The following is a 72089-nucleotide window of genomic DNA, read 5'->3' as shown; positions in this document are numbered from 1 at the left end:
GCTGTCGAAAGAGTTTACTGTTTGTTCCAGGCAACACTTGAAAATAACACCCCTGTCTCCTAGTGTTTGTGGAAGGGTAGGTGCCTGACTTCCATAAACATCAGCAAACCCAGACAGGTTTCACACGGACCTACCTTCTCTTCCCACATTTACGATGTTTCCATTTTCTGCCTCAACAGACCTTCCACTCACTCCCCTCCCTACTCCTTTATTCTTAGGAAAAAACACCCAGTCACTGTATAAATTGAAGTTGAGGTCAGTTTGTGTTGGACTATTGTTTCTATTGCAATAGTTATTACTGATTAAAATGTGTCCTTAACATTTTAACTAGTGTCCAGTTTTGTTTATTTTTGGCACCGTTTGTGCTTCCTCCATGGTTGGCTCTTACCTGGCAAATATAACCAGAGAGTCTCAAAAGTATCCCAGCCTTAGATATAGACTTAGATACACAAGTAAGCGCCCCTCCTGCTGCCTCAGCTCAGAGTAGCACCCTCTGGTCCCCTGACCCCAGAATCCTTTAGTGTTGTTGAGATCTTTGCTCACCAAAAGACATCAGACGATGGCACCATTTCTCCATGCCAAATGTTTATCTTACAGTGCAGCAATTCAAGACAAGCATTCTTGTTTTTCAAAGCCCAGATTTCCATATACAATATATCCAATATCTTTACAAAGCTGAGCACACCAGAATACATAATGTTTACTATTCTATACAATTTTTTAAGATTACTTTCAGCAGGCTGCCTTTTGCCAGCTAGTAGCATTGCTGATTTTTTAAAAAGTATTAATAGTGATCTTGTTCTGTAATGAAACAGATGATTAGAGTACAAAGTGGTATGCTGTGATTGAAGTAGGTATGGAGCGTTATGGGAGCACGGAAAAGGTTAACGCATTTGAATTACTATAGTAAGCTCTAGACAAGAAAAAGCAAGAAAAAGAATAAAAGAGATAAAAGTTCTCTTCTAAAGTGAGGTCGAGGGAATAACCTTGGAATAACTGTGATTGGCAGGATGACAGTTTTGAAACCTGAGAATTCGATAATCATTCGTCTTGGCAAGGGAAAAGGCCTTAATTTTAGAGCTGGGTTCAAATTTTGTCTTTATTATTTACTATATATAAAATTGAGGATATTTCTTCTCTGCTCTAAACTTCTGTTTATTTACCTAAAATATTGGAATAATCCTATGCAATATATTACAATGATTCAATTCATCTTTCCAAAAAAAAAAAAAGAAGTGGACATCATGACACAAGCTTCCCTCTGTGTTCGCTGAAATAAACCAGAAAAGGCCACATATTATACAGGGTAGTGGCTAACCACCTTGACCCTGGAGTCAAGTTTTCTAGGTTTCATTGCTGGCTCTACAAGGCACAAAATTAGCCTTGAGCAATTTACTTAATCTCTCATCTATAAAATGAAGATATTAGTAGTTTCTACCTCAGATGGCTGGGAATTAAATGTGTTAATGTGTGTGAACATTTAGAAGAGCCTGTGGTGTCCTAAACATTCATTTTCACGATATGCACCTGCCTCTATTTTTCCTCTTCAAGAGCTCGGAGGCTGTGCATCACAGCTACTCCTGCCTCTACTGGGTTTGATTAATTACACAATTAAATCAAATCCCATTTTGTGTATATTGCATTTCACCTATTTACTTTATCTTTTCCTTTGTCATTTAAACGTGCTTGAATCTCTCTAACCTAAATGATATTGAAAAAATTAAATCCTCCTTTAAAGCCAATTTCCTACCCAGCTGCCACTCTGCATTATTGTCTTCACAGTTGAATTTCTGTAAGGATTTTCCTCGCTGTTCTATCATTCTTCACCTCATTCCAACCTGTCTGCTGACCCTTCTACTTGGGGAGCTTTTGCTTATACATCTTATATGTCCAGGAGATTTTTTCCAATATTCACCTTGCCTAATATTTCAGAAGCATTGCATATTAATAATAACTATAACATCTAAATAAAATAATAATAATAATGGTAATAAAATTAAAAGCACATCTCTTTATGGGATATCACACTCCCCTGGCATTATTCTTATCCCTCTAACTCTTTCTTCTCAGTCAAATGGATAATCTATATTCTTTTATCCAGTCTTAAGTTTTAAAAATTTCTCTGTTTTGTCCCTTCTCACTGGAATGTCTTAAGTTTAGTGTTCACACCACACTCAAGGCCTCAGTTATAAGGTATATACCATGACACTAAATATGTAAATATGATTCTAAATCTCAAATGTCGCTTTTGAATGCTAGCCACATATATCCAACTGCCTAGTTGTATGGTGCCATGTCTGAAAGTGAACTTATAGTTTCTTCCTCTCCTGGCTTCCGTCGGATTGAACCATGACAATATCTTTACAATTGTTCAAGGTGAAAAGCTAAGAATCTTTCAAGATATCCACCTCTCTCCTCCTCAATATCATGAATTCTGATGCTCTATCAATTTTGCCTCCTAAATAACTCTCAAACTTTCTCTTAGCTCCTTCTTTGCCAGTATCCTAATCAAAGCTATCATCATCTACTCCTTGAATTAATGCAACAAGCTTGTGGTTTTACTATTATTGTGCTTTTCAAATCCTTTCCCCTCAGAAGAGGAAAATCTATTCTTTAATAATACAAATCTGAATGTGTCTTTCTAGCTTCTAATATTTCAATGGTTTCCTACTTTTAATTCATACAACGAGGTTCACCATTAGCTGATTTTGACTTCTCTCCAACTTTACCTTATAATATGCTGTCATTATTTCTTTCCATACTGACCTCCCGTTATTTTCTCAAATGACCAATACTGCTTTTTGTCTTAGGCCATCACACTCTGTGTTCTCTTTGCCTGAAACATTTTGTCTTATTTTTCTCTTTTTTAAAAATTTTTTTGTAGCTAATCACTTCTCTTTTAGATCTCAATGAAAACATCAAAAACAATTATTTTCAGAGAAATACTGAAGACATTTATCTAGACTAAATTAGATCTTGCACTTCTCATAGCACACTGCATTTGTCCTTCATAATGATTAACGATGATCATATATATACATATTTATTATATATTTTTTGAGATGGAGTCTCACTGTGTTGCCCAGGCTAGAGTGCAGTGGCACAGTCTTGGCTCGCTGCAAACTCCGCCTCCAGGGTTCAAGTGATTCTCCTGCCTCAGCCTCCCAAGTAGCTGGGATACAGGTGCCCGCCACCATGCTTGGCTATTTTTTTTTTTTTTTTTTTTTTTTTTTGTATTTTTAGTAGAGACGGGTTTTCACCATGTTGGCCAGGCTGTTCTGGAACTCCTAACCTCAGGTGATCCACCCACCTCGGCCTCCCAAAGTGCTGGGATTACAGGCATGAGCCACTGGATTATCGTATTTTTAATAACCAGTTTTCCCACCAGACTGTAGATTTTGATGACAGCAGAATTGTGTCTGTTTTGCTCACCATTAATTTCCGTAATTTGTATAGGCCCATAAATCCTAAATTGTAGCAAAATTTATTAACGTAATTTTTTTCTTCTAGTTTCAGAAAGTACCACTCTGGACTAAGCAAAATCTCATACTTTTAAAAAACTATAAAACTTAAAACACAACAGACAAAAACCAATTAAACACTTCACTTTTAATTGTTACTAAAGGCAATGCCTAAAACATTTTTATAAATTAGAATTGCTCTCATTGATTTAATCATTTTCCTGAATTCCTCAAAGTTCAATTGATTGATTATTAAGGCATGGAGCTTGCATTAATCTATCACATTGATGTCATTCAATGGAAGAGGTACCTACAGCTAACAGCAGAATAGTATTATCAAGATATTTCTAGGATAATAGATTACATATGAAAGAAAAGATCTGACTCTTTTTATATTTTAATAAACTTTCCTAGTGTCACAGTGAAAACTCCTCAATGACTATTCCCCTCAAGCTCTCTCACAGTGAAATCCCATTAGACTTTAGTTTGCTTTATTTGCAAAACAATGGTACAAATCTGTCCTTAAATAGGTTAGAGACACATACACATCAAAAGACCAAGTGCAATCCCATCAGGTCTCAGAACCTAGAGGTTCAGTTTCAGGTCACTAGCACCATTGTCTATCAGGGCAGGCAGATTGATTCAACGTAGAAATTGTCTTTGCCATCTAGATTTTGGATAAATATGTAAAATTTCCAAAATTTATATTCTAATGTATCTTTTTCTCGGATTACTTTTCACATAATGGCATCCATGCTCTTATGTATGATCCATATTCTCAAGTGAAATAAAAATTGACTAACTATGGGACACATTCTTCCATATGATGCTCTGTGATTTGTGTACTTATAAAGGGCGAGCAAGGGATAGTGAGCAGGGGATGATGAATTTCCAAACAATAAAATAAAATCTAGTTCTTCCTCTAGAATTTTTCTAGTTCTCACACTGGCATAAAAATAGAAAGAAGATAAGGACATAACTAAATAAATGTTTCTCCCCTGTAAGATGATTTTATTTTCTAATTTCCCAATTGCTTTCAAGTTACTGCAATTTATGAAGAATATATGTACATCATATGTAATATTTTATATTATATATAATTAGCTTATGTTAGGTTGGTGCAAAAGTAATTGCAGTTTTTGTGATTACTTTTAATGGCAAAACCCACAATTACTTGTGCACCAACCTAATACATAATTTATTAAGAATTTATACATATGTGTGTCTATATTACATATATATGAATACATAATATGTGTGTATATGTATATTATATAACCAATTAAATATTTCATTTTTAATTGTGATTAAAGGCAATGCCTAAAACATTTTCATAAATTAGAATTACCTTCATTGATTTTAGTCATTTTCCTGAATTTCAGAAAGTTCAGTTGACAGTATTATTAGGATATGGAGCTTGCATTAAACTATCACATTAGAGGGCATTCAGTGGAAGAGGCCCCTAAACATATTTTTTTCCTAATTATATATTATCTTATATATAAAATATATGAAAGGTTATATAATATATTGCATTATACATAATTTTTATATGTTATATATACACTCATAATATATAGTATTATAGCTATATTATATAGGTATACCTATAGGTATAGGTATATTCATAATATATTGTGTTATAGGTATTATAAATATACATTTGTATATCTGTGTATATAACATATATTATGAATACATATATATGTGTATATAACACATAATATATTATATACTTTATTACTATATATAATATATGTATATATACACATCTGTACACACACATATACACACATATATTTTTTATATATATATATTTATAATCTATTACAATTTCCACTCTCAAAGTGAGCCCATTGTTTAAGTCAGTAATATTGGAGAAAAATCTTTTATAGGAAAATCTTTTATAAACTAGGATCTCTTTGACGACCTTAATGGATTGATAATTGGTGAGAAAAGCCTATATTCATTTTTGAGAAACTACAGCTATTATTGCAATAATATGTTTGTTTCAGTGTATTAGTAGAAAGATAGTAGACATGTTTCCAAAGTCCTGAAATCCTTGCTTCAGCTCTTCTTATTTTTGCTGAAAATCAATAAATTGTGTAGGGTAGATGGTGTCCCCATTTAAATTGTTTGCTCCCGTCATCCTACCCTGACCCTATCTTGAATGCTATCAGTACAATATTCAAAGGCCAGTTGTCTATATTCATCCCTTAATATGAAACTCTTTTGGATTCAAAATTACATCCTTAGACCACAAGACTTTCCACTTGCAAGTAACTGGAGAGTAAATTCTTCAGGGCCCAGACAAAGGCAAATTGTGGATTCTGTTTTTTGTTTTTTGAAGGAAGGCCAGAGTTAATTTCCATTAGTGAGTGAGAATTGTCCTTTGTCCTCAGGAACCTTGGAATATTGTATCTCTTTCTAATGAAATTGAAAAGCTGCTCTGTAAATGTCCCCTTGACCACACACATGTCTTAGCATGACCCATATCTTTTGCACATGATATTGTATTATAAATTGGAAGTTATATCCTGTATCTACACTCCCTTTGCTTATCCCCTCTGGGGCTAGAAACTGATTATCACTTCACCAAATAAGAAGCACATTTTGACCTTAGAGTCATAGAATCTTTTACAATCATCAGGGGACAATTTTCCTTTATTACCAAAGTATTACAGCACAGCTACCCAGCCTCCTGACATAATTTCCAAGGCTTACTGAATTTCAGGGATCCATTATTTTCTCCCTGGGAATTGTAATGACACTAACTCCTGAAATCTTTGCATTCTCATTGCATTTTGAATTCCCATCAGCATACAGTCAGGCACTACATAACGATGTTTCAGTCAACTAAGGATCACGTATACAATGGTGGTTCCATAGATTATAATACTGTATTTTTACTTTCCTGTGTTTACATATGCTTAGATACACACATATAATTGTTTTACAATTGCCTGCATTATTCAGTGCAGTAACATGCTGTACAGGTTTGTACCTTAAGAGCATTAAGCTATACCATATAGCCCAGTTTTGTAGTAGACTATACTGTGTAGAATTGTGTAAGTATACTCTATGATGTTTGCATAATGACAAAGATGGCTTATATGTCTCAGAATGTATCTGAATTGTTAAGTGACATGTGACTGTATTTTTCTATCTATCTATCTATCCTACTATCCATCTACCAGTTGGTCAATCAAAACTGCCCAGGTTTTCCTACTTGTATATGAAGTATATTTCATTTACAATAAAGTACAAATTTTCTCATGTGATCACATTCCCTCTGACTAAACCATAATGTTCTCTAATAGTTTCATATAGATCTCTGCACTAGGGAATAGTTTAAATTTATCCAGCTTAAGCCAATAATAGATTTAGTGGTAAGACTAGTTCTGAAATTTGTACCATCCCTTCCCACCACTACTACTATCAACCATTTCTGGCACTCCCTTTAAACAGGCAATTCCTCTTTCACCACCTACAGTTCATTTCCACATAGTAAAACCCTCAGTAAACATATACCACAGGTCTCTCTTCTTTTTTATGCACTTAATTACAAGAATCATAAATTAGCAGATATTATTGCATGAAGGTTAAAAATTGCATTAGATGTAATGAGGCCAAGCAAAAGTACAGCTACAGTCTCTTTCACTAACTTCTATATTAGTTGATGCTCCTCTCTCCTTGGCTGGTTGTCATTGAAAATTAGCTGAACATATTACATTATACAACCAACAACCAGCTGATTTTCCTTTTAAGAAAGATGCACTCCTTCCAGTTGGGAATCACCGTTATTTTTCTTTAATTCCTTTAGTTATGTCTGTTTATTTTCTAATCTTCCTATGATTTCTGGATAATCTGTATAGCAAGAAACCTTCCAAGCCCTGACTTAATAAATGCTACCTCTGTTCTTGAAAGTGTTCTTATAACTAGACAAGATTGCTGATGGAATTCTTCCTGTTTTCTGCCTACCTTCAGTGTGACACACTTTGAACTGATGTATTTCCTTTGGTGATATGGAGTAGAATCTATTTTTAATTCAAGAGAATAGAGAACATTAGCTGGAATTCCACATTTTAGGGTATTTTTTGGTGTATGACATTAAGGTCTAATAGACTTAGTAACATTTTGAGTTCATTGTAGTCATTCATAACCCTCTTTCTGTGATTAGATTTTTGTTTAGCAACACTATATCCATATAGAGTTTATAAAGAAGATATATTTACCTTATTTCCTTTAAACTGCAACTAATCTACCCAGATCTAATACCTTTTGAAGGTTACCTGTATTAACTTTGCCCTAATAAAAAAATCTCAAAATTTTCAGTGGTTTATATTGCACTTAACATTGAGTTTTTCATCAATGTCTAATCATTTCTCACTCATACTGTAAAGTCACTACCTGTCACTTGGCTCTTGTGGCTCTGCTTTAGTTCCACTCTGGAGCTAAAGAAACAGCTTCTGTTGCAAACGTGCCATTCTCATGGGAAAGAAAAATGATTCTTAAAATTTCTACTTATAAATGGCATCATTTATGTATGGTCATATCCCACTGGACAAATCCAATCACGTGGCCAAAATCAATGTTAATTCGTCCATGAAATATATTTCTCCTGTAGGGAATAGAGATGTGGAAAGTTGCAGGGCAATGAGAGAGGACACAGTATTCTTTTTTGGAGAAGTGAGCAGTGAATTCTTCGGAATAATAGTAAGTTTACAGCAATAATCTATATTGTTTTTAATTCGTCTGAGGTCCACAGATATTCTATCTGTTAGACAACTGACTATCTAAATATTTCTTTCAGAACTCACCTTGTATCCTACCTAGTATTATAAGCATAGGCACAACTGATTGGTACTACTGGAAAATTCTTAACTGCTAAATGTCTTCACCTATTGGCAAAATCTTAATAATGCTTTTTAAAATTAGTTCTCCAATACCAGTATAATTAACTCAGTTGATGAATCTTGCTTGCCTCATCTATAAGTCTCTACATATTGTATATTCCCATTTCCTGTAGCCATAAATTTCAAGAAAATTGGAACTAATAAAAATCCTAGTACCGAAAATAGAGTTCCAAGAAATCTGATCATTGTTTATCACCTGTAGTACCAGCTGATCACTGGAAATATGAGAAATAGCACACATGAGATATTTTAATCTTGAATCTATCTAGTTTTGGGGTAGGTAGACATGATCTAACCTTTTATCTGATTTTAGCTTTATTTCCTAAACTTATGTATTTCCTAGAAGTAATTCATTTGTTCTACTAATTGTCTTTTTAAAATTAAAATATATCTTTCAGCTGATCTCTGTATTTATGGTGATAGTACTATAATTTTTAATTGTAAATATTATGATAAAGCTGGAGTTAATTTTAACGTTTTAGAGTCTCTGTATTATGACAGCATGATACATCAGTTCTGAAAAAAATAAAAATCCCTATTTTGCTCAGAACATTGTGGACCATTTCCATAGTAAGATAACGTGGTGATTTTGATGGGTTTGTATTACTGACAGTATTGTTCACTTAGTGTCCCAGTATTGTTCTGATCTTACCTGGCTATGTTAAGTAGCTTTTGATGCTCCATGGTCTATATTCTAGCATCAACATAATTTCATCTTTACTTTTATTTGGTGTGTCTCTTTCTCCTTTCTCTTAGATCTATCTAGTAGACCTATTCTTAGTACCAAAACTGGGCATACAGCCATACTTCTTTTCTTTCTGCTTATTATCTCATAAGTACATCTTCCTAATATCCTTCTCCTTTCAGCATAGTGGAGGTCATTAGCGCTGTAATGTCAATTAGCTATTGACTGCCAAAAATATGTGTTACTTTCACAAATCATGCACACTGATACTTCACTGAGAATGATAATTTAATCCAAGATGCAGCCCCTGTTGTTACAGGCACCACATGTCCTATTTGCCCAGTTCAGTCCTAATTTGTATTTATTGTTTCTTGGTTACTATTAATAGCACTCCCTTTCACACTCACAAGTGTCCCAGTTTGGAAAATAAATTATATGGTTACTCTATTTATTGTAGATATAGTATCTAATTCAAAGTTAGACTTAACCTTGACTTCCTTTTTTGTACATTTCTTCTCAGAACTTCCCTTTCAAAATAAATCCATACATTTCCCAGGCATGTTCTTTCATTAAATGTGGCATCCTGATTTCCCCTCACTACCAAACACAAACTGTGTCACCGTAAAACACATTGAATAAAATCTGAAGAAGCACAGAGAATAGAACCTGAAAAATGTTCATTGTTTGTCTACATTTTTCCATACTAGCACAGAAGTATTATGTAGTTGCTTTATCCATCTGTAAGAGGTTATCCAGTTGAATTTATTATTGCTCTTTTTATGTTTTACAGTTTTCAAAGGTTGTTGTAGCTACCTGGGTCACCCCAGTTCACTGTCTGGGATCGTTCCGGAGTACACTGTTACTAAACAGGCTGACAGCTTATAACTAATTAGCTGCCTCATTCCAGCCCCATATGTAGGGGGCTAGGCCATCTTTCATTGTTGTAATTTTTCCTTTAGCATATCTCTCATTTTCCTTTCACATATATATTTCTTACTCTCTAAAACTTCCAATATCTTCATAAATAGGTCCCGTTTACCTTTAATTAATAATGAGTTCTACGTTATCAGGGCAAATACACACATGCATGTTTACATACATACTCTTAAGAGAGAGAAATTCTCATAGTCATTGTACCTGCTGAGGAAAAAACAAACAGATTAAGAAAACACCCTCCTCCAATTTGTTAAGCATTGTGTAACAATCTTGGGTGCAAATCCTGACCAGTTCTCAAATTCTACTTTGTATTCACCTTATGAAGAAAATCATTTGCATTCATTATGCAAATCAGAAAATGAGTCAAAGTGGAACATAGATATAAGAAAATATCTAACAGAAAGAGCCAAAGTGGCAAAGTAGAGGAAGGGGAAGAGGGTGTAGTAGTGACTTGGGCTGGGATACCATAGTAGAGTATTTCTGGTGGAAGAAGGCTGAAAAATGGAAGGCTTAAGAAAACCTTTGGTGTGACACATTGTAAGAGAAGAGGAAATCAAGTAAAAATGTTTTCAGATGTTGTGCATTAAATCTTTACGATATCCTATGAGCCTGAAGTAAAAAAAATAGGAATTTCTTTCATTTACTTAAGCATTGATTTATTAATTTTCTCAACTTTTAATATATTATTTAAATGTGCTTCCATCCTACCTTTGAATCACATAATTAATACATCAGTAATATTATTTGACTTTGTGTTAATTTGACTTCCAAAAGCCAAGGTATTTTAGGTCCAGATTTCTTGGCAAATTTAGGGGGGGAGCCTTATTCTAAGGATATAGAAAGTCTGTATGTACTTAGGACCACTATTTTAAAATTTATTAATTAATATCTTCATGATATCACTCATAAACTGGGTCTCTAAGTTCCACTGCTCTAATTAGCACTGATTTAAAACACAAGCTTCAGCCAAGTTGGGTTCACATAGTGAAGTACACAAGATACCTCAGAAAAATTTCTGGAAGGGCAAATGAATTTGTAGAGGTTATTTCAACCACGATTCTCTTTCTGGAGCATAATTCCATTCAACAATAATGATAAAAGGTAAACAAATTAGAAAAAGTCAATATAAAGTGAACTTCCTGGACCCCAAACCCAAAGCCAAAAATGTAGTGCCTTCTAGACTTCTGCACAAGTGTCTAAACAAAATTCTCAAACTTCACAGATGTACTTACTGTTCGGGGATTTCGTACGTTCTTCACACACTGCAACACTGATATCAAGTTGAATCTCTGAGATTTTTGATCTTGAGCATAGGCTGAACATGAAGGACAGAAGGTTAGTTTGTGGCCTGGGTGATTCCAGCAAAAATCTGTCAGTGAACGTATTAGGAACCAAGAAGAGTGTCTCAAAGACATAATGCATCATCAGGGTGCCAAAGGTGACTTCTTAAAAGATAATGGAGAAATAAGCCAAACTTAATGCAATTTTTTAGCCAAGTGTTTATTTTTGATGCATAGATTTTTAAATTTGTGGTAATTGACTTATTGAGAATGATTCAGTTACTTTTTTAAATCTGCCAATTGTTACACATTTTATTAAGTAATAACATATGATCAAACCCATTTTTGGATGAATTTCGATGGAAGAAATTGGCTTAAAAAGCTCTATATACCATTCATGGGGGTAACCTAGAACAACTAGTGAGGCTCCTGCTCCGCTTGAGTGACCCACTCAACCCCACAGCCACCAACACTGTCTCCCATGGCCCCAGCCATGTACAATAGCTCAAGGACCTGGGTAATATAATGGACAGTCAAGGTGTCCAATGAAATGATTTAGTTGCACACATATCCTAAACTTAATACACAGTTCACTGTTCATGATATTCAAAATTAAAACATGATGTTGAGTATGCTCAAACCCGTGATGCATGCCAGATGTTCCTCAGTAGAACGTGCTACCAAACTAATGAGCTGTCAGAATTCGTATTTTCACTAGATCTATAATATTACTTTCATTTTAGACATTTTAATTGTCATTATATTAATGTTAAAAATTTAATGGTGCATGAGACTGATAAAATTTATTTTATATTTAATTTCTAATTGGCAAATATTAATTGTGTATCTATGTGGTGTACAATGTGAGGTTTTGATATATGCTTACAGTGTAGAAAGATTAAATTAAGCTAATTAACACATCCCTTGTCTCATTTACCTTTTTGTGGTGACGTTTAAAATCTACTCTTTTAGCAATTTTGAAATACACATTATTAACTGTGGTTACTATGCTGTACAATAGATCGCTAAAAATTATTCCTCCTCTCTAATTGAAACTTGTTAGCCTTTGATACACATCATCTCCATTCCTTCTCTTCCTCAGCCTCTGGTAGCCACTATTTTACTCTCTGATTCTATGAGTTTGATCTTGTAAGATTCCACATACAAGTGAGATCATGCAGTATTTGTCTTTCTCTGACAGTCTTGTTTTACTTAGCATAATGTCCAGGCTCATCTGTGCTATTGCAAATGACAGACTTTTCTCCCCTCTTTTTTTTTTTTTTTTTTTGAGACAGAGCCTTGCTCTGTTGACCAGGCTGGAGTGCAGTGGTGTGATCTCGGCTCACTGCAACCTCTCTGCCATTTGGGTTCCAGTGATTCTCCTGCCTCAGCCTCCTGGTTAGCTGGGATTGTAATCCCAGTGCATGCCACCACGCCAGGCTAATTTTTGTATTTTTAGTAGAGACGGGGTTTTGCCATGTTGGCCAGGCTGGTCTCTAACTCCTGACCTCAGGTGATGTGCGCGCCTCGGCCTCCCAACGTGCTGGGATTACAGACGTGTGTCACCGCACCCGGTCTCCTTCTTAAAGCTGTATAGTATTCCATTGTGTAGTAAGCCACATTTTATTTATTCATTCATTGATGTACACTTGGGCTGATTCCACATTGTGGCTACTGTGAATAATGCTGAAATAAACATGGAAGTGCTTATATCTCTTTGAAATATTGATTTCAATTTCTATGGATATATACACAAAAGTGATATTACTAGATCATATGATAATTCCATTTTTAGTTTTTTCAGAAACTTCTATACTGTTTTCCATAATGCCCATGTTAATACTAATACTAAATAATAAATAATAAAATACATTCCCACCAAAAATGTGCCAGAATTTCTTTGTCTCTACATCCTCACCAACACTTGTTTTCTTTCATGTTTTTGGCAGTAGCCATTCTAACAGGTGAGAGGGGATGTCTTGCTGTGATTTTGATTTGCATTTCCTTGATGATTAGAGATGCTGAACATTTTTTGATATACCTGGTGGCCTTTAGTTTGTTTTCTTTTGAGGAAGGTTTGTTTAGGTATTTTACCCATTTTTAATCAATTACTATTATTTGCTATTGAGTTGTTTGTGTTACTTATACATTTGGAATATTGGTCCCTTATCAAATGTATGGGCTGCACATATTTTCTCCAGCTCAGTGGGTTGTCTTTTCACTTATTTATTTATGTTTTGATTCAGGCTAATGAATTTTTTTCTTCAACTTTTATTTTAAGTTCAGGGGTACACGTGCAGGATGTTCAGGTTTGTTACATAAGTAAACGTGTGCCATGGTGGTTTGCTGCACAGATCATCCCATCACCTAGGTATTAAGTCCAGCATTTATTAACTATTCCTCCTGCTGCTCTCCCTCCCCATGCCCTCCACCTCTGGAAGGCTCCAGTTGTGTTGTTCCCCACCATGTGTCCATGTGTTTTCATCATTCAGCTCCCACTGATAGGTGGGAACATGGGATGTTTGGTTTTCCGTTCCTTCGTTGGTTTGCTGAGAATAATGGCTTCCAACTCCATCCATGTTCCTGTGAAGGACATGATCTTGTTATTTTTTATGACTGCATAGTATTCCATCATGTATATGTACCACATGTTACTTATCCAATCTATTGTTGATGGGCATTTAGGTTGTTTTCATGTTTTTGCTATTGTGATTAGTGCTGCAATGAACATTCGTGTGTGGTTTTTGTTTTTTTGTTTTTTTTTTTTTTTTTTTAAAGACAGAGTCTTGCTCTGTTGCCCATGCTGGAGTACAGTTGTGCCATCTTGGCTCACCACAACCTCCACCTCTCAGGTTCAAGCAATTCTCCTGCCTGAGCCCCTCAAGTATCTGGGATTACAGGCACCTGCCATCACATCCAGATAATTTTTAGTAGAGACAGGGTTTCACCATGTTGGTCAGGCTGGTCTTGAACTCCTGATCTCAAGTGATCCACTTGCCTCGGCCTTCCAAAGTGCTGGGATTACAGGTCACGTACATGTATCTTTATAATTGAATGATTTATATTCCTTTGGTTATACCCTTAGTAATGAGATTGCTGGGTCAAATGGCATTTTGGTCTCTAGGTGTTTAAGGCATTGCCAGACTGTCTTCCAGAACGATGAACTAATTTACATGGCCGCCAACAGTGTAAAAGTATTCCTTTTTCTCCACCACCTTACCAGCATCTGTAAGCCATTAATAATTGCCATTCTGAATGACATGAGATGGTATCTTACTGTGGATTTGATTTGCCTTTCTCTAGTGATCAGTGATTTTGAGCTTTTTTTCATATGTTCATTGGCCATATATATATGTTCTTTTGATAAATGTCTATTCATGTCTTTTGCCCATTTTTAATGAGGTTGTTTGTTTTGAAATTTGTTTATGTTCCTTGTAGACTCTGGATAATAGACCTTTTTTTAGATGGATGGATTGCAAAAATTTTCTCCCATTCTGTAGGTTGTCTGTTCACTCTGGTGATGGTTTCTTTAGCCATGCAGAAGCTCTTTAACTTAATTAAATCCCGTTTGTCAATTTTTGCTTTTGTTGCAATTACCTTTGGCATTTTCATGAAATCTTTGCCTGTACCTATGTCCTGAATGGTATTGCCTAGATTTTTTTCTATAGTTTTCATAGTTTTGAGTTTCACTTTTTTTTTTGAGACAGAGTTTTGCACTTGTCACCCGGGCTGGAGTACAATGGCGTGATCTTAGCTCACTGCAACTTCCACCTCCCAGGTTCAAGTGATTATCCTGCCTCAGCCTCCTGAGTAGCTGGGATTACAGGTGTGAGCCACAGCACCTGGCAGAGTTTTACATTTAAGTCTTTAATCTATTTTGAGTTACTTTTTGTATAAGGTATAAGGAAGGGATCCAGTTTCAATTTTCTGCATATGACTAGCCAGTTCTCCCAGCATTGCTTATTAGATAGGGAATTCATTCCCCATTGCTTCTTTTCATCAGGTTTGTCAAAGATCATATGGTTGTAGGTGCAGGCTTATTTCTGAGTTCTCTGTTCAGTTCCATTGGTCTATGTGTTCGTTCTTGTACCAACACCATGCTTTCTTTTCTATGGTAGCCTTGTAGTATAGTTTGAAGTTGGGTAGTGTGATGCCTCCAGCTTTGTTCTTCTTGCTTAGGATTGTCTTGGCTATTCAGGCTCTTTTATAGTTCCATATGAATTTTAAAATAGTTTTTTTCTAATTCTGGTCTTTTCACTCTTTTAATTGTTTATCTTATTGTGTGCAAAAGGATGTCAGTTTGATCCAGAAAGATTCCTGTTAGGTTAAATGTATTTGTCTATTTTTGCTTTTGTTGCTTGTGTTTTGGAGTCGTAGCCAGAAATCATTGCCTAGATCAATGGGATTGCATCAAACTCTAATCCGTGAAAATAAAAGACAGAAAAACACATGTTCATCTCAATAGATGCAGAAAAAGCATGTGACAAAATGTGACATTCTCTTATGGTAAAAATTCTCAGCAAATTAGAAGTAGAAGGACCATGCCTCAATACACGAAAGGTCAGGTAATGACAAACCCAGAGCTAACACCATACTCAATGGCGAAACATTGAAAGCATCTCCTCTAAGATGAGAAACCATACAAGCAAAATGAGGATGCCCACTCAAGCCACTTCTATTCACGATAGTACTGGATGTTCTAGCCAGAGCAATTAGGCAATAAATAAATAAATACAAAGCATTAGAATAGGAAAGTATAAAGTGAAAGTGTCTGTTGGCTGATGACATGTTTTTACGTATAGGAAATCCTAAAGATTCTAAAAATATATTGCTAGAACTAGTAGACAAATTCGATGAAGTTTCAAGACACAATATCAATGTACACAGAAGATATATATATATATATGATGAATAAAATCATGTTTTTTCAGTAACATGAATGAAACTGGAGGCCACCATGTTAAGTGAAATAAATCAGGCACAGAAAGAAAAATATCACATGTCCTTATATGAAGGAGCAAAAAAGTTGATCCTATGGAGGTGGAGAGTAGACTGATAGTTACAAGAGGCTGGCAAGAGGAGGGGAATGAGGAAAGGCACAAACATGCATTTTGATAGAAGAAAAAAATTGTAGTGCTGTATAGCACAGGAGGGTGACTATTGTTAGTAACAATATATTGTAATCAACATAGCTGAAATAGAAGATTTAAAATGTTCTCAACACAGAAAAATGATAAATGTGATGAATTTCTTAAATATCCTGCTTTTATTACACATTTTAAACATGTATCAAAATATTACATTTACTGTATAAATATGTACAATTATTATTTATCCAATATGTAAAATTAGTAGGTATTGTGATTTATTATTTTAAAACTAAAAGTATGAAATACAATGTCATAATCTGCAGCTTCTTTTTAGCTATGTTTTGGAAAATTTATTTATATGGATAGACAAATACCTATAAATATATTGTATATGCATATATTTACATATAAATACATAGTTGTATATACACACTTGTATACATACTTATGGTTTGGTATACATGAATAATGTGCACTTCATTTTTTTTTTTTTTTTTTTTTTTGAGACGGAGTCTCGTTCTGTCGCGCAGGCTGGAGTGCAGTGGCACGATCTCGGCTCACTGCAAGCTCCGCCTCCCGGGTTCATGCCATTCTCCTGCTTCAGCCTCCCCGGTAGCTGGGACAATAGGCGCCCACCACCACGGCTGGCTAATTTTTTTTTTTTTTAATGTATTTTTAGTAGAGACGGAGTTTCACCGTGTTAGCCAGGATTGTCTTGATCTCCTGACCACGTGATCTGCCCGCCTCGGCCTCCCAAAGTGCTGGGATTACAGGCATGATCCACCGCGCCCGGCCTGCACTTCAATTTTAAAGAAGCTATATGCATTCCAATTTATGTGTATGATAAATCATTTAATCCGTTTTGTATGGGTAGAAATGGAATGTGCATCATTGTTTTTATTATAAATCTTGCTGAAATTAATCTATATACTTTTATGTATGGCCTTCTGTACCTAGATCTTTATAGCAATTCCTGGAACTAAAATTGCTGGTTACAGCATATTCACATATTAAAATTTAATGAATTTTAAAAAGTAGATCTCCAAAATTGTTCAGTCAATTTCTTTCCCTTTAGCAGTGCAGAAAATATATATTTCTCTTTTCTTTGACAGTCATATACCCTTTATTAATATTGAAACAACAGATTAATATATACAAACTGGGAGAGCAAATTATGCTTATATTTTTTTCTATTAGGATTAATAATATTTTGTACATTTAGGTACCATTTCATTTTATATAGGTATATATATGTGTGTGTATGTGTGTATATATACTGTATCACTTCAACAAGTTTCATGCTGTGAATCAATTTGTGTAACTTAGAAGTTGCCTGTCTCTTGAAAATTATAGGAACTTGCCATAAAAAAGAGTCTAGGCTCAGAGTCTTTGGCGAAGTTTTCATTTTATTTTTTTCACATTGTCATGGTATCCCTGGTATGTTGCTTTGCCAGCCAGAAACCTCTGGGGTTGGTGGTGTCTTCGCCCGAGTTTTCACTAAGGCCCTTGGTCTCCTTCTGCTCACTCAGCCTGGCAGGCTGTGCTTGGCTTGCACTGCCATCCTGAATCTCACACCTGCCACGGACGAGCCAGGCACGGAGTGGTAAGGAGTGTGTGTGAGCAAGCAAGTGTGCAATCTGGCCACTGTACATAGCCAGGTACTCCGGCTGAGGCGGGGGGGCAGCTCCAGGCACTGACATGGGCGCTGGCTTCCTGTGTGGCTGTGGCTGGACCAGGCATAGCGCAAGCAGCTTCCATGACTGGCACCAGGAAACACGGTGGTGCCCAGAAGCTTGGAGATGCCAGGAACTGCAGAGCTCTAGAGAGAGTGTCACAGCCCTGACCTGGGGAACTCCTAGGTCTGTGCTTCTAGCTCATGATGCTCAGGGCCAATTACTTGTACCAGAACATTAACTCCTTTCTTCTCTTGTTGGCCTGTTAGCACAAGGAGACTAAAATGGCTAGCTAGTGGCTACAGCATAAGGTTTAATGGAACTCCTACTGTGCCCATCCAGTGGAAGCATCTGGAAACTAGGAAAGAGAGCCACAGATTACTCAAGCAGGTCACTGGTAGTGTTAGGGAGTGAGGTCACTTCTACTAACACCTTTTGTTTTCTGGGCTCATGTATTCTACTGTTATATGGGCATAGTACCATATAATGGCATCGGATTAAGATATATATTCTATCTTGAAAGATAGAGCCTTTTTCCCCAAGATTATCATCTCCGAGCTGGCTTCTCAGCTGTGTCTTCAAAATGCTATTTCATTGCTCTGTTAGAAAGAAACTTATAATGCAGCATTTGGACGGAGCAAATGGAGTCATGTGCTTAGTACACATTCTTTGCTGGCAAGCAGATTCCTCCGTGTGAAATGTTATGTGGGATCCTATTCTGGAAGATTAAATAATCTAGAAGCCATTGGATAAGACCTCTGCAGGCTCTGTTAGCAATAAAGGCAAATTCATCAAAAAATATTTAACAATCTCAATCAACATGAAATATTGCTTGTTCAGTGTGAAAGGGATCTGATCTAATCAGCTTGCATCTAAGAACCTGGTTGTTCTATTTGATGAGGGTATTATATTGGGAACTCAGTTTTGGTCTCCACCATTGGCACGTCGTTTATTCTGTAGCATAAGTAGTCAGCACTTGCTTTGAAGAACCCTGTGCAGTTGGGTCCATACATATCAGATACTTCTGCTACCATAGCATTAATATTCAGGAATGCAATGCATAAGTACTGTGTTAGCTTAGGACACAGAGTGGCAGAAATGTATTGGCTGGATAATCAGTTCTCTATTTACTTGTTTCGTGATGCTTCTTGTGGGCACTGATTTGTGATACAAAGATCTTCACACTTCTTTCTTGTGTCCATAGGTCCATCCACATACCTCTTCCCCAGGTCTCCTTGTCATCATTATTTCAATATCACTTTTTCCAATAACCTGACCCACAAACTAAGCCAATCTGTATTGCCTAAGAGTGTGTATACCCTTTCTTAGGCTTTTCTGTTTCCACTTAAACCACCCTAGTCTGTGCACATTGAGAGAATTTCCTTCACTGCTCTCATTCAGGGCCATTTTTAAGAAGAGTTGTCATGAAGAAAAAAAGAAAAAGCCAATATTTAGCTTATATTGTCATACCAAGCTGACCCATTTATGAACCAAGTTCAGGTATTTTCCTCCTAGAGAAGCCATGGAGTCATAGCTATCGATTGAGGAAGAGGTACTGGTTTAGCATTAGAAGGTGACATGGGGGGCCAGGCACAGTGGCTCATGCCTTTAATCCCAGCATTTTGGGAGGCTGAGGCAGGCAGATCACAAGGTCAAGAGATCGGGAGCATCCTGGCCAACATGGTGAAACCCTGTCTCTACTAAAAAAAAAAAAAAAAAAAATTAGCTGGGCGTGGTGGTGCGTGCCTATACTCAGGAGGCTGAGGCAGGAGAATCGCTTGAACCCCAGGAGGTGGAAGTTGCAGTGAGCTGAGATCATGCCACTGCACTCCGGCCTGGTGACACTGCATTCCTGCAGTTGGCCTTTCCTTATTCCAGAGCCATTGCATTTGTGTACACTATGGCTGTGTTACCAATACTTATCAATCTTAGCAAACACTTGATAATCCACATGACATATTTTTTCTACCACAGATGCCTCAAGTGCCATGGGATCTTATATAACCCAAACAGTGGGTCCTTTTATATCACAATTTAGAGTTGTTAACAAACCCTTTTCCTGTTGTGGGCCTCATTCAAATCTAGCAGCCTTACACAACAATGAATGGGTTAGAGCAGTATTCCACAGTATGGAACATGCTGGAATGTTCCAACAGTATGGAACATGCTGATATCAAAACCAAAAGATGTCTTCCAGTCTCTCTTTCTCTTTTTTTTTTCTTAACTTTCAGAGGCATAAGGTGCAATGACTTGCCTTTCAGTTTGGGGTGTAATGTCCTAGCATGTCCTAGAAAATTGGACCCTAGAACTTTACTGATGTGGCAAGCCCTTAAGTTGTTGTAGGGTTTACCTTGCATGCTCCAGAGCACATATGTATTACCAAGGCATTCAGAACACTTGCCATTTCTTGCTCATCAAACACAATTAATATTATGTTATCAATATGGGTAGATGGATGTGATATTTTTCAAAATGTCTGGAACATCAGAATTCCTTTGGATTATGTTAGAAAATAGGGCAGAGGAGTTACACAGCACTAGAAAAAGATAATGAGTATATATTAAGTAAATGTGAATTTGTTCTAATATTTCTTCAATGCGTAAAGAACACACTCACCAGTCATAGGTAATGTTATCCCACATAGTAAAGAATACTACTACAGGCATGGCAACTACAATTAGGGATACTCACTGGTTAAATTTGTGGCAATCCACTGGTCTCTGCTGTTATCCATGTGATTTTTTTTTTTCCAGAGGCCAGACTGTTGAATTAAATAGAGATATCACAGTCACAAACTACATCTTTCAAATCTTAGAGGGTGGCAATAATTTCTGCCACTTTTCCCAGGAGACAATATTGCTTTGAGTTTTCTCAGTAGGAGTAATTTTAGGACTTCTGATTCACCTTACCTCCAATAACAGGTCCAGGTCAAGGAAACTGAGCTGAACTGTGCTGTCAACTGCTAAGTATGTTTATTGCAAGTTTACTTTAGAACCAGTGACATTATCACTGAGCATGTCTTTGAAAGCTAGGCCTGGTCCAGAACATAGTTTCTTAGTTAAGATCCATGCACTACTATGTTATTATAACTATGTTATTTTATACCAGTGTTCATTTTCACAGTGTACCCACCAGCCCTTGGAAGATTCAGATATCCCAATTTACCTCACATATGGTTATGTAGGCAAATAATAGTAGGTCTCTTAAGAGAAAAACTGGGGGAATCTCTACTTTGTAGATTTTCTGAGATATGAGTGTCTTTCTGCATAACCACCTGTTTTCTCTTCCGGTCACGGTTTCTGTCTGAAAGCATGATCAGGTCTGGAAATTAAGCAAGCTATTATGACTTTCCATGATGTTCGGGTGGCTGCGTTCAGCGTTTTGTTAATATATTATTGAATTTATATGCACACATATTCAGTATGTTTATTTGATGCCTATCTTGCCCTGAGTCATTTCTATGTTCCTATAGCAATCTTCCACACATAACATTTTTACCTTTCTGACCATTCAATTAAAGCATATGAAATATAAGTGTTAATGTCTTTACTAACAGAAGCCTAGTTCTCTAATAACATCTCCTGCCGTTACTCTAGATTTATAGAGGTCAGTCCTTACTGATTTTTTCAACACTACACTCCGTACTGCATTGTTAAAAAGAGTAGCCTCCTAGCTGCTTTGAGGAATGTGGTCATCTTGTAGTTTTTTATTGTCTTCTATAGTAAACCCATTCTACCCTACTCAGTTCTTTAATCTTTTGGATTGTTTCCTTTGAGTTCATGATGGAAGTTCTTACATCTCCACTTTATTTAATTTGGAGGGTTGCTTTTTCAAACTCCCAAGAGCAACCCCATCAGTTTATTAGTTATTATTTCTAATTATTATTATTATTTAGAGGTGTTGAAGTCATTTTGTGTATAATGGCTCCTTTCACTTAGCAGGCCTAGCACTTTCTTAGTCTGGTAGTGGATCTCCTGGAGAGGAGAGGAAGTCTGGGACAGATCCTAAAGAGGGAAAACATTGTCTTGTAAAGCAGCTGTTTTATTTACCACAGTCGTCAAACAAAGAAAATCTCTATTTTTCAACCAGGTATAATGAGCCACTTCCAAAAAACCAGAGGTTAAGAGGAATCTGAGAATTCAAGGTTCTGAAGTGCATATGCACAGACATCCCCATCCTAAATCTCAAAGTTCCACTCTCCCTAAGAGGACATGACTTTGACATCTGGACCTAAAGTGACCTTTCTCTGGTGTCTCCCATTCTTATAATTAAGTCCGGTATATTGTCTTCAACACTAATTTCTAGTCATAGAAATTGATTTTCCTGATATTTCCAAAGAACGTCTCTGATGCTCAAATTTTGGTTTAAATTGTTGATTAATAGATTTGAGCCTATATTGTAGCTTGATACATAAATGATGCTTGGTTACTGGCACCTGATTTCACAGTCACATGTATTAGACTCATCTTCGTATTCTGATAGGGGAGATATGTAACAGTGATCTACAGATCAGAGGAAAATACAATTGCAGAAATACATATTTAGAACAATGATAGTAATGTATGCTCAATCTCTGATGGGATAGTGATTGCTTTTAGAGATGACTCAGGAATAATTTTCTTGAAAGTTGATGCTTGAGCTTTATGTTATTGAAATACAAACTAAGATGCTCCAGATATAGATACATAGATAGATAGATAGGTAGATAGAGATATATAGATAGAGATAATTATATTAATACTAATAATGTGTCATTAAAGGACTTTAATCTGGGTAAAGAGAGTATCTAATTTGTTGTCTAGATATATTATCTTGAGAATAGTTAGGTGTTTACTGCAATAGTTTAGCCGAAGTTCATGAACTTCTTAACTAAAGAAAGTCTAGAGACAATGAAAGGCTGGTTAATAAGAATGACTCATGAGTTTCTTGCTGAGTGCCTAGGAGGGTAGTGAAATTGATGTCTGAAATGGGAAATCTAAGAAAAAAATGTTGAAAATATGGTTCCTATTATATATTTTGAGTTTCAATGCCAGTGGGAATCTGAGGTGAATATTGCAAAGCATTTGTTTTCAATGGGTAGCAACCAACAAGACTCTATTAGGACATTCCTAAACATTGTAAACTAAAGGTGTAGAAGAAGATAAAGGACAGGATAATAGAAAATGCCTTAATTCTCAAGTTTGAGAATTAAGAAGAAGAGTGTTTAGCTGTGACCATACTTATATTTTATGTAAACTAAATATATAAAAAAGAAAGTGAAAGGTTTTTCCCTCCTCTCATTTTCTTTTAAAGTTAGCTGAGTCTTCCCTTGCACTATCAGACATAAATCAAATAAGTGAGCCTTAGACAATATTGCACTTTTGATAAACTTTCAGAAGAAAAGGATATGAAAGCTGTCTAGAATACTCAATTATTAGCTAAATTCACCAAGGCAACAATCAGCATAAAAGGTGTCATGAGCTAAAGAGTATTCAGAACAACTGCTTTCACCTTTACACAATGGGTCATTTTACTTCATTTTATTTTTGAGAAACAAAAGAAGCATAACTATTATATAAAAAAGAAAGTAATTTTTCTAAATGAGATGTAATTTTCAAAATATCTTTTGATAAGATAGGAATAGCAACGTTTAATTATGATTGGGATTTGCACGGAAATACTGGTACACCAATTTAATCAAAAGCAGATGTTCCACTTTCAGTTCTTTTCCAAAATGAGGAAAGATGACAATAGCAACTTAGTAACAAAAATAATAGGAGATATAATATCTTACTAACATTCATTTTACTAGGATGCAGACCTTGCAATGGGTATATCTTTTGTCTAAACTAGGCCTAATTATGAAAATAGTTTTCTAATTTTGTTTTACTTGAAGTCACTCCAAAAGCTTAAATTCTTGCAAAATGTTGCTATTCATTTTTCATCTCTTCTTCCTTCCCCACTCATAATGATGTTTTGTCACTTTGTTTTAAATATCCTAGATGGTTCGATGACAAATAAATTAGGCAGACATCCCACACAGATTAGGTTATCATCAATTCCGATTTTCCTGGGCATCAATTTCTCATTTGAATGTTATATTTTCCTTGTATTTAATTCTTCCTAGACTGAATTCACTCTCTCAAGCCAGTTAAAAATCACAGGACTTTTTTTTTTTTTTTTTGAGTTGTTTTGCTAAATTTTTCCATCATTTAATTCTAAAAGAAACATGATATTTAGAGCAAAGTCCCTTGAAAAAATATTAAAAGACCAACTTATTTTTATCAGAGTCTGTTTTGCTCCCTCTAGTTCTGGCCACCTATTTTTTAATCACGTCATTGTTCATTTGCAACAAATGGTAAAAGGAGAAATTAATAGAAGCAAATTTAATTTAAAAATTATGTAACAATTCAAACGAGGGAATAAAATGTCCTAACTGTGGCCGTGTTTAGGCTTTTAAAGAAGTAACTAGAGAGCTGAGTACATATTCATCCATCATACAAAACAGTAGGCAACAAAAGCCTTTAGTATATTTGCTGAATAATATAAAAATTATGAAAAACTGTTACGTATCAAATGTGTAAAAGAGTAATTTAGAAGAATTTGAATAAATAGTTATATTTAGTTTTAATTACATATAACAATAATTTTAACAGCTGATAATAGGAAGAGTGGATGAAATTTTGATATTTAACTGTTGAAGAGTATTGAGAGTTTTAGGAGCAATTTTTGTTATTAACACAAAAGTTGAATACAATAAGAAGTTAATGCTTTTATGATGATGGCAATAGGTAGTGTTGACTATATAATTGGTCAGCAACCAGCAAAGCTTTCAAAATTCAACAGGTTTTGAAAGTAAATATAGTAATGAATATCTATGCTTTGAGTGAATTATTTATATTGTTTCACTTATAACGTTTGTTTGAAAAAAAAATTATCAAAATATTTTTTATTTCCTTTTGTCCGTACTTTTCCTTGCCAGCAAGCAAGCAAATAGATCACACTTCAAAGGGAGGTGCTGGTAACATTGCTCTGGAATTGGTTATATAGAAAATCGTTCTTGTGATAGTTTGCTGAGAATGATGACGAGTTAATGGGTGCAGCACACCAACATGGCACATGTATACATATGCAACAAACCTGCACATTGTGCACAGGTACCTTAGAACTTAAAGTATAATAATAATAAAAAAAAAAAGAAAATCGTGGTCACAGGTAATCTTAAAGAGATAACTAAATGTTCAAGTGTAACTACTAGACAAAACCATAGAAAGAACTAGTTTCACAAAGTACAGTTCTACCAAACCTATACTGGCTTATTTTAATGCAAATATTAATGCTAAGACCGAATTTAAAATTAAAAAAGAAATAAATACTGAATCATATAACTTAAACTATTCAAATACATGTATGATGGGAATTCTCCTGGCCAAATTGGGATTTATATGCACCAAGTAATCAGATGAAGAATGACATATTTACATTGTATGTGGATGAATAGCCAAGGGAAAACCTTTTGATATTTTCTAAAACATAAAAGTTTCATTATGAATGAATTTATAAAATATTTTATTTGAAATATAAAATTTTATACACAATATATACTTTATTTGAAGTATTCTTAATCATGACAAGTAGACCAAATGTACATTAAAAAAATTATTTTCAAGGTTTTAGCAAGCAATGTAGTGTTTTTCCTTAAATGAGTACTTAAGTTATTCTTGCTATTTGATTCATTTAAAAAAACTATTATGTATAATTTCCTATGCAAAATTTGAGAAATATAAAATGGGTTAAACCGGGAGGCGGAGCTTGCAGTGAGCCGAGATCGCGCCACTGCACTCCAGCCTGGGTGACAGAGCGAGACTCCGTCTCAAAAAAAAAAAAAAAAGGGTTAAAAATTTATGCTGTTAATTGAATATATTTCAATCTTAATATGTTATTCATGCTGAAAGGTAGAATTTCAATAAAACACTTTATATTAATGGCAAAATATGATTAATATTCAAAACAAAATATATTGATATCACACAGTCTATTTGGTTTATTTCAACAAACTCATTAATGTATCTTACTGTATATGATCATTATTTATTTAAACAGGTACTTCTTTATTTTTTTTCCTCCTATTTGCACACTCAAAGCCAGTGTCACATTTGATAACTTAGCTGTCAAGGATATTTAATATCCATAATCACCTATGCCAGGAAAATTTTCCTAGCCAGATGGCCAACACTTGCAGTAGACTCATCTGCTTCAATTTATGATTAAAGAATGCTAGCACACGTTTCTTTGCGATTGTTGTATGTGTACACTGATTGCAATTAGTGCAGTAAATTTTTATGTATTAGCCATATCCCATGTCATTTAATGATTATCAAATGCCTATAATTTTAAAAATTAAATATAAAGTATAATGTTTCTTTCATTATACTATTTGAAAAGTTATCTCTCTGGCACCTTTTGAATTTAAATAGAAATTCAACTAATAATTATACATTTTAGAGTATTTATAAAGATAATTTACACTAAATGCCTTTTTAATATTTGGAAACCAATACTTCTTTACTTTAAAAGAAAACCATGTTGTTACAAACCGTAGGATACAGAATTAAAAATTCAAAAGCAACATAAGTCTACTACTAATAAAAACACAGGTAGCATTCAATATTATGTATTTATAGATAACAAATTATCATAATTTTTTGCAATATATTTTTAACTCAAAACACATGTAAAATAAGTTAAAATTATTTATGTAAAAATCATCAATCTGCTACATTATTTAAAATTTTGTATTCTGAAATACCACCATTTATTTGACAAATTACCCCATATTTGACTAAAATTGCCAATATGAATTATCCCATATTTTAGTCAACTATTTAGTCCAATATGCTACAATGAGTAACATTAATATGAGAAGGTCCTTAGCATTAAGACTTTTTCCATATTTAATTATTTTTACCACATGTCATTAAAATTGTGCATATAAAAATATTCCAACTTCATTTTTTGTTTATTTGTACTGTATTGATATTCATATTTCAATGCCTGTATGTGAACATGAGCCTTTACCTGAACCAACATTGTGTATTATAGACTTTGTTTTTTTGTTTTAATATCTGGCGTTTTAATAGAAAAAACAGTCTATCCTTATCATTTATTTTACTTTATTTGAACAATTACATTTAAAGATGTTTTCATGTATTCTTCTTTGAGGATATCTTATTAATATAATGTCTGTATTTTGCTACAGGAATGCTCATGTTTTTACTGAATTGCAAGATTTTTTACTACCAAGGAAATAAACTTTTTAATTTATGATGCAAGCAAATATTTCTCAATTTGTCTTTAAATTTAGTTTACCAATTCTCCAATATATAGAAGTGTTTTTATTTATATAACTTATCATTCTTGCTTGCTATTTTTCATTGGAGCAATGCTAAGAAAAATAGAGGACTAATTATTGTTATTTTATTATTTCAGTGTTTTATATTTAAAACTTAAGTAATTCACAAATATGAAGTTTATTATTGTATATCTGTTGCTCCTGTTTTACTCAGATTTAGAGTCATTTCTGGAATTTTTGTGTTGATTATTTCTGTAATTTCTGTAACATAATCTCATACAATTTTCCATCTCTCATTTCCATATGTTACACTTTAGAAATCTCTCTATATATTACAGAAATAAATTATTCAAGAAGTTTGAAGCCACTGAGTTGTGTGTATATATATATATATATATATATATATATCCTATTTCATAATTTTACATCATATCTCATGCACATGAACTTTGCATAATATAGAGCACAAAAAGAAAGCAAAAGAGAATAAAAGATAAATTATATTACTTGCAATGTTTTTAGATAAAGAACGGCTGGAAGCAGGCAGATACCCATTTCTGAAGAACATGATTTTATTTGAAATATAAAATTTAATACACAATATATACTTTATTTGAAGTATTCTTAATCATGACAAGTAGACTAAATGTACATTAAAAAAATTATTTTCAAGGTTTTAGCAAGCAATGTAGTGTTTTTTCTTAAATGAGTACTTAAGTTATCAATAGTGTCAACTTACGTTGGCAAAAGTCTCAATAGCTAAAGGTGTGTAAGTATATAAATCTATGAAATATCAGTGTTACTCTCTTGAAGTTATTTGTAATGCTGATCTAACACTGAATTTGTTGGAATCATAGCTTTTCAGACCACTGCATAAAGATTCACTTGCATGGCATGAAACAACTGACTGTCAATCTAAATACATGTTCTAATCTTTTAAAACTGTGTAAGTCTCATAAAATATGGCTTTAAGTAAGTTTACATATGTAGTGATATCCAAGTCAGTATAATGTTAAAGTATTGTTCTGATTATTATAAATATAATAACAAAACTAATTCATATTTTAAAATTCCTGATTTTGTGTGGAAATGATTTTGAAAAATCCCTCAAGCTCATTGCATTTCTGGTTGCCTTTTCTCTGTAACTTAGTAACATCTGCCAGTAAAGATTCCCCAGGGAAGATACACACCTTCCCAAATCCAGCCTCACTCACCTATGTCACAGATGCTGGTGGCAGTGTCCTTTAAAGTGGGATGGGATATCATTGGTTGTTGCAGACTTTTCCATTGCCCCATTCCCTCAGAACAGAGCTATCATTTAAAAGTGCATTGGCCTGCCTCAAAGGATGCCCTGGCAGCTGTGTTGACTCCTCCCCCACTAGGGTCCACATCCCCAGGAGGAGCCAAAAGCTCTCTTGCTCTCTGTTTTAGTGATTCCATCTGTGGAGATCCTGGAATCGGGATACATAATTAAACACATACATAATAATAAGCATTTACAACTATTCTCATTCTGTAAGATTATTATGTCTGGAAGAATGATTCTCCAACTATCAACTACAAAGTGGCCAAGAGCCTGAGCGTGACATAAACAATTGAACCTGTTTTTTAATGAATTTCACCTGGACCCATAAAGTTATTATCAAAGGAAAGAAAACAATTCTACACTCCCTTTCTGACATTCAAGGGCACTCATCTGAAATGTATTTTTGTCGCTACAGAAGCCTGTTCAAACTTTCTATCGCCTATCTTTGAAATAAACCTATCTAATATAGCACGGCATGGCTCTGCTTTCTCTTAAGATGAACAAAATAATTTATTACATTACTTTTATATTACCATTAAGCAGCTTTCTTACTTCATTTTCGAACCCTCTTGTGTTCCCTTTTCCTTCTCCTGCATATTATCTTTATCTCAATAATTGGGTGGCAATGTGAAGTAATTACTGAAAGTCTCACATTTCTCCGAGCTCTGAAAGAGAGACCTCTTCATCCAAGAACATAAATATATGCAACTTAGAGCAACTTGGAGTTTTTTCACTTTCTATTTAGTTGCTCAGCCAACTTTTCTTTTCTTTTCTTTTCTTTTCTTTTCTTTTCTTTTTTTTTTTTTTTGCCTGTAAGGATTAAGACTTAACCCACACTTCTACAGTTCTATTTGGAGAAGTTTATAAAGCAAAGTGGCAACTACATTCTCCTATAGTGCTAACACGGAATCTCCACAGTGTCTTGACAATTAGTGGGGTGTATATATGAAACAAGGAGTCTGTTTTTTAGTTCAGACCATAGGCAATTACAAAGCCCTCACCTGGCAAACCTTACAGAGAACAGCCGCCCTCCACACAGCAAGCCTGGAACACAGCCTGTGCACTGTGGTTTCTGAAAGGAGCTGCCATGTAGAACTCAGGCTCCCAGACCAGTCATGAGCATTTGCATTCCTACCCCTATCACCTTCATTCTCAAGTCTCTTCATCTTTTAAGAAAGGCTGAGGCAGCTGGGACACATGTCAAGGAGGTAGGAACCCTTTAAAATTACAAGGCTTTGAAGACTTGGGATGAGGAGAGAGCCGATTCAAAATCAAAGACCAATCTGAGTTGAAGGTACAGAAATCAGGGTGGGCATAGCCTATATGCAGAACAAGAAAGAGACCAGCATGACAGGGACTTGGTTTGCTGGAAAACTTCAAGACACTTGAATGAGAGAAATGCACGTTCAATTTCAATTCTACCACTCTTTAGGTATGTGACCTTAGGATAGATAAAACAGCTTACTTACTTAACGCCAAATAGAAATTCTTGGTAAAAAGTTAAAGATGTCTTTTAAGAATCTAAAATATGTGTATTCCAGGCATTGCAGATAAATTTTAGCTATTATTAGCGTTATTGAGTTCTCACCATGTCATGCTACACATTAAAGGTTATAAAAGGTGAAAAAGACATGGCCTGTACTTTGAGTTGCTCACAGTCTACCGGAGAAATATTGATATATTAATTCGAACATAGAATTCATTCTTCTCTTTCAACTTCTATGCTAAGCATAATGAACAGAAGTAATTGACCCTTATGCCAAAATCATTTAGCTCATATGAAATCGTGTGATGTGTCTCACGGAAGCTGAAGTAAAAGAGTCAACGCTATGACATAATTAACATATTAATAGAAACATTTTTGCAGTCAGTTGGAAGTAACTCAACACGCAAATTCAGATCATGTTATCCAACTGCAGACCATGTTACTGATAGTTTAGTACTCAGTGAGAAGACACTAACATGATTATAAGATTTTCAGCCTGGAAATAAAAAGACTAAGATAATATCATTGATGTTTACAAAATGTGAGAATGACAGAAGAAAGGAAGGACAGAAGGAAAAAAGGAAGGAAGGGAAAAAGGAAGGAAGGAAGGAAGAGGAGGGAAAGAGAAAGTAAGCAAGAAAGAAAGAGAAAGGAGAGAGAGAAAGTAAGAGGGAGGGAGGTAGGAAAAGAGAAAGGGAGGAAAGAAAGAAAATGAGACAGAATAAAAAAGAAGGAGAGAGAAAGGGGGAAGGGAGGAGGAAGAGAGGAAGGGGGGAAGATAAGAAAGAGAGACAGAAAACTAAGAAAGAAAAAGAAAGGAAGCAAGCAAGGAAGGAGAAATTAAGGGCACAGAAAGCACAAAATTCCTCCAAAAATTCTGCACCAGTAGAATTCACTATTCAAAATAAAGCTCAGAAGGCAGATATTCCATGAAGTTTGCTTTGCTGACTTCCATCATTTTCCTCCATTACCCCCACTGGATGAAGTTCCCATGTTTTTAATAATAATAATTTAAAAAGGCGGGGGGAAGCTTTTTTCTGCTTATATCTACCATAGTGGTGTTAGGCAAGCTTTCCAGGATTTCAGCTGGCTACTTATTTCTTTTTCCAATCTCAAATACATTGCTTGACACATTGCATGAGCCAAATAGCATCCACAGGGAAAAAAGATATAGGCATGAATGTGTGAGCAATCTTTAAAAATCCTTAAAATTCTTAAAACCACAGCAATTTTAGAAAAACTAAATACATACTTTTCATTAAGTAAATACTGCAGATTAAAAGCACTAAAATAAATTAAGGAACATGCAGCTATTCTGCTATTATTATGAGTATTACTGCTAATGTTAGAAATATCAATGTAATGGTTTTATGTATTTAGAAGAGTAATGATAGATTAACATAAATATCTCAAGATGTTACAAGTCAGAAGCCAAATAGAAAAGAGGTAGTTTAATTAAGCATGGCATTTTTGAAGTTTTTATAAGATTTGATAAGTAATAAAAGATGAGATACTTGACAAATACAATTTGCATTGTGGCATTATGCTGTAATTAGTTTATCGGCAGAATACATAGTTCAGAATTTTCAGAACATGAAGGTTTTTTTTAAAAGAACTGTAATCTGATTTTAGTACCAGATTAAATTGCCCAGGAAAACAAGAATCTCGCTCATTGTGTGCCGTTTCTCCTGGTATTTTCATTCTGATGTGTATCTTATAATAAGGAATGGGCTCCAACCCAAATGTATTGTGAGTGGTTAAATGGCAGTGTGTCCTCTCTTCCAGGTACTTTTAAAGGCTGAGTCATAACTTTCTGTGGTCATAATTCCATTTTCTTGTAGGGAATGTATCTATGGCTGCAGCTGCTGACCAACTGCTGCTGACAGCGATTTTTGTTTCCTAATTGGGAAGTAACTATGCCTCTTTTTGAACAATTTTTCAACATAGCGTTTAGCCTAGAAAGAAACACTATTTTCCGAGATGTTCTTGACCTCCAAAGTCAGACGACCTTCTTCAAGTCTTCTCTGATCCCCCTTATGTATCCGCTCTCTTGCCTTTATCCAGATTCCGCACTCACAGGAATTGCAGTGCTCTCAAGTGTGGGCTTTACTCTTGAACTTTTCTCATTCTGAGAGATTTCTACATTTCCCTTGCTGATAGATCTTCCATGACCCCCAGCTTTTACCTCCTTCACCCAACATATCTCAAAACCTCAAGTTTCCACTTAACCACAAATTGAATATTAAACCTGACATTATGGGTGATATAAAGGTGAATAAAATACAATCCCCTCCCTAGGAAGCTCACGATTTGACATGGAAAAGTGACAGACATACATTATTATTTTTTTAGAAAAAGCTACTGATAAGGTCATATTTAGAGATAAGCATCAGATTTAATGGTGCATGTGAAATGACCCCTATTCGAGTGTAGTGCTTAAAGAGCTACAAAGAAGGACTTTCTGCCTCAGGTATAATTTGAAGGAGAAAGGTGGCATTCTAGGGGAAGGGACAATATCAGCAAAAGCAGTAAGGCCATAAATAGCTTATTATATATTAGTGTTATGTGAAAGTGTGAAGAGTGAGGCAAGTCCCTTAACACTGAAAGTAACATTTGCTGTCTTATAGACCTTAGCCTAATTCTATAGGAGAAAGGGATATATCAGAGGGGTTTTAAACAAGAAAATGCCATGATCAGATTTTACAAATCTGGAAAAAGTGTGGAAGAATGAATGAAGGAAGAATATGTTGATGAAGTTGAACCCTTACCTTATAGAAACTCAAAACAAATCAAAGAAATAAATGTTAAGAGCTAAAACTACAAAACTCAGAAGAAAACGTAGGGTAAAACTTTATGGCATTGGATTTAGCAGTGCTTTCTTGGATATAATACCAGAAGAACAGGCAACAAGAAGAAGAAAAATAGGTAAACTGACTACATAAAAATTTAAAACTTTTGTGCATCACATGACACTATCAGTGGAGTGAAAGGGCAACATATGGAATAAGAAAAACACTTACAGATCATGTTGATCTCTAACTAGGGATTAATATTCAGAATATATAAAGAACTTCTACAACTTAACAATAAAAAATATAAGCAACCCAATTTTTAAAAATAAGAAAAGGTCATGAATAGACATTTCACCAAAAAATGCACACAGGACCAAGGAGCACACTGAAAAGATGTTCATCGGTAATCATGAAGAAAAACAAATCAAAACCACAATGAGATATCACCCCACACGCATTAAGATGGCTATTATACTAAAAAAGATAAAAATAACTAGTGTTGGTGAAGATGTGGAAAAATTGACGCTCTTGTGCATTGCTGGCAGAAATGTAAAATGGTGTGGTTATTATGGAAAACCATATGAAAATTAACTCAAAGTAATTAAAAATAGGATGAACATATGATGCATCAACTCCACTTCTGGGTGTATACCCAAAAGAATTGAAAGTAGTGACTCAAAAATACGTTTGTACACTCATGTTCATAGTATCATCATTCATTGTAGTCAAAAGGTGGAAGCAAGCCGAGTGTTTGTTGCCAGCTGGATGGGTAAACAAAATGTGTTATATACAGACAACTGGATATTAATTAGCTTAAAAAATGAAAATAAATTTAATGCATACTACAGTATGGATGAACCTTGAAGAGATTATCCTAAGTGAAATAAGCCAGTAACAAAAGGATAGAGATTGTATGATTCTATCTATACATGGTACCTGGGGTAGTCAAATTCATAAACAGAAAGTAGAATGGTTGTTTCAAGGGGCTGGAGGGAGTGGGAATAAGGAGTTATTGTCAAATAAATGTGGGGTTTCTGTTCGAGAAGATGAAAAATGTTCTGGAAATGGATGGAGGTGATGGGTGCATAACAATGTGAATATACTTAATGCCCACCAAGCTGTATACTTAAAAATGGTGAAAATTGCAAATTTTGTGTTATATATTTACCACTATTAAACAAACAGACAAATGGATGGCCTAAATTTAATTAGTAGGCAGGGATAGGAGAGAATGAGTCGAGAAATATCTGCAATATAAAATAGCAACATATGGAGAAACAGAAATGTAACCAGAAGAGTAAACTACACTATGTAATCAAAGTAGGTTATATTTATCCTGTCTTCTTTTAAGTTTTCAGAAGTAGTGGTCTAAATATGCCAGAAATGGTAAGTAAGACAAAATCTTTCACATGGCAAAATCTGCAGACCAGGAGAATCTGAATGAAGGTAGAGGGCTCGGGAGAGTCTCCAAACCATCTCGATTTTTAATAAGCTCCCTAGATGACTTAAAAGCATATCAAAAATTTTCAAATAAAAACACTGGAGAGAAAGAAAGATTAGGATAATGAATTGGGACATCTGGTGTACGAGATGAATCACACAGGTAGATGGAAGCTAACCAGAGATAGAGGTTCATGAAATACAGGAGCAGTTAACTGTGTCAAACGCACCGGAGATGTCCACTAAGGTAAAATATATATTGGGTTAAAATAGGTAATTACTGGTGACATTAGCTGGATATTGTCAAAACTGTTGTGAAATCATAAATACAATTAACATGGGTTGTGGCAAATACAATATCAACTGACATGATTTAAGAAGTTAATGGTAGATCATGATTTAAAAATGGATTAAGTAAAAGAAGAGAAAGAAGAGGCATAATAGCTAGAGGAATAACAAGATAAAATAAAGCTTTTTCATTCATGTGAAAGGTATGTGAGCATGTTTATAGACAATGTGGACATCTGGCAGAAGGAGTGAGCCACAGAAGAGAAAGGAGAAGAGACATGAAGCATATGGATTATAACCAAAGAACAAGGTAACCTTAACTGGAGGTGGCTAAACAGATGCCTCTCCTTGATTTCTGAATTTTCTTCCGTGTATGCAGTAAGCCTTAAATTACTTTGGTTGAAACTAAAAAAAAAAAAAAAAAAAAAAAAAAAAGGATTGTCTCATAATTATTTTCTTTCTCAAAAAACTATGATGCATATTTTGTTATATTTTTATAACAAATACATTGTGGTGCTTATTTTAGGCAGATATTCAAGGAATTCAGAATCTAAACATTTCTACACATCTCATAGTTTGTTGTCTTTTCTTCCTCAGCTTGACACTCAAATAAAAGGCTGGAAAACGTATGTCCCAGTTTACATTTTGCTTCCTCTCTCAGGATGAGTGCCTAGGGGCCACCTCTATACATGCGCTCAAAAAGGAAATATCACAAATGTAGCTATGCTGCAAGTGAGGAGTTAAATGGGGCCCGCAGGACAGAGCACAGCTCTTAAAGACTATCTTCTACAAGAAATCATAAAGGTCCTTGCAGAGATAGCTTCATTTCCAGGTGTTGAATCCCGATCTTACTCATTTCATTTGTAGCACATGAATTTCACAAGAGATTAAAAAATACTTCAGGGTAATAGAAATGCAAAAGAGCACCCTGCAGGAAAAATCTCACTGCCAGCACTATGAACAAATTACACCACTTGTGTGTCCATTTCCACTTTAGGTAAAGAAGCGGTTGAACTAAGAGTCCATCTGGCCTAGGGAGCAAAATGTGCTTAATGAAATGAGTTTTCGAAAGTTTGATGCCGAAAGTATATTATATTACTAGACAAGCATGGATTATGTTACCAGGACTCTTCTATGGAATAAAATATTAAATCCTTAAGTGTCTCAAAAGAACGCCAAAGGAATAGAGCTCACTCAAGGTAATATGATAAAATCTTTGATAGCCTTAGAGAAATTTAGAAATAATTTCCCCTTTTTAAAAATTGGGAATCCTCCTCAGACCTAAACAACTAGAGGAGAGGGAGATTCAAATCATTAATTACTTCATGAAGGAAAATATACATTTTCTATAGGAACACAAACACACCCAGAAAAAAGCAAGAGAGTAGTTTATCAAAGTGGTATTCAGGTGGAAGATGTTCAGTTCCTACTTATTGGAAAATCCTTATTTTTTTTAGTTTGCTATTTTCAATTCTTAGGAATGACATGCAAAAATCATGGTTTTTCAGAACTTCTGAAAGCCACAGGCATATAAAAACGTTATTTAAAAGAAATCCACTGTGCTAATCTGCTGTTAACAATAACAAATTATTTCATGTAAGTTAATTATGTAAAAACTACAAAAAACAAGAGATAAATATTTGCCATTCTCCATTTTCTATTGTTGGCATAGTCATACATACCCAAAAAGATGTGAAGTGTTTGAAAAGCTCACCAGCGAACCAGAATGATGAGAGAAATATTACTTATACCAAAACATGAAATGATAAAAATGTTTTCAAAAACCTCATAACCCATGTCAAACATTGTCATGCAAGTTTTATTTATACTTGGCTAGTTTTTCTTCTTCATCCACTGCATATTTATTAATTTAAAAATGCTTTCTGATTGCTTCCTTTGTGCCAGACACTGGCCTGAGCACTGGGGATACTAGATAAACTAAAACATAGCATCAACGATAACAAAATCAAACCAAAGAAAACCTGTGTTTGTAGAATTAAGTTCAAGTGAATTCACTCTATTGTCCAAACCTGACAATTATTTATCTATGTTATTGTTGGTAACTGCTCCCTCATTTCCTATTCTTCTGTCACTCTTTTCCTCTCATTGTTTAACCTGGGTTACTGAAATGCCTCCCCAAGAAATCTTCATCTTCCAGTGATTCTCCTTTTTAACCAGTGAACCCTCTTCTGTGAGTTATTTTTCTTTAAAAAAAATTTAATTATGCCAGAACTCTGCTGAAAAACTTTTAATTGCTTTCCTATTGCCTAGATATTCCTCAACATTTCTTTAAGGCAGTTTATTTATGAACAATGATTTGATTTTCCAGAATGCTCTGCAAATTATGCAACTTAACTAATCCTAGTTTTAAAAAGGACTGCTTCCTACTCTCAGGGATGCCCCTTGTATTTCTGGCTTCCATGCCTTGGTTGCTGCTACACATCAGACAATCCCCACACTTCCCTGTTAAAATTTTTAACTTATTTTTCAAACACTTGAGTATACCTCCTCTTCTATAATATTTTTATAATCCCCAGGCTAGTGTATCTTCCCTCATTTTAATTCTCACCACCTCCCTTTTCATTTGCATGAGAGGCCTCACAGTTGCCTTTTCTTATATAAACTTTTCGACACACTCTTAGTTTTTTGGAGGCAGAGAGCATTGCTTCTGAGTCCTGGCTTCATTAAATACTGAGTGACCTTGAAATACTTCACTTCTGATTCATTTTTCCCATAGCAAAGCAGAAATAGATTATTTATAGAATTATTAGAAATCATGTATGTAGAAATCCACAAGGCATCTGCATGTAAACTACCATTTGAGAAATATGTCTGTATGTTCTAGAACAGAGAAAAATGGTAGGCTTCTTGGTGGTTATAGTCACAGTGCTTGGCCAATATTAGAAATGTAATGCATATTTGTAACATATTTTACTGGAGGAAAATGCTTATTTTCAATGAACGTCATGACTACAAAATGCTGGGTATTTAAATAAAACCTGAGACTTTCAAGCACAAATGTGCATAAAATTTGGAATCTACTCTAGGTACTTTTAAATAGAAAGTTTTGCTTTGATTTAATTTTTCTCCATTATCTTCTTGTTGATTCACTACACAGGAAGAAATATATGACATTAATACGTAATCAACAAGTAAGCTACATCATATTGCACTATATATTTACTAAATCTATGCATTATATTTTTTATTGTTTATTCCTCATTGATGATCTTTCAAAAATTGTTGCAATGAAAGTTTTAAAGCTTTATTACTATATGTAATTTTTTATTAAAAGAATCTTATTTTTCAGCAAACCTACAAGTGAGATATGGAAATTAACTTTTTCTTCTATCTTATAAAAAGAAAATTTTCAGATCCAAAGGAAATAAGACTTTGGATATGGATAAGTGTTAAAAAATATAAAAATTTAACTATAATAAGACTTTATGATAGTCTGCTGATTTTCACTGCCAATGAGTGAAAGTAGTATTTTCAGCGGGAGTTAAGGGAGTGAACACTTTTTAGGTAAAAGGAAGTAAAGTGTTGTAATTATACCTACAACAATATTGTAGTGAGTAATTGTTATAAACATACACAATTTTTGGATATAAACTATAAAACATAAAAAAGAGCAACAGTTTAGAACAGTTCCTGGTAATTTGAAAACTAACATATGTTTTAATTTTATGAATTTAGTCCAAATTGTAATATGGAATATTTGGGATATGAAGTCCATCTGTAGCATAGACTATTTCAGGTATAAAGAGATGAACTTCTTCAGGCATAGCATACCTTTCTCTAAAATACCCAACGGTTAGAAATTCTGTCCATTTTGTTAATACATTTTGGACTATTTACATTCTATTATTAAAGGAAATTACCAGAATTGCATAAATTTTATGAATTTGGGTATATATTCAAGCTTAATCTACACAGATTTATCGAACTAAAATTAGAAATTTTTCTCTGATTTGAAGAGAATTGATGATTTTCTAATATGTTTATCACAGTTAAGTAGAAAAATCAAATATATTTGACCAATGTAAACTGTATTTATAGATTATATATTTGTTATAATCATGTAGCTAGAATCAGAAACATAGTTGCAATTACAAACACAACAATCAAAGAAACTAGAATGTCTTTATTGTGAGTAGTTTAGCTACAGCGTTAGTAATTGTTTTTATTATGCCTGATCCATCAGTTAGTAAAGTCCTATATGGTTGCAAGCATGTCTTGTAACTGAAATCAATGAATTATTCCAAGTCATTAGTAAGTGAAGGAGAATAAGAAGGTAACAGAAAAGAAGGAGGAGAAAGAGAAAAGAGAATAAACTCTCTAGTGCCTTGCAGAAACTACTATCTTTCACCTAGGTAATTGATTCCCATGTGGCAGTTGACTCAGCATGAGGCCCATTCATAATTTCTATTATCCTTTCTGTTTTTAGTAATCACTTTTTGAGTATCCATACACACTGCATTCCAATTAAATTAAATTATTTCTGGATAAAAATAAAGAAAATTACAATGTACCCAAGAACTGTGACTCCTAAGACAAATAATGAATTCAAATAAATAAATAAAAAGTATTTTATTTAATGGTTGCGGTGGCAAAACTAATCAAGACCACCCAACATTTTAGCAAAGACAAATTCAAATAGGAGATGAGTAGAAAACTCAGAAATACAGTGGAAAGCTCCACTATATTTTACTATTATACTGATAAACGTGATTAATAGAAAAATAAAAATAAAAATAATTCAAAGTAATTAGTATTAAAATAAATATTTGATTAACATTTAAAAGGCATTTTTTTTAGGCCAGGTTTCCAACTTAAAGTGATGAGAGGAAATTATAAATTTATATCCTTTATATTAAAATTATATATTTCCATGTGTTTCTCTATCCATGTAGCCAGTGTGTGGAGAGTAATTACTGGTTCTATTTTGTCATTTTAAAATATGCATTGTATGTGGAATATCTCCTTGATGCTCAATGAATAAGAATCAACATAGTAAGACAAGGTGTACTCATTCATTTATTTACTTACATTAAAAGGATATAAACTCTGGCCACTATGTTAAAAGGTCAATCAAAATTGGCCAATTTTTAACAAGAACCATTGTCATTTGCCAAGAAGTGACCAAAGTAATGTTGCTACTTATTTTATCCCATACTGACCTTACTGCCTGAAGATTATGAAAACTTGCATGATTTTAGCAGTACAAGTAAAGCATAAGCGTTACACATAACACACCTTACAGTTTTGCCTTATTGTGCTGCTCCTTCTGAAAGCGGTCAGAGTGGTAGTCATCTGACTTGACAGAAGTGCGATATATATACACATATATATCACATATATATGGTATATACATAATATATATCACATATATCTCTCATATATATATGGTGTTTATACATTTTTGCTGTCTTGGTGGCTGTCTTCTCATTTTCAGAAGGCTTTTCCCTATCTACCACTTTTTCTCTTTGCCTTATGGTCTTCAAACAGTGATTTTTCACAAATGCAGCTATTCTGCCTTGTCAGCAGAATCTGTCTGCTGCTGTCACTTCATAGGCATAATCAGGCTGTAAAACGTTTCTACAAAAATTCTCCAGCTCACATGCTAGAAACCATGTAATTTCAAGGTATTATTAGATAATTCGTTAGAAATCCTTCCACAATCCAGCTCAGTTATTACAGTGGGCCACTTTATTTATGACTTGGCTAATCATTAAATAGTAAGGATATTCAAAATAATATTCTTTAATTAGAAATGTGCAAGATCACAATGTTTTCTTAGTTTAGGCAGAGGCTGGCTTTAACGAAAGCTTAGTAACATATAAACTTTACTTGAAACTTAAATGAATACTTTAAAAAGACATACTGAACATTACAGTATTATTTAGAATTGTATGTATTTGTCTGAACAAATAATTGCACAAATTTTTCATGGTGTGATTTAAAAAAGATGAAGACGCCTACTGCAAGTAGCAAATTGCTCCACTAGAATTTACATAGTGCTGCATGAAATGTTATGGCCACACCTTTTGCATTAATACAGTATTTTCAAGGGTGTGTGTCTGTAACTAAAAGAAAAAAGCACTTGGCATTTAAATTGCCTAATGCAAAGTATTTGAACAGCAATTTTAATTATAAAGGAATATATCTTTTTACATATTTGTCACTAACGAATTGGATTAAATGCATAGTTAAGAAATAGTTAAGAAACACCCAAAATGAATTTACAGATGGGTTGAATTTAGCAACTATAATCTTTTTGTGATGTCAAATTCTCTTCTGATATAAATCAAAGTCTAAAAAGACTCAAACTTTATGCTGTCAACAAAGATAATCTAACCTACAATGCCCCTTAAGTATTTATTACAATGGTAACTATTACAAAGAACTATATGTTGCAATGTTTTAAAAAATTAAAACTCAAATTTAAGTTACTGGAAACATATTTCTAGTCAATTGATAGGTTATTTCCTTCTGTCTTCTTCAAATATAAAGAAAACAGGAACAACTCCAATTCTAAGAAAGTAATTACACATATCAAGACCTGCTAAAGAAATTCAAGGCAGGTAATAGTAGGTGAATATTACAGTGGGGAGAGAAAATCCTGGAGATGGATATTCAGCTCATGTACTAGGGTTAGCTTTGGGTAGCGAAAAATAAAAGGAAACTCCTGAGGATAAACACATCTCAAGCCAAGTGATATTCACTCAATTTCTTTTCTTTTACTGATGTTTTCCCAGCCACTATCCACTATTTCTAATGAAGATTTCTTTCTTCCCTAACCCATCACATAATATAATGTAACTACCAACATGCAGTGGTTTTTACATCTGAAACAAATCCACGATCCATTTCTCTCTCCCCACTCCCCGCCCCTCCTTCTCAATGGTAGTGTTAGAAAGACACTGAGATAGGGTTAAGTGTTTAATTTTCTTCTTTGCCTGCCAGTCTCTTTTTGCATATAGACAGGGAGTAGTAACACACACACACACACACACATACACACACACACACACACACACACATACATTCAAACAAAGCTCCTAATGCTCCTACTGACAGCAGACAGACAAAAGGCATCTACACAGGAGAAGGAAATTGCAAGGAAGTATCATCACAAAAACTAGGCCCAGGACTTTGCATTTCCAATCAGGACTTTTCCTGGGAACTATGAATGAAAAAATGGAATAGGCACTGGAAAGTGCCTGGCATATACAGAATTCTAGGGTTGTTTGGAAACAACCTCAGAAATAGTCTCTCTTCCAATTTTTCTCTTTACTCTGCTTTTGTTGTTGTTGTTAACTTCATATTGCCACCAATGGCTGTACCTTGCGCCAGCCCCAGGAGCCTGTGAAAGTGTAGGAGGTGAGAGAGGTTTCACAGGCAGCTATCTTGAGAATCTAAGTAAGGAGAGCAGGCAATTTCAAATGCAGCAGCAGAAAAATGCTTCAGTTCAAGAGACACTAAACTGTTCTGACTATTCTTAGTGGCTATTCCAAAGTAAGATCTTTGAGTGACTCAGATTATTTTAAATATCAGCTTGTATAATCTTATGAAGTTCATAGATTAGTGTAGTTTTCAAAATAAATTATATAAATGCATAGCCATTTATAACCCAAACCAAACTATTTTTAAGAGGTTAGAGAAATAAAGTAACAGAAGAGTCGACGAGAAAATAAAAAATGCAAACCAATTATTCTTGAATAATGGTAATGCAACATTCACTTATGCATGATATATTTTATATTACTCCCCAAAGAATTATTACAAGCTTCAGGAGTACTCAAAGCAACATGGTTAAATGAATAATACATTTTCCAACTTGCAAAATTTAATTTTATACACACATACACAAATAAAACAATTTTTAACAAATTTAAAATACAAAGTCCCCCAAATTATTTTTTCATTATTTAACTCAGTATGAACTTTCAGATCATCATGTAAATATTGTAAAAAATAGTTGACTTCACATTATGCAATATACTATAGCAAAGGAATATTAAAATAGTAGATAAGAAGTAGGGCACTGTAGTTTTGTAAAACAGGAAAAAAGAAGTCCTGTATTTTATACATTGAATATTTATCCACAATAGCATAAGTTGTCTAAAAATAAAGTAATGATCTACAATTATATAACAAGGAGTATCTTGGGATACTTAAATAATTCAAACATTTATTTTTTTAGAAAAGTGGTATAGCAAATGAGAATTGTGCAATTAAATAACCATTCTAAGAAAAAAAATGTCAAAAATAATCCTGCAATGACATACTTGTAATGTTTCATATCCAACAAGGCATAGCAAGTAGAAAAGGTAGACTAATTCACAATTAGAGGTCAATATTTCACATGGTTTTGCACTTTTGTCTTTATCTCTATTACGTGGCACCTAGTGTCAGATTATTTGTAAAAAAGTATAAAAAAGGAGGCCAGGTGTGGTGGCTCATGCTTGTAATCCGAGCACTTTGGGAGGCCGAGGCAGGTGGATCACGAGGTCAGGAGTTTGAGTCCAGCCTGACCAACATGGAGAAACCCTGTCTCTACTAAAGATACAAAAATTAGCCGGGTGTGGTGGCGCGTGCCTGTAATCCCAGCTACTTGGGAGGCTGAGGCAGGAGAATCACTTGAACCCAGGAGGTGGAGGCTGCAGTGAGCTGAGATCGCGCCATTGCACTGAAGCCTGGGTAACAGGGAAAGACCTGTCTCAAACAAACAAACAAACAAAAAAGAGTATAAAAACGGTAGCGATTTAAAACAAAAATCTCTATTTAAATTTAACCTGCATTGGCTATATTTGTACACTCAAAATCTCCTTCATTTTTTCCTAGATGAAAACCATATTTTGAAATATTAGTATATTTGACAATGAAATCTGAAAATTAGTGAATATTGCTAACATCTTGCTTACTATCCCCTTAAGATGAAAAACATATTCACTTGACAAAGTATAGCCTGCAATAGCAACATTAGTAAGCCACACTCTGTCCTGAAAACATGACAGACAGAGATGATATCTCACATGTCGTCTTGGCATTATTTTCTTCCAGTGATTGGTAAGATAAAAGGATTGCTAAAAGTATGTGCTGCTCCTTCCTTCTAATCTTCAACAAGTTCTTGTTGTGTACAATTTATAAGAAAAATGCTCATGATTGCTTACAAATATGAAATAAAAATATGCAGATTGATAAAACCCTCCCTGCAAAATGTGTATAACACAACATGAATGAATGTATTATAACATAAAAAACATGCCGAACAAAGGAGACATTGTTTGCATCTTGCTGCTTCAGTTCTCTTATGTTTGCAGACACAAAAGATAAGTTTACCGCACCAGTTTAAAATTGCTGGTCATGTGAATTCCTCTTTATTAGTTATGCACTGGAGTGTTTTAACATATGTTAAAGATACTAATGGTATTGAAATATTGACACTATCAGAGTACTTAATCATTTTATCATATGTGGTTATATTATCTTCTAGAAAATACATTTAATGCCAAAATTTGAGTTTTCTTTTTAAAAATCCCAATCAAAAGACTAAAAGCAATTCTGTGGTTTTGATCACATTTTAAAAGAATGAGTATGAAATCTGTTTAGTTTAGAAGAGAAACACATTATAATATTATTATTGAAGAGCTATATTTTTACTAAAGAAACTATTTAAATTAGAATTAAAAGGAATATTTTAAATAAAGAATTACTTGTTCATTAGAACACAGCTTTCACAAAATTTAATTACATTTATTGAAGTAGAAATAAAAGACTTGTGTACCAATAAATGACTTAAAACTGAACAGCGGATGCCAAAATACATTTTTGCCCAAGCTCCTACATACATAAATATTGTATCAGCTAATCAATGCCAAAAACCTGTGTATATTTTCTTTGCTGGTTTTTAAAACTATTCACTAATATCAGAATAAACATAGCCACACATATGAGAAAATACAACTGTCAGAAATGCACTCTATTTCTCTATTAATATCCTGTATGAAAAATGAAGCCAATGCAGTTAAAAACAATTTGTTAAAGCTCTGATATCCAGTAGTTGGAAATAATTAGATTTGGTGGCTATCTTATGTCTTCTTTAATGTTTTGATTAAATTGCCTATCAATGAATACTTTTTAACCAAGATGAAAAATATAAACCACAAAAAGTCAGGTGAGTTATTGTCTTAGAGGCCTACATTTTCTACTTGATTGACAGGCTTCACCTTTCACATAAGATGAATGAGTCAAAATACAGTATTTCTGTCTCTGGTGCTGAATTGGGTTTCCAGCTGGGCATCCCCTAATATCATTGCTGTCACATATCCTGTGGTTCTGTAGCTAGAGGTATAGCCTTGAAATCTTTTTTGTTCTCTTATGCACCTTCATCATAATATTACTTCATCAAGCAGAATGTCACCAACAAATTAACAACTAGAAAGAATACATTTGCAGCAACATGAGTGTAATTTCTTTAAGTAAAAACCTCAAGTTAAAATTAAATCCAAAAGAGAGAAGGAGACTGAAAAGGGAAGTATGATTTATCTACTTCAGTTTTCCTAGCATACATTAAAGCAGAGTCAGTGAATTCCTAGTTATGAACAATTAGAACAATGTAAATATAACAAATTTTCAGAACTCAAAGTAATGTAACCATTTGAAGAGAGATTACAATGTACCGTGATAAAGCTTTAACTGAATTGAATATTGTCAACATGTACAAAGATTTATAATCAGTTTAAAATATCTTTGATTTCCATATACAGACAAATGCCAAAATCCTTGTGCAAGAATTCCTCAAATAACGTTTTATCATTCAACATCGTTTCATTACAAACTTGATGAGGGAAAAACAAATAATCAACAAACACAAAAACCCTGCAGGAACCACTATCTGTGTGGAGTTTGCACGTTCTTCCTGTGTTCTCATGGGTTTTCTCTAAGTACTCCAGTTTCCTCTTGTATCCCAAAGATGTGCATGTCAGGTTCATCAGAGTGTCTACACTGTCCCAGTCTGAGTGAGTGTGGGTGTGTGTGAGTGCACCCTGCAATGGGATGATGTCCTGCCCACGGTTGGTCTTTTTTTTTTTGAGACAGAATCTCAGTCTGTCACCCAGGCTGGAGTGCAGTATCATGATCTCAGCTCACTGCAACCTCTGCCTCCGAAGTTCAAGCTTCAGCCTCCCGAGTAGCTGGAATTATAGACGTATACCACTACACCCAACTAATTTTTGTATTTTTAGTGGAGATGAGGTTTCATCATGTTGGCCAGGCTGGTTTGGAACCCCTGACCTCAAGTGATTCACCAGCCTCAGCCTCCCAAAGTGCTGGGATTACAGGCGAGAGCCACAGTGCCTGGTCCCACAGTTACTTCTTGCCTTGCACCCTGAGCTTCTGGGATAGTCTGCAGCCACTGGAGACCCTGAACTGAAATAATTGGGTAAAAAATAATTCTACTTGACTTTATTAATCATTCTTAAATCTATATATATAGCTCACATATATTTCAATGTTTGGTATTAGAAGTGTTTTGCTCTTTATTTAGAAATTTGGTGATGTTTTTGTGACCAGAAATATGCCCTAGGAATTTAACTCTTGTTTACATCATTAACCTATGATAAAATTGCTTTCCTTTTACGTTTTTTGCTTAAAGTCGCAGTTTCCAAGAACCTTTAAATAACTTTAAGTGAGTATTGACTCTATTTACTTTAGTTTCCAACCCCTTCTGGCTTGTTGCAATACAAGAGTTATCAGATAAACATGCTATGTTACATATAGTGCATGAAAGGAATAGGACAATCTACATACAGAGATAAGTATTTTAACATTCCTGAATCACATATAATTATAGTAATTGACACTATAATCATATATCATGAAATATAGTCCAACAATAATATAAATATGTTAATGTGGCTCATCTGAATAATCACTATATAGGAACGTTTGTACCAAAATTCCGTATCCAGAATAAATAAAAATTTAATGAGAAAAATGTGAGACTCCAACCCCCCAATCCTGGTTAATACACAATCTCATTCCAGCATTTCAGCTATAAATCAATAGGGATACCCAACCAAAATATAAGGCTATATATTTTTTATGACTGAATAAATATTTGGTAAAAGAAATGACTTTCATTTTTTAAGAGAGATTTTCTTGATAGCACCCATAGGTCCAGGGTAACAGTTCCAGATGATAAGAACTACAAAGAGTTTTATTACAGAATGACTTCTAAAAGAAAAACATGATGACAACAATAATTTAACTCATTTCAAGAAAATGAGATCAAATGGAATTTTGTCCAGTACTTCTCATATTTCATTATACAAGTCTAACAGCAAAGTTGAGGCAGATTACATAGTGTAGTGAGATTAAGAATTTGTTTAAAATTATTTACCCTAAATTCCTAGAAGATTATCATATTTATTTATGTACTACATGACAGATACTAAGTTCAGAACTCCTGAAAGCTAACTTAACATTTATTATTTTGGCTGAGCACAGTGGCTCACACCTGTAATCCCAGAGCTTTGGGAGGCCGAGGCAGGTGGATCACCTGAAGTCAGGAGTTCTAGACCAGCCTGGCCAACATGGTGAAACCCTGTCTCTACTAAAAGTACAAAAAGTAGTCGTGCACGGTGGTGGGCACCTGTAATCACAGCTACTTGGGAGGCTGAGGCAGGAGAATCACTTGAACTCGGGAGGCGGAGGCTGTGGTGAGCAGAAATTGCGCCACTGCACTCCAGCCTGGATGACAGAGCAAGACTCTGTCTCGAAAATATATATATATGTGTATATATATATAGATATAGACATAGATATAGATATATAGATAATTTTATAAATTGTCTTAGTTTGGTAATACCTATCATCTTAATTTCCTTTGCTTCACTGTAACCCCATTTCATCTGCATGGGAAATTTATTGTTTTATAGAAAGATTTCCAAATTGAAAGGAATCTTTATTTGTAGTACATATAATAGAGAGCAAAATTAAACCAAACATCACTGCTCCTATTGTGATGGTTACAAATTTTTCATAGCCGTGGTCCGGAGTACGCATGTAAGAGTATGAAAATTCATACTACTATTGGTTATCATGTGAAAAACCCACATAAATGTTGTTTTTCTGATTATTTATAAATGAAAACTACTTCTTTAAACTAACATTTTTCTTCTTTCTCTGGCACTGGAAGTAATGTTCCTATAGTATTATTCATACTATATATAATAACAATATTTTGTTGTGATTTTACTTTAAGACATTCCAAATAGAAATTCAGCCATATAAACTTTTCATTAAAGATGTACACATTATTTAATTTTAACAAATATAATTTAAATTTCTGAAAATACACATGGAATTGTATTTTTCCAAGTCACTTTACAAAACTATTTATAATAGAATATAATATGTTATGATGTAAGATGTTATCAATATGCAGAGCATACATTTTTCACACAGTTGTCTAGATGTTATGTCATCTATTTTTCAATTTAACAAACAAAAATGTAATTTCAACTATAAATGTGAGTACTCATGCACATGAATATCCACATTCCCACGTAAAAAGACCCATAAACTGATGTTCTCATGTTAGCACTATTCATAAATTCATGTTTCATGTATTAAAAAGAGATTCAAATTTTAGGAAAAAAGCTATGAACTTTTCTTCTTAAAAGTATTTACTATGAGTCAGCATATTATAACACATCTTTAGTACCCAACATTATCATTGGTTTTGCAGTTCTAATTTAGAAAATTCATTGTTTAAATGACTTGTTTTTGATTGATTTTAGTTTAAATGTATTTAAATGCTCAATGAAATAGCTACATTTAATTTATAAATTAATCAACCTATTATTTTTATTTTATACAACAAATAATGATTTTGTTTAAAAATAATAAACAGAAATTCAAGTTAATTTTAAATGAATAAATATAAAACTGATTTAGTATTAAAAAATTAGAGAAAATAACAGGAAAAAAGATCTTTCCTAAATACAAAAAATCTAATTTTCATTTTGATCATATTAGTTACTTTGAAAAGAATCTTAATATTTATTCTTCATTATTCCACATAAGTATAGTATTCTTAAAATGTAATCTGTATTTTATATTTATCATCAGATTGCTATTGAGATGTTTTGATAATATTAATATCTCATGAAACAAAGCTATTTAGTTGTAGTTCTGTGAGCATACATTTTATAATGCAAACACAATATCAATGTATCTTAATGTATTAACATTATATATTCCATATAAAATTTATTCTTATTTTGGAAGTAAAAGTATTGCAAGAGTTTGTAAAAGAAAAAAAATAGGTATTTAAAGTACAAAGATGTTTTAGTAGTATTCCAATATTTTTAATGGGCAAAAGAAGCGAAAACAGAACTTTGAAATTTATGATTCTTAAATATGTTAAGGAATTAAAAGATGTGACTGCAAAGTCAAACTGCTTCACAATCTCAAATTATACATTCTCCAAAGTATTCAAAGTGATGACAGTAAGTAAATACTTCATCATCTAAGTACTCATCAAGGTTAAAGTTTGGATAGAAAGAATGAAGAATATATATTTTGCTATCAAAATAGCTAAAAGACTTCTAAAATTGTGCTGTTTGGTGTTCATAAATATAACTCAAATACCTCTTATGCCTCCTGTTTTCTGATGTTATGTTTAACAAAACATGCAAATTGAAAATTAAAATTATTTTATTTTGCCTCAAATATGAATACAGCTAAAATTTTCACAGAAAATAACATTTCCTAAATTATAATTGATGTATAAAAAGCTTAAAAAAATATGTTAATATATATTCAAAAAATACTGTATCCTTTAGTCAGGGTGCCTTTTGACAAAATGCAATGATATCTTAAAATATTAAAACTCTTCCACTGAAATATACATGCAGTCAGCCCCAGAGAAAAATGTGTCCCTGTGTAGGCGATTGTCCTGAGGAATGTATTATTCCTTCTGGATTACTTTTTCCCTTGAGGTAACATTCTCATTAAAAAGATGAACTGATTTTCTACTCCCAGGGGAAAATACATAGTGCCCAGAAAAGCTTTCTAAATAAACATCTCACCAGACTTAAAAAAAAAAAAAAAAAAACTGGGAGCATATTCATTGAAAATGCCTGAAAATTTCACCAGCATCTCCATTAAGGCATACCCTGAACTTTAAAACAGTAATGTTAGTGCAGAACAGCAACAATTACTTTTCTTATTATTTTTGAAAAATATAACCAATTGTACTATCAAAGCAAAATAAATAATTACAATTAAAGACAGGGAAATGAGTTCTATGCTGAAGTTCTCTAGTTCTATTTCCATTTTTTTCTTAACTGTCTGAACTTAATTAAAACAAACATAGACTAAAAGGGAGCCATTTGGAAAATATTTTCTGTGTTTAGTATAAATATATTTAAATATCACTAGTAGCATCCCAAAGTTTTTCCAAAAATTTTCATGCCAAAGTACTAAACACTCACCTGATATCCTTATCGACATTTGAGCCATCTTTGCAGTTTATGTCAAGATAAATGGCGTTAAGATGGAGCACTCAAAAAGTTTATGATATTCACTAAATTCACCTTGGTCTGCAGACATCTATAAGTACATATTTGTTAATCCATTAGGTGCTTACTGAATGCCAGGCACAATTCTAGAATATGGTGATAGATACAACCATTATCCCACTATCTGTTTGTTTGTTTTTACTATATTTATATAGTAAATACTAAATGAAGCATTTCCTATTTTATTTACATTGTATTTGACCGATTAATTAGCAAGAAAAATTCGTAGTCCAAATAATTCTGGATTAATTATCCTGCATGGAATAGAAACAATATTTATAAAGAACAATGCAATTGTTGTATGATGATTTTCACTAAGACCTTTTTATTAGGTGTGAGTACCAGCTTGCTGCACTTCTAATATCTTTCAAGATATTAGTTTTAATGTAATGAAGTTTCTGTTCATTAATTGAGAAGGTAGTGATTTATTTATTATGTTTATAGTGGACTTGTCATTACTACCATTTTAAATTTTAATCTTTAGAATTCTCTGTTTGTAACCCTGTATAAAGAGTCCTCTAAGCATCTGAGGAGGAGCTCAGATTGTCACTGAGACTAGTAAATAGCATAGTAATGATATTTGAAAATATTAAAAATATAAATACTTTTATTATTGGATTAACAGTCAAATTTATACCACAGCAGATAAAAGGAAATTAGAACAACTTATATTATTAATCATTAGGTATAAGAGCAGTTGCTACATTTAGAATATTAAAATGGTGAATGATGTATTGCATATTTATTGTACCTTTTCCAATTAATTCTGCAAAAAAAAGGCCAAAGATCTTTAGTTATTATAAGTATGCTCAGTATTGTTTGAATTGAAACTGAAACAATGGAAATTACCTCACACATAAGTTCAAAATGTGTTAAAAGCAAATAAAATAAGCAAATAAAAAATTATCTAATTTAGGAAGGTAGCTCAATTTTTTGAGAAATACTGATGATATATCTTGTTAAATGTACTGAAAGCTAAATGTGATTTCAAAAGGTAAAAATATGTAAGAAAGTAAATAAAACTAAACTAGTAAGTTCTTTCTTTTTCAAAGGTGTCGTACTTTTAAAGTTGCCATTAATTATCTACAAGCAATTATTTCATTTTGTAAAATAAAAGTTAATGGAGAAATTAGATAATATGTTTTGAACTAATTATTTTACAAATAGTAGACACATACACAGTAAGATAAAGATGTTTTCTCTAAAAGATATAATCATCCCTTTCATAGGTGCATAATGTAAATAACAGTAATAATTAATTATTGTGTTGCAGATTTTAGAGTCATAGTTGCCATACACCTAGTAGATAGAACTTGAAATCTAAATTTATTTCAGCTGTTCATAAACCAAGTTCATTGGATTCATTTTTACAAATTGAAATTAAAGCAGAGACACAAAGAAAGTTGCCAAAGACAAACCATCAATCTGTGCTGGACAAAGAAACATAATTCAGAATAACAGAATCACCATTTTGACTTTTAGCCATTGGCTATCATTTGATAAAAATAACAGCAAATACTTTGCAACTCTTATTTCCTCATTTGAGGCACAACCTATACTTTCAGTGAGGCAAAAAGCTAAGGTGATGACTAAATCAAATCAACAGTGAAAAAAAAAATCCAACTAATTATGTATTTATCTAGAAACATATATATAGCAATATATAAAGCTAAGTAACATTTTGTTATAAAAATGATAGGGGAAATAAAATCCAAAATTATTTTAGATAGCATGTCAGTTTTTTGTCTCAAGAAAAAAAATCTTAAAAGGAAAGAAACATATTTGGAGAGTTTGAGAATTTCATTACATTATCTTTTACTTCCTGTAGGTGTACATTTATTTACAAACAACCTATCATAGTTGTTTGTAAAATAACAGGTAGAAGAATATATTTTTGTTCAAAGACGTTGAAAAAAATGGCCATTCTGTCTTCTCCCATTTAAAGATCTTTTGGTCCTAATTCTTTTGGGTCAGATTTTCCAAGTTATACCTGTCATCCTAAAAGTGATTCTCATGATATTTGATGTTTCACATATTTCCAACAAATTGGCCATTTACACTCTTGTCAAGTATATGAGCAGTTGAACAGTTTAGGAAAAGCTTCTGGTGTATGCTGCAATTATAATATCCCTTCTGTATTCACATACCTCTTAAGTTACCGTTGCCACTTCCCTTTTGATGTCCAGGGGCTGTGAGAGACAGTGCACTTTACAAAATCATCTAAACAGGAGTAATTTCATCTCTGGGAGACTCCAAGTCACTGTAAATGGTTAACTTTAATACATATATTTATATTTCAAATACAATATTAATATACACCAAACCAGCCCCCCCTTTTCATGTAAAATTATTGATTCTTATGTTTCTTATATTTAAGTTTTATTTCCTTAATATAAACCTACATAGAATTTGCTACCTCATATATCACATATAAAGCTTTGATAAACTCTGAGCCCCCCAAGAACCATACATAAAAATCCATGATTATGATAGATACATTTTAATATTAGCGGAACAAATTTCATTTAATCATGGTTGAAAGTTAAAATACACTTATGGTCTAGCTGGTAATATAAAAGTATTTGAAGTTTCTAGGTTAAAACAATATGGAAATATGGAAGCTATTAATCTAGCCTAAAATCATCTGAATTCAAAACAATGTTTTTAAGGAAACAAAACTGATCTGATCAAATAAAACTAATTTTTCAGGAGTTACCACGTGAGCCACCAGTTGGCAACCAAGACTCGTAATGTTTGTAAACACGCAATAGTGGCATTTTGTAAACTATATGACCTCCCCTGTCAACAAAAGTGTATAATTTAAAATATACTAAAAAAGAAATTGTCACCTTTATGTTTTAGAGGTTGTGTATTTAAAATTACTAATGAATGACAAATTCATAGTGACAATTTAAAATCCCCATCCCCTTATTCACATTAAGTCCTGCTCACATAGTTCTTGATGGCCATGTTAGAAATGGAGTTGTTGTATTTTTATTTTAATAATGTGGGGGATATCATGAATTTGACTTAGGATATTCTTAAAATTAATTTGTTGGCAAAATAAAGAGATGTATCATCTTCTTCTTTTTTTTTTTTTTTTCTTTCAAAAAACAAGGAGGTTGGGGACAGTGGTAGAATGATTCCGTTGTGAGAATTGAAGGCAATGATAGAGATCGTTTTCTAAATGTCTGACCTTGGGCACAGAGTTTCTAAATGAAGAGACAAGGCCAAAACCATAATGGGACAGCAGATGACTCAAGTGCATGCTATGCAAAAAAATACCTTCTCTGGGGAAAAAATCTTAAAAGAAGATGAAATTAGTTGTTAAATTAAAAGTCAAGCATAGTGAAAGCGATATGAAATTAGTAATTTCCTAAAATGCTTACTTTTATAGAAAGACCCTCTTTAATTTTCTGTGTGTGTGTATGTGTGTGTGTGTGTGTGTGTGTGTGTGTGTGTATATGTATATATATAAAATCTTGGAGAGGATATTTAAAATTTATAATCTGGATACTCAATAATTATCTTTTAACTTTCAAAAAACAATTTCCAGTGAAACACTACATTTTCATCAAAGAATTAGGAATCTTTCATTATAACTAGGTAACGCATATATCATTATACTGATTGAATGCGTTTAAATGACAGTCTGGTGAATGATTTTGAATATTCTCTAAAATGACTAATTTCTGGATCTCAATATTCTCATTTGGATGCACCCATATATATGCTTATGGTCACTAGCTTTAAAAATTTGGGCATGATTATAGATTTGAGGTATATCCTTTGAAGAAACATAATTACAACTTAACTAGTGGTAGTTTATAACTTCATATTTTAATATCTTATACCTAAATGCTAAACGAAAAGAAAACTGTGAAGAAACCCTATTATATGTAATGTATATCTTAGGAAACTTTAGCAAGGGCAGATTTCAGCTATATAAAGAAAAACATATACCATTAACTGTGTATTTTGAAGTGAAGATTTAAAGTAGATATTAAAACAGAGGATTTAAATAAATTTGATAGCTATAAGTCTTTCACTATTAGAATTTTCAGAGTGATATACCCTTTTGACTTTGGATGTTAATATAGCAAAAAATATTCTATGTTTATAAAGTTAAAAAGCAGAATTTTTGTGGATAATTTATGAAAATATATTATTACAGGTGAGATAAATTTATTGGTCAAGTTTTCATTTTTATATATCGATTTTTATATTTAGTATTTAAAACTAGTCTGCATGACGCTGATAAACTTCTCATGTATGAAACATGCTAGTCAGAGTATTATAGTATCCTAAAAGAAATTTGCTAATCAATGAACCCGGGGTTACTGACATGCTTCAGATTTTATTTCAATAGGCAGGTACTAAATTGAAAATATGCAGAAATTTTGGTTTCAATATCCATTATTATGTATTGTTTTTAATGAAGTATACAAGATTTTTGAAAAGTGTGGTAGTTAAGAATGCTAGAAACGATCACTAGTGGTAGAAATTAATTTGTGAGTAAAAATCTAAAACATGTACATTCCAGAACACCAAAACCCACAGAATTTTGCTACTTGCATAAATATATATGAATATAAATATGATTCAATATTGAAGTATTATAATCAAGAAAGAATTGAACTTGTATGGTAATGTCTTGAAATAATTCTTTAAATATACGAATTGCAAATAAGCTTGTTTAATGTGGACCAGGTATAAATGAGTCTTCAAAATAAACCCACAACGTCATCTGTGCGTATTTTAAATTAAAATTAAAATCAACAACAAAAATGAAAAACATCCTTCAAAACAATGGTTCATAACTTCCACTTTTAGAAACATGAATTTTAAAGTATATATATGCTTATTTTATAATATAATATACAATATTTCTTCATGATTACTAATAAAGATGCCCAAAAAAAACCTCAGTGGAAGATTTCCGTTCAACATATCTCTGTGACTATTACTTGACTATTACTTTCTTCTATAAAATGACTTCCCTAATATCTAATAAAAATGTATCTGACATACTTAGCATTGTTGCGCAATATATCATAATGTTTTGTTTTGATCTTTCGTTTTGGTCTCTAAAAAATCAAATTATTTTATATTTGTATTATATCAATTTTCTATAAAATATTTCTAATTTAATCTTCAGAAGTTTTTTAGGAAATAGTCTAAATATCTCAAACTTGGAGTTAAATGTTGTTCTTTTAATACTAGCACAGTTTTTATAATACTAGTACAATTAACATGAGAAGTATTTGACCTGTGCCTAGTAAGCCATGGTCTGCTAAAACCAGAGGAAGAAATAAAAAGTACTGTATTATTGTCACATTCAAAAATTTTACTGCATCAAATTTTCTGTCCCCAAACTAACATTCCTAAAACATTAAAATAAAAAGTATAATCTGAAATCCTTGAAAATATTAAAATATAAAAAATTTGGGGAAAATGTGTGTGTAATGACTCCTCGATAATCCATCTATTTTTGTATGTCATATACATGCTACATATATTCATGGAAATATATATGGTTATAGAAAGGCATTACATGGAATTGAAATTAATAATTATAATGTACAGTTGTTATATCAATGGATATAAAGTTTATGAGGATATAGATGTTAGATAATTATTTTTAGGCACATGACTAATGTCTATCCAACTACTTTAATTTTATTCTCAAGTATTTATTTGCAATAGTGGAGAATCTCAAAGGGTTTGTGAAACTTATGCATAATTACAACTGTTAATATAGTAACAGTTTATACTTTTGCAACATTTTATTCTCTTTGAAAATTAATTAATTAACTGTGCCTGGTTCTATTATTTAAATCTGTTGCTTTGATGTTTCTAGTTCCTTTTTCTTAGTGTAAAATTTATTCTTAAAAGTAGTCATTCCAGGTATCTTGCATGCCTGCAAATACCTTAATTTGGAGCCGTCTGAAAAGTGCAAGAAGAGCACATTTCCAAATGAATTGACAGAATATTTGTGATCTGCTGTACTATCAGTAATCTGGAGTCGTGTGACTTTGGGAACCATTGATGGAACTCTTGAAATTATATAGCCAGCTTTTGGCATTTCAAACTAGGACTAAACTATTTTCACTCTTTCCTTTGCCTTATTGAAAAATAATGAAGAAAAAAGATAAAAAGAGAGAAAGAAGGAGGGAAGGAGGAGATGCAAGGAAACAAGAAATAATAGAATGCAAAAAGAAAATAATAAATATTAATTTGAATATTTTGCCAACAAAACAAGCTATTAACACACATGTAATTAATACGTAAGGCCAGAAACTGCGATCTTGGATTAAATTCTTAAATTGTAACTTTTTTCACAGTACATGTGGATGTTCTCATTATAAACTAGTTTGATTTTCTTACTAGTATTGAACAGTGGTGAGGAACAGACATGAGTTCCCAGGAAATTTTTCAAAATTTTCCACTTTTCATGTGTAAAGGTGATAATCTGGACTGAAGAGAAGACATGTTCCAAGTCGGCTATCTATGCTAAGGTGGTTTAACTTATAACTTCAATCAATAGTTTAGCTGTAAATGATTTTTTTATATTAGCATACAAATTATCTACATTTTCTTGGAAAATGTTTATTTTCTCTTATATAATTTAAGTATTTATGTCATAATCACATAGACATTGAAATAATATTTTGTAATATCTACCTGGAAATATATGAGATTTATGCAACATATTAAATCGAACAAGCACAAATAATAAGCTTAATTTGCACCCAAAATTTAATTGATGCCTGAAACATTATAGATTTTGTTCCCCAAAATTCTGTGAAGATAATTTGCAGGGTTTCTTACTCCAGTCATATACTACTGATATGCTCAGTCTAATTATCTACTCAGTGAACAACTTAAATCAACAAAAAATCAAACATTCAACACTATACCACCTATATTCTAATGTGTAAGTTAGTGTATTGGCAGGAAGCCATTGGTAGGAGGAAAAAAATTCATTTTTTAATTCTGTGCAGTTTCATGATTCTGAGATAAGGAACATTTTTTCACATTTATGAAAGGATGAATTTACTTTTATCTTCTTAATACAGTAGGAAAATATACAAATTAAGGGTAACTTTTAAAAATCGATCTATAAATGTTATTTTCAAGATTAAAATAAGATATTGGACATCTTAGGAAGGGTAAAGATAGAAATGAACTACCTAAAGGGAGTATATGTGACAAAAATATGTAAAATGATGCTGGTTTTACAATAAAATTTTGCAAATCTTTGAAAAAATGTATACATCACTGAACTTTCTTTGAAAGTTAGTTATATTGTCCAGAACTGTCATTAATTTTATGTAATTCTTATCTTTTTGTTTTATGCATCAATTAAGAAATAAAAGTAAGTTACATGGAGGATTCCACTTTACATTTATATTTTATAATTTATAAAACTGTCATACCTATATATAAGGTTGAGGAAGTGATATTGACATTAAAAAAATAAATGCCTGCCGCTGTGAATAACAATCTCAATTGTGAAGTCAAATGCTAATTTCTTTTTCTTTTCTAATCCTGGATCTAATATACAGGAGGTAGATGAAGAGCAAGCAATGCACTTTTCTTCATGATAATACCGTGGCATTATTGAGCTTATTCCTTTCCCCTTTAAAAAAAAATTTAGAAAGGAAAATGTTGCAAAGAATATGAATAGCTTACTGTACTTGGTCAATGTAGCATTACAATTTTTTTTTAATCCTCGGGGAAACTGGTACCACCTGTTCAATCTGAATTCAAGTAGTTACTGTCAATTTTCTCATGGGTGAATGCTGCCTCTTTGTGGCAGAATGCCATGGAAATTGTTCTTTAAACACAAAGTTCATGAACGGCCCTTGATATTGTACAAATTCCAGGTGAGGTTATTGGGAGATCCACCTATAGCAATGAGGCACATAATTGAAACATTTCTTATCCTTAAATTATAGTCTAAACTCACTAGAAAACCTTATTCAAAGATGATGAGGTCATATCCACCAACATTTTGAGCATTTAGAATACTGATCAACTTTAGATAAGGAATCCATCATAATTGTTGAAGGTAGTTTTACACAAGTTAAAAATATGAAAACTATGGAAAACTGTAGACTGAATAAATAATACTGATATGACAAGTACATCATATTAAGAGAAAAGTGAATATGCAATATATTACTTACCATGCACCACGTAGCAGATGAATACTTCAGTAAGGAAACAGTTACATCATTGAAAATATAATAAACACATTAAGTGACACATTTAGAAAACCATACTTCCCTGAACCAACAAAGGCATACATTACATATATATGTAATATATGTTATATATATATATATGTATACTTTAAATTTTTGCTGATTAGGGGAAAAACATTTTGTATTAGGAATAAAGTTTAGGAACTACTTCCTAAATTGTTAATGGTGGAGATTCTATCAATCACACATAGGTAAGTATTTTGCACCTTAAATAATCATTACTTCCATCCCTCATATTTGACATAGTTATCAAGTGTTTATTCAGAAACTATTTAAAAAATTACATGTGCTGGGATACATATGAGACTGTAACAACAGTAGCCCCATCTTACAGAGATCCTGTTTGTCATTATCATCATTGCTTGCTGCCCACAGGGATAAAGACATCGTATAGAGACTTGTACAGTCCATGATTTGGTCTTCTGAGGTGCCAGTACATGTGGATCTGTACAAATGCAACTGGGTTTGGTTAAACAGTCGAAAATCGGCTACAATAGTAGTCAAATCAACATGTCATTTTGGTTCACTAATAAAAATAACTTTCAAATCTTTTCTAATAAAACCCAAAACTTTCACACAATTCACACTGGAATGGCCCAATTAATTGCCCTTTTTTTTTTTTTTTTTTAATGCATTGGGATACAATCAGATCTTTCTTCTTAAAAAAAAAATACAGATTCAATTGGGTGGGTTGCATTGGCTTTTAAAGATTTTGCCATTAAATTCTCCACATTTTTAATGATTGAAAATGCCTTCCTGATACCACGTCAGTTTTAGAAATGCAGATCCTAATACAGTGCGACACCTCTGCAAAATCATAGGCTAAAGTGAAGGAAAGAGGAATGCTAAATGTGCATATAAAAATAGGTGCTACAATAAAATATTTGTATATCTCATCAATAAGTTATTTTGACTAATCAATTATGGATCATATAGCTCTGTAATTTTAATGATTTGTCCACATCTATGGTGATCCTTTACAGGATCACAACATTTTTTTAAATTCAAATGTCCAGAATGCATACAAACACATCCTTTAAAAACAAAGAAAAGGAATGAGAAGGGAGGGGAGGGAAGGAGAGAAGGAGAGGGGCGGAAAAAGAGAACAAATTTCCTATTAAAGTTGGGGTGTGCTAATTTCTCCACAAAAGCCAGTTAGACCCACCCATGGCTTAAAAGGGGAGAAATGGAGGTGGGGCGGGAGAAGGGGGGAGGAAGCAAAAGAGGAAGAGTAGAATCTATGCTCTGCCATCATCCACCATTCTTAGCACTTCCAACCACTACAAAAACGACTGCGGCCTTTCACAAATCACCCGCGCAGCAAATTGCCCTCCTTAAAGCCCTTCTCCACACCTGCCCCACACGCAAGAAGAGAAAGTGATGTGCCCAGTTTACACAAATGTTTCCCACGTGTAAATTTTAAAGGAAATTGCACACCCTTTTCGTATCTTCCACCGAAGCTGAGAAATCCCGTGCCAAGGCACTTCACCCTAAACGTTGAAACAACACAATTAATCAAATGTGTTCACCGTGTGTGTCAGCTTGCTTGTTTGTTTTAAATGCAAAAGCTCCAAGGGAGTTTCTTTGCTTTTAGAACTGGCTAAATGTGGTCTGTTTTTCCAGCACTTCGAGGTAGTCCGGCTCAACGTTTAGTTTTGCTTTTAACTCCAGATATTCGTTCCGGTTGGGTTCTACAAAGACAGCACTCGGGGGGCTGTAGAGCACCGGTTCCCGTAGCCTGCTGTCCCCTGCCCCCGGATGCAAATACTGATGGGGGCGTCTCAGGTCATAGTTGGGGGAGAAAGTGTAAGCAGCGGGGCTGCACGGGAATTTGGGATATTCCGGGAGGCTATTGCCGGCGGGGGTGGTGGAGCAGTGTTTGTCTGGTTCTAAAATGCCCCTGTAAAAGCGGTCGGCGTCCTGCACCGGCGACAGCAGGTCCTCCCGGGGCTCGATGGTGCTGACGCTGTAGGCGGGGCTCCGCAAGTGGTGGCTTTCCCGCCTCTCCTCCTCCCCGGGCTGCAGCTGCAGCTGCGGCGGGGGCTGCTGCTGTGGCTGCTGCGGTGGCGGCGGCGGCTGCTGCTGCTGCTGCAGGTGATGGTTGCTGCTGTAGGTGACCTTGAGCTCGTGCAGGTCTTTGTAATCCTCTACGGAGTTGCCCTCTCGGGAGCGGTAGATGGGGTTTTTGCACATGTGGCCCAGTGGGTGGGGGATGTATTCATACACGTGGCCCGCGGGCGTCTTCACCTTGGGCAGCGCGGGCCCGCGGTGATGCACGTGCGCGTGTGGGTGGCCGCCCGCACCGCCGCCGCCGCCGTACACGCTGTACTGCATGTTGAAGGAACTCACGTCGGAGTTGTTGGTGCTGGTGTGGTCGCTCTGGTTCTTCTTCCTGCGCTTCATGACCAGCACGAAGAGCCCAGCGGCCACGAAGACTGACATGATGAAAACCAGCAGGAGGCTGAGGATTAACACAGACAAGGGCACCGACGACGCCCCTCCGCCTGCGCCCAAGCCCGCGGGGGCCCCGGTGCTGTTCAACCGGACCGCAGGAGTCACCGCGCTGGTCCTCGCAGGGACCTGGATGGAGGAGGGTGTGGGCGTGGAAACCACTACATCTGAATAGTCAGGGCACAGCAGCTCCGACTTAATGGAGCGCATGTCTGTCTCAGCGAATTTCTTGGGCGCCTTACAGATCACCTCGTCCACTAGGACGCCCACTTTGAGCTGCTCCACCCACAGCTTCATGCCCACAATGTCGCAGGTACAATCCCAAGGGTTGTCGTGGAGGTCGATTTGGATGAGTGACTTCAGCTGGTCCAAAACTCCACTCACCGGCAAGGAGGTGAAGTGATTACTCCTCAGGTTTAGCCTGAGGAGGGTCAGGCCAGAGAAGACGCCCGAGGGCATGGCCTGCAGGAGGTTGTTATTCAAGAATAGCAGCTGGAGGTTTGGGACCGGGTCAAAAGTTCCAGACTGAATCTCGCGAATGAGATTGTACTGGAGGAAGAGATACTGCAGGCTCTGCAGGCCATAGAATAACTCCGGGCTTAGCCTCTCGATCCTATTGCCATTCAGGTACAGGCGCCTCAGGTTGGTGAGATCCCCGAAAGCGCGGTCCTGTATCATCGAGATGCGGTTGTTCCCCAGGTGCAGGAGGTCCAGCCCCGTGGCCTCCAGGAAGTCTGTCCTGCGCACGACAGCGATATAGTTCTCTGTCAGATACATTTTCTTGGGGTTGTAGGGCTTGGGCTGCAGTTCAGCGATGCTCTCGATCTTTCGCTCCTGGCAGTTTACGTTGAGGCCCAGATCAGAGATCTGCAGGTTGCAAGTGCACGCGGTGGGACACTCCAAAGGCACCGGGGATTTGGTCTGATAGGCGATGCTGGGGCCATAGTTGCTGTAGCCCAAGTCCTTGGAGGGCTGCCGAGAGGTGGGGCGCACCCTGGGCTTGTTGGGTTGGCGGGTCCCCTTAGGGGGCTTCAAAGGGGGTTTGTAAACAGCAGAGGAAGAAGTGGCCACAGAATTCACTGAGGCCGGGGTGGTGTGTAAATACCCCGTGGTGCTCAAAGGCGTCTGCGGCCTCATCTCGTAGTCAGAAATAAGTCTCCTTGGGCACAGTTCCTGCTTGGATACTTCATCCAAGTCCCTGCCGTGTAAGCGGAAGGGGGTCTCACAAACCACATCCCCCACCAGGGCTGAGTAGGAGATGCTGTCCAACCAATCCTTTAGAGAGATCAGCTCACAAGAACAATTCCAAGGGTTTTCCTCCAGCTGTAGCTCCACAACTTTATCCATGTGCTGTAAGAGCCCCACGTAGGGCAGAAGTTTCAGCCTGTTCCCCCGGAGGTCCAAGTGCGTTAAGGGCACAAAACGGAAAAGATTGTTGGGTAAACTGGACAAAAGATTGTCATTGAGGATAAGCACCTGCAACAAATGCAGTTTCCCAAAAGCATTGGGTTCAATGACGCTGATGTAATTGTAATCGACCTGTAGGTACTCCAGGTTCTCCAAGCCAAGGAAGGTATCATCTCGCAGAAGTTCCAGTTTATTATTGTTCAGATGCAATCTCCTCAAACCCCGTAGCCCATGGAAAGCCCCGGTCTCAATGTCCTGGATAACATTGCTACCCAGATGCAAAATTGAAGCCCCAGTGTAATTGACAAACTCATTGGGATAGAGACGGTTCAAAAGGTTTCCGGACAACAAGAGGTGGTAGATTGGGAAACGGGGAGGGCTAATTTCAGAGAGACTGATGATCCCGCGGTTTTCACAGCTCACAGTTAAAATGCCGTCCTTTTCCTCACAAGGACATGCATTGTCACAGATTTCCCCATAATAATCGATGGTTTCTGCACACGAAAGGACGAGAGATGTTACAGCAAACGCTAGAGTCTGCAGCATCCAGCTATGCATTTTTCTGTGAAGGTCCTGTTCCAAAGTTACTGGGGGGCAGCAAGTGTGCATTTTACCTCCTGTAAGGGAGAGAGAAAACAAGGAAACAACAGAATATGACAAAAATTTAAGGGATCAGTCAGAAAGTCTCTCTCTTAATATTATTACTCTAAAACCCAAAAGGAAGAGATATAAATGACACACACCCCCCAGTGAAACATTGACATTCTCCAGATTTTATTAAAATCTATTATACATTTTGATTTAAAGGTTGATTTCATTTTTTTTTAATGAGCACACCACAAATATGCTGCTCCCTACAAGAAAAGAGCAGGTTAGATAAAGTCCCATTTTAGTTTTCTCTGCTCCCCCCTTTTCAAAACCAATCCATAAATATACATAAAATGGCTGTCAGTTCAGTTTCATGGTTCTAATTTAAGAAAAAAGAAGCACCATTTTACAAGGTTCCCCACCTCACCTATACCCAGCCCCCTCCCCCCTTTCTTTCTTTCAGAACCTCTTCAGGTTAACAGTTCACCATGAAGGTCTCTTATTTTCACAGAGAGGCAAGGAGCCAAGATACTTGGGGTATTTTAAACCATCGCTAGAAATGCCACGGTGGGAACCTAAAGGATACTTTTCAGAGGCAAAAAGGGTGTAATATAATGCATCAAAGGAGCCCCAAGAAGCTCTTAGATCACCAATTGTCTTCCGGAGCTTTGAGTAAGGAGAAAAAGGAGAAAGCATTTGCTTTGATGGTGGACTTCACTACCACGCTATTAAGCACATCAGCGTCCTAATTGCATGCACGGTGCCACTTAGCAGCGCTTCCCTGAGAGCGCCCTGCGACCACTTCTCATTGATCATGTCAGCGACGCTACCAAACCGCATCTTTAAGCCACTGAAATAGTTCTGCACGACGGATTACAAAGAACTCAGCGAAGGTATCTGCAATCTCCGAATACCTCCTGATGCCTAGAGTTTAAAAAGGACGTTCCTACCGCTTACTGGGAATCAGTAAACCAAGGATCAGTGCCAAAGCCTCGCTTACCTTGGGCTCCGCGTCTATTTGCAACGGTAATAGCAAGGGTTGCACGGAACTACCACCTCGACAGCATCCCCATCTTTGGAGTTGCTTATTACATTTAATTGTTAACGCTCCCCTCTCTCCTTTTTTTAATCTCAGGGAAAGGACGCCTGGGTTGATTAAAAGGCAAAATAGAAAGGTGGGAGGGAGAACTGTAAGTGACTTAGGCCAGTTATTTAATATACGAATTTCATCTCCCACAGGAATCAATGTGACCCCCTCCCCCCCTTTTTTCTTGCTCTCTTTTTGTCCCCTTGAAGGCTTCCTTCCACTTCCTACTTCTGATCAACAGCAGCACTCTTAAAGGAAGGACATAAATGGAATGAGCGTGTGTGAGTGTGAGTGTGTGTGTGTGTGCGCGCGCGTGCACGCTGCGTTGGTTAATGGGGTGGGGGACATTTGATAGAAATGCTGGGCTCTAGGAACCTACGCCTTTTCTCTGGTCAACCTTGCCTTTGCCTCACTACCGAAGTCTAATATCAAATTGCAACTCCAAACTAAAGCCAAGATGTTTCCGAGACAGCGGTTTCAAGCCTGGAGACCTTGCTCCTGATCCCCAAGTCGACTCCAGCCCGCGTTATTAAACACCCCTGCATTCACACGCACATGTACCAGTGTGCCTGCGAATCATTCACGTGTGGCCACCCAGACGTGTCGAGACGAATCGGAACCATAGTGCATAAACCTCGCAAGTATCCCCGACCTCCCAACGCAACGGTAAACGTCTCCCGGCTTAAAAGCGGCAAAAACATCCCCAGTGAAAGCAAAACGTTTACCTTGAAATTTCAGTTCTCCGCTGGATCAAATCCGCACATCCATTCAGCGAGGTTGGGTCCCCTCCCCCTCCCTCCCTGTGCTTCCCCGCCCCCATTCACCTCCCACCCCATCTGAAAGCCCATTGCAAATTCTGTCCAGCCAGTATTAAACTCCAGCGTTTACAACTTTAATTCAGTTCTAGTTAGCAAGGATCGAAGAGCTTCCTCTCAACCCACCCCCTTTCCCCTCCTCCTTGCTAGCAAAGGAGACCAAAAATTTGAGAAAATAAAGTTGAATGAGCCTGGGAAGGCTGACATTCTGACGGGGAAACGCACCTCCGATGGAAATTCGCGGGTGCGCTGAACATTCTCAGATTCTCAGATTTTTTTTTTTTTCCTGGAGGGCGGGGGCGGGGGGATTATTCATTTTCTCCCAGAGAATTTAGGTACTGGATCACCGCCCTGTACGTCCCCGCATTAAGCAGCATGGAGCCACTCGTACTGGAGCCCAGCACCCAGGCCGAACCGGAGGCTCCGGGCACAGCTGCTCAAGCGGCCGCCCAGGCAGAAGCACCCGGAGTTCCAGGACGCGAGGCTCCCCCTCCCCCACCCCGCCCCAAAGAGAAGGAAGGGAAAACGGAGGAAGAAGGGGAGGGAGGAGAGGGAAAGAAAGCCACCCCGCCACACACACACACACACACACACACACACACACACATACATACACACACACACACAGACACACACACGAGAACCTCTTTTGCAAAGTAAAGGATAGACTTACCCCGTTTCACATCTCCAAGGCCCACTCATCATAGCCATCCTTTAAAAACACACACATACACAAAAACCCTCTTTGGGGTATGCATTGGGTTTCTCAAGCCCAGGCAGGGCGAGGTGACCGCGAGTAGCTGGGTCCCAGAGGCTGGAGGAAAGAGGCGCCCGGACGCCTCCAGCCCGGGGCCGCCGCCGCGGTGGCGACCGCGGGTTCCGGGGCTCCCCAAACGACTCTCCCCGGGTCTCTCCGGGGTAGTCGGAGCGGGCAGCAGGGTTGGGTGGGGGGAAGAGCGGGGGGCGATCTGGAGCGGCGGGATAGGAAGGCAGCGGGAGGGGGCGGCGGAGGTCCGGCTGGAGAGGCGCCTCTCGGTAGGGGCCGGGAGCCGGAGCCGGGCGGGGCGGGGAGGGGGAGCTGCTGGGAGGGGACGCACGGAGCGGGAGGAGGGGGACGCGGAGAAGACTGCCTGGCACCGCCGGCCCAGCCAACGTGACGGTCAGCCCCGCCGAGCGCTCGCACCCGCTCACACTCATGATCACTCGCACACTTGCTCCAATCCGTGTTAAGGCGCGATCGCGGGGTCCCTGGCAGCCTTCGCTGCACCGTCCCCCAAGTGGGGTACTCACAGTTCCCATCTGCAAAGGGGGCAACTTTCTCCGACCCAGCTGTGGCCGCCGCCCCCTCCAGCCTCCTCCAGCTCCTCGCACCCTCGGGCCTGGGTTCGCGCCGGCCGGCCCTCCCCTCCCCCCTCGGCTCTCCTCGCGGTCTTCACCACATTCCCCCCTGGTCAGTGGCGCACGCCCGGGGACCAGCCAGAGGGAGCGGGTCGCGGGGGTGTGCATGCATCTCCCGCCTTCTTCTTGCAGCGCACACTGTACATGGTAGTGAGGGGGCGAGCGAAGGTGGCACCGGCCCCTCCGCTGCTCCAGCGAAGGCGGCGGCTGCAGCTCCTGCTCTGTCCTCCGCCCCCAGCGCAGCGGCGACCACCTCGTTGGGATCCCGCCGCCGCTGTCCCCGCGCCGAGCCAGCCTCCGCCGCGGCCCCTAATTAGTATTTGAGAGGCTCCCTCATCCTTTTGGCAGTTTCATCCCTCACGGTGTTTGCAGGTTTTTTTTTTTTTTTTCTGTATCCCTTCCCCAGATGAGGCGCACAATCGTCATTATTTGGAACTCTCTATCACCGACATCCTTTGGGGTTTCTGGGGGAAGGGGGGGGGCGGGCAGGAACCGCGTCGTTCTATGCCTGTGGCTTGTCCTGGCAGCACGGTGGCTCTAAAAAAAAACTCGGAGAAAGTCGCGTCTTCCTCCCGGTCGCCGAGGAGGTGGCAACACGGAAAGCAACTCCGGGTCTCTGAGACAGCTGCTCCAGAGCGGGTGCAGGGCCCAGTCCAGTGCACTTGTTTATTGTCGCGCCTCTGGTGCGAGCCAAGCTGCAGCAGACATGGTGGGCCCGGGGCGAAGCGGGCGCTCGGTGGCCGATAGATGGCAGCCGAGGGCGAAGGCGTCCCTGGGCTAGGGCGGCGCAACCGGAGCCCCCTTGGATGTCACATTCTTGGGAGACAGAGGAGTCTTGGACCATGTGCGTAATACGAGCGTGGGACTGTGCAATTCTTGGATTGGGAAAGGGAGGAGTGGAAATAACCCCGGCGGTGCCAGGTTTGCTGGTGGTCAGGAACAGATGATTCCAGCCCAGGGCTGATCGCCTGCCTTCCTCCTGCCATTTAGAATGCGGCTGTCTCATGTACATACTGTTAAGGATCCTGGAAAAGGGAGTGGTTCCTCCTAGCTGCAAACAAGGGCGCTACTTTTCTTTTCTCTTTTTAATAGAATTACGTTTTATAGGTGTGTCTAGGCAACACAAGGGAATGTGAAAGACTGTCAGAGGGAATGTTTTTGAATACATTTGGTGTGTACTAAAAAGCTGGAAAACCCCTAAGTAAATGCAGTATCGATAGAAAGCGAGTTTCTTGAAGAGTCACCTGCTAAACTCTACTAGAGTCATCTCTACAGTAAGTATTCTTGGCTCTTTCCATGAAACCAGACACTTCCATCCCCAAAAGGGGGTCTTTACATTCATAAGACATGTTTTCAATGTTTGTAATATTAGACCTGCTGTTCATCAAAGCTATAAAAGTTGATCATCATAAGTGACTCAGTGCAGACTGAGTGCACATGTGCCTGTTCCTTTGATAACTATGTAGTTAGTTTCTCCGTGTAAATATATTTTACCCACTTTATTTTGGAAATAGTTGATATTGTTTTATTCTTAGTAATATTTGGGATAATACTGTGTTATAATATTCTGGTTAATCATATTTAATATTAATATAGAGTCCGATAGTATGTCTATGTTCCGAGACGTATATATCTCTCAGGCGATGGACATTGCAGTCTCTTGAGGTATTGCAATCTTTCTTGAACTTTCCCCTGCATATGTTGTGCAAATATATATATTTTTACTTTATACCATAATTACTTTATTTGGAAACAATTTTGTTTGAGTGTGGGTTATATTCAAGGCAGAGGAAGGAAAGAAGTAATAGTAATTTCAGATAATAAAAACAAAGTCTTGTAATGGAACGTTTTATTAAATTTAGAAACATTTGACCTAGGAATGATAGTCACTAGCTATAGATACATTGCATAAACAATTATAACTTACACTTCATCCACAAAAGACTTATTCTGTATTTTTATTTAGTCATTAACTTTTAACACTATATAAACATTTTAGAAAATTTATTTTTAAGTGTAAAATTACTTCTATATTTTCAAAATGAAAATGTAATATTTAAATTTAAAATTATATAGGAATTACAGCCAGAAGCCTTTGGAATATAACTATTGAGTCCTATCAGAAACATAATTTTCAATATTGAATAACTTTGTAGAAGTCCTGAAAGGTCCTAAATTGTCTTAATCGATTATTTATTTTTTCAAAATAGCTTAAATAAAGCTATTGTATTTTATCACTGTTCTAAATCTTCATAATTATATTCAATATTAAAGTTTAATTCATGGTTTTGTATTATTTTATTTTAAATACTTATTGTTCTAATTAAAGTAAATGTTATTCAACTAAGAAGTATTAAATATGTTTGGAATTAGTTTAAGTTACGGTTTTGTTGGAAACACTTATGCTAATAATCTAGTTTATCTCTTGTGGTTCAAATAAGTAAATGATGAAAACTTTCTACCATTAACTCAACAGTAAGGGTGGCCCCAGAAGCCACCACTACGTTTTGCCGCTAGGTGTCTCTGTAAGATGCTCTGCAAGAAAATGAAATTTTAGAAAATACTGTGGCATGAGTTCAGAACAGAAGAACACAAGAGGGAAAACATCATAGATATAAGGAGAAGCCTCAGTTATTAATCTGTTTCTTTATTTGCATTGAATGTTGACTATTGCTTAGAAAATATATAAATGAATTATATAAGAGTGCTCAAATATGAGCAAAAACTTTTACCTCACATGAACAAACGTATCTATGTTTTAGTCTATATTAAGCAACATATGGTCATATGTGTACACATGCTTTCAGATAGCACTCAGATACTGCACTTAATTACATAGATATATTTGGCCATTGTAAAATTAAATGATTGATCAAATATATCTCCCCAGAATTAAGTTTATTAATATTAAACATTATTTGATGGAGTTGGATGTGAAAGTCACATTTGTCCAAATGTTTGCAAATATATTTTTTCATATTAGAATTATCTATTGAGAGAGTATCATCATAAATGCATATCATGTGGGGAAATATATTTGGAAATATATTTGGCAAATATATTTGGCATTTATACTGCAAATGTAATTGTCATGATCAATATGGTCATAATTTGATACCTGCAAATTTAAATTCAAATTTAAAACATAAGTAGCATACTGGCCACTTAAAATTGACCGTATATTTTTGTAAATTTATATTTATTAATTTCTAGAATTATTATTTTAGTGCTTTATGAACACAGAGGAATTATTATATTAAGTACATTTCTTAAGATAACATTTATCACATTTGTGTATCGCTGTGTGTTATCTTTAGAATATTAAAATGCTTAGTCAAGAATTATGGTGCTTTAAGAAACAATCTAATGAGGATTATAAACAAGGAAATTCTTTATTAATCATTGCATGACTTCATAAGTATTGGTCAACATCTATCTAAAGCCAGTAGAGCTTGCAATTTTGTTGCTGTTGTTGTTGTTAGCCTAACTGGTGAGTTAAGATTATGGAATTCTAATGCTAAATTTCTATTCCTCCATAGTAATGGCTAAGAAGTCTGTTCAACTCAATTTAATAAATGACACATTTTTCAAGTCTAAGTTAAGGGGCATATGTCTTTAAAGTTTTTGAAATTGAAATTTTATATATATCACATTCATATATATAATTATATATAATATATGATATATAAATATATATATCTTACATATCTAAAAGGAGAAAATAAAAGTTTCTCCTGGAGGAAAATAATGAGTCACCATTTATGATTGTGTCTCTATGAAATTGCTAAATTAAATAAGTATACAGCATTTGTCTTTGACATTTTGTCTAATACATTTAAAATTAAAAACAAACATCATGCAGTTATAATTATCAAAGTAAAAATAGCCAGCAAATATAATTTTGCTGAAATTATTTATTCACTTATAGACTTAATTATTCACAATCTTAGAAATAGACTCTCAGAGGCATTACAAAAGAATATACAACAAATAGCCAATTTTCTTCCTTGCCTTATGCAGTTCCTTGCACATACACTCTGGTATTTTTTGACATAATTACATATGAAAATATCCTTTTTGGATAACCAATTGGAATTATCTACAAAAATATATCTTTGGAACACCACTTTTTCAGAAAGTAGCCTTCAGGTGTGCCAAAGTAAGATATATAAAACACTATGTCAGAAGATATTATTTGTAACAGATGCTTGCATTTGAAAATGACTAAGAACAAGTTAAATGTCTGACTCACAGAAAAATCATACACATCCATCTATACCTTAGAATACTCTTCTACTTTAAACACCAGTTTGTATAGGAATACTGTTTTGCTATTTCTAGGAGTATATATAACATTACCTGTAATATGTGAGAGGCAGACTTTTTTCTGGAAAGAAATTAATACACACAAATCCAATAATAGTGTTTACCTTTTGGAAGAAGACTGGCACCTTAAATAGAATGGGAATTTGTTTTTCATCATATGCTCTTTTCTTTACTATTTCTGTTTTTTACTGTTTTGGTTTCTACTATATTTTGTTCAATTTTTACATACATATTCCCAATAAAAATTTATAAAAATGTGCACTTGAAAAATAAGGATATTTGGAAGGGTGATTTAAGAGCTTAGGAAGAGTTCAAGATGATTTCCTTAAATTCATCTCTATCCCATAGTTCCCAAATGGTTTTATTGTTCATGACACATTATTATCATTGGAGACACTGAATATATTTCTAAATATGAGTGCCAATTAATTAGTTACAATAATTTTTCATCATTACTCATATGTGACATTCAATTCTAGCTACCAATATCAGCTAGTAGAATGGTCATTAATAGAAGCTAGCTTTGTTATCTTCACTATTCAGAACCATGCTGTGTGTTGGGAACATCAGTTTCATTTGATACTCTGGTGAGTGAAGAGGAAGATGAAAATGGCTCTGTTGAGAAGATAAGTGATTGCACTTGAAGTTGTCAGCAGCTGTTCTTTACTATTTACTGAAGAAAAGTGAGTGTAGTTGTGACATTTTAAATATACAAACTATCATCAGACCCTGTTAGAACAAAGGCTACTGCCATCTGGCTTATACTAGCATTGAAATGCACACATTCCACTGGAAATGAAGCAGTTTCATAAAGTAATCAGATTAGCTTTTCTATGTAACTCTCTTATTAGTGCTATGATTTGTCTCTTGGGACCCATTGGTCCTTGGTTCTCGCACATCTCTAGTCATTTTTAGAGAATAAGTCTAAACAGGCATTATGTTATGCCTATATTTTCTGTGTTATGTCTGTTTTTTTTTTTTACAGAGAAAAACAATTAATTATCCTAAAACACAGTCAAATTACAACAATTTAAGAACCATTGCTAATGAAAAAATATCTAAATTGACTGTACTACATTCAACTTTGCCAACTGGAATCCTTCATTCAACAGAAGACTCTCATAATCTCTTCATCCCCTCAAAATGAATCAGCCTTTTCCCCAACTCCAATGCTTTGGTTTCCACTGCCCTTTTATCTGTCAGACTTTTCATTTTTCTTTTACCTACTGTTCTAGAGAATTCTATGTAAGTCCTTTCTCCACCTGAAAAAATCTTTCTTATTCTTTCTAACAGTGAAGACTTGCTTATCTAAACATTCCCTTCCATTTTTAAACACTTGATCTGCACAATGTTTTATTTCTTGCTTAATGTGTATTTTTCTTCCAGACTACATTATCATTACTTATTTTGAAAACAGTATATGGTATCCCTTCAATAGCAAGAAAAATGAGCTCCAGAAATCTCTTTGTA

The 72089-nt window shown here is 35.2% G+C and overlaps 1 protein-coding gene across 3 annotated transcripts; it reads right to left on the bottom strand.

The window, feature by feature from the left end:
• Window positions 1-58783: 58783 nt before the first annotated feature.
• Window positions 58784-67028, bottom strand: SLITRK5 (SLIT and NTRK like family member 5). 3 transcript variants are annotated; one of them, XM_005586082.4, is made up of 2 exons: window positions 66186-67028; window positions 58784-63022 (listed from the first exon to the last, which is right to left on the bottom strand). In XM_005586082.4, the coding sequence occupies exon 2, from the start codon at window positions 63012-63014 to the stop codon at window positions 60138-60140; it is 2877 nt and encodes a 958-aa protein (XP_005586139.1). In that variant the 5' UTR covers window positions 63015-63022; window positions 66186-67028; the 3' UTR covers window positions 58784-60137. The 3 variants fall into 3 exon arrangements, with proteins under 3 accessions (XP_005586139.1, XP_005586141.1, XP_005586140.1); XM_005586084.5 differs by lacking the exon at window positions 66186-67028 and adding an exon at window positions 64806-65956; XM_005586083.4 differs by lacking the exon at window positions 66186-67028 and adding an exon at window positions 65569-65956.
• Window positions 67029-72089: the final 5061 nt, after the last annotated feature.

The sequence above is a fragment of the Macaca fascicularis genome, chromosome 17 (genome assembly GCF_037993035.2).
Source record: "Macaca fascicularis isolate 582-1 chromosome 17, T2T-MFA8v1.1".
Lineage (NCBI taxonomy): Eukaryota > Metazoa > Chordata > Mammalia > Primates > Cercopithecidae > Macaca > Macaca fascicularis.
This window is presented reverse-complemented; position numbering and strand designations above follow the sequence as displayed.

Bases quoted from the DNA above. Each gene is read 5' to 3' on its own strand.
- SLITRK5 (XM_005586082.4), bottom strand. From the start codon at position 63,014: ATGCACACTTGCTGCCCCCCAGTAACTTTGGAACAGGACCTTCACAGA.